Source organism: Pipistrellus hanaki (genome assembly GCF_964339955.1).
Source record: "Pipistrellus hanaki genome assembly, chromosome: 5".
NCBI lineage: Eukaryota > Metazoa > Chordata > Mammalia > Chiroptera > Vespertilionidae > Pipistrellus > Pipistrellus hanaki.
The window spans coordinates 26,689,896-26,740,909 of NC_140507.1; the positions used below are offsets into that span (position 1 = coordinate 26,689,896).

Sequence of the window (51,014 nt, forward strand, 5' to 3'; positions counted from 1 at the left end):
GGGCTGCCGGGCCCCCGCGCTGTCCCCAGATTGCATGGCTGTCGGGGAAGCGCGCCAGGAAACGCCGCAGACAAAGACACACACGGCACAGCGTGTCGGCGTGACGGAGGGCCACAGGTGCACGCTGACGCACCACGCCACGGCACACACCCAGGGCACTGCCACAGGGCCACCGGCCGGCATGCGCCGTCATGTAGAACCGCTGACGTCAGTCTCAGGGCCACACCCCGACGGCCTCCCAGACACCACGTCACTGACCATATAGAGTCACCCAGTGTCTGCCATAGGGCCGTGTATGCCATACAGGATCCCTGCTGCATATCCAGTGTCCCACACACAGTGGTGCAGCCTGGTATCACACTGGGTCTGCTACGGAACTGTACGGTGTTACGGGATCACACATGCACCGTCGCAGGATATCCCAAAGTGTGGCCGCTGGCATCATCTGCTAACCCACAGCCACAAGAGATCTCACATCATAGTTTACCACACTCTGTCATAGACCCATGGCACGGCACACTCAGTGTCACACTCAGTGTCACGCAGGCTTCACATGGTCGTCAGGGCCTTGAAGCATCTCTCTCTCTCTCTCTCTCTCTCTCTCTCACACACACACACACACACACCACACCACTTGGCTGCATGGAGGCTGCTTTTGACTCCAGCCCCTTGTGCCCTCCAGCCTACCACACCATCCCTGCCACCCAGGTGAAGGCTCCGGGGCACCAGGAGGCCAGGCTCCCCATGTAGCAGAGCCGGGAGGGGCACTGGGCATACTTCAGGGGGAGCAGGGATGAACCTGTAACGGAAAGGCAGGGAAGTACCTGACACAGATGGAGAAACATGAGGGACGTGGAGGTGCAGAGACACTAAGAGTCAGAGACCATCAGGAGAGCTTCAGACAGGGAGCCGGAGCGGCAGGCAGGCAGGGCTGGGCCTGCTGGGGAAGGGGGAGGTGGGAGGTGGGATAGCCAGGTTTTTAGAGAAGACACACACCCTGGGTGGAAGGTGGGGGACATCTTGGTGAGGTTTAGGTCAACAGTTTTAAATTGATAACATCAGCCCTGGCCTGTGTGGCTCAGTTGCTTGAGCATCGACCGGTTCACCAGGTCACCAGTTCGATTCCTGGTCAGGGCACATGCCCAGGTTTCAGGTTCAGTCCCTGGTCGGGGTAGATACAGGAGGGATTGGACTGATGTTTCTCTCTCACATTGATGCCTCTCTCTCTCTCTCTGTTGTCAATGTTTTATTTAAACATTTTAAATAAAAATAAAATACCACCACCAGCTGCCATTGAACAAGCGCTTAAGATGAGCCAGGCCCTTCCCCAGAGTGATCTCATTTCATCCGAAGGCCACTGTAAGGGAGAGAGACTGTTAATTGTCCCCATTTCCCAGATGAGGTAGCTGAGGATTCATCGTGTGTTCAGCCTCACAGCTATCCCCACCCCTGCTTGGGGCTGACCTACCATTTCCACAAGCAGAGCGCGCACAGCTGAAGTTGGAAGAGGTGAGGGCCTTCAGGGCGAGGGCTTCTCTGTAGAGTGTGTGTGTGTGTGTGTGTGTGTGTTGGGGGGGAGCTATGGCTGGGCTGTAAGCTGGCACACTGCGAGGTACAGACTGGCTGAGTCACGGCACCCCTCCCCCTTGGGGCTGGCGCAGGAGCCATCCACCCCGCACCTCAGGGCTGGCCGAGACCATCTGCAGCTTTTGTGTTGCCAGCAGCCAGGTGGGGGCACGCAGGGGCCTCCAGCCTGGTGCCCCCTGCTGGCCAGCTTCCCATCACCCCCCACCCCCAGCCCCCCAGGAGGATCCTCTCCATCACTTCAAGGTTCTGAGGTGCAGTTTGCCTTGTGCAGGGGCGAGGGTGCCCCCGCTGCAGCACCTCCCTCTGCTCCCCGCTGGACGCCCCCATCGGCAGAGCCGCCTGGAGAGATCACAGGCAGCCACATGAAAGGGAATTTTTCCCGGGCGGGCGGAGATGGAGTTGAAAGCAGCCTCCCACCTCCCCCGCTGTGCCAGGCCAGGCTGCGGAGCTCCTGGTGCTGGAAGGAGCTTGTGGCACACGGGAGAGGGCCGAGAGGGCCGAGGGTCAGAGCCCCCAGCCAACATGGCTGCTTTCCCCTCCCCGCTCGGCCCACTCAGCTTCACAAGTAGCTCCTTCCTTCCTCCCCAAAGCCCTCCTTCCTTCCTCCCCAAAACCCTCCTTCCTTCCTCCCCAAAGCCCTCCTTCCTTCCTCCCCAAAACCCTCCTTCCTTCCTCCCCAAAGCCCTCCTTCCTTCCTCCCCAAAGCCCTCCTTCCTTCCTCCCCAAAGCCCTCCTTCCTTCCTCCCCAAAGCCCTCCTTCCTTCCTCCCCAAAGCCCTCCTTCCTTCCTCCCCAAAACCCTCCTTCCTTCCTCCCCAAAGCCCTCCTTCCTTCCTCCCCAAAGCCCTCCTTCCTTCCTCCCCAAAGCCCTCCTTCCTTCCTCCCCAAAGCCCTCCTTCCTTCCTCCCCAAAGCCCTCCTTCCTTCCTCCCCAAAACCCTCCTTCCTTCCTCCCCAAAGCCCTCCTTCCTTCCTCCCCAAAGCCCTCCTTCCTTCCTCCCCAAAACCCTCCATCCATCCTCCCCAAAGCCCTCCTTCCTTCCTCCCCAAAGCCCTCCATCCATCCTCCCCAAAGCCCTCCATCCATCCTCCCCAAAGCCCTCCTTCCTTCCTCCCCAAAGCCCTCCTTCCTTCCTCCCCAAAGCCCTCCTTCCTTCCTCCCCAAAGCCCTCCTTCCTTCCTCCCCAAAGCCCTCCTTCCTTCCTCCCCAAAGCCCTCCTTCCATCCTCCCCAAAGCCCCCCTATCCTCCCCAAAGCCCTCCTTCCTTCCTCCCCAAAGCCCTCCTTCCTTCCTCCCCAAAGCCCTCCTTCCTTCCTCCCCAAAACCCTCCATCCATCCTCCCCAAAGCCCTCCTTCCTTCCTCCCCAAAGCCCTCCATCCATCCTCCCCAAAGCCCTCCATCCATCCTCCCCAAAGCCCTCCTTCCTTCCTCCCCAAAGCCCTCCTTCCTTCCTCCCCAAAACCCTCCTTCCTTCCTCCCCAAAGCCCTCCTTCCTTCCTCCCCAAAGCCCTCCTTCCTTCCTCCCCAAAACCCTCCTTCCTTCCTCCCCAAAGCCCTCCTTCCTTCCTCCCCAAAACCCTCCTTCCTTCCTCCCCAAAGCCCTCCTTCCTTCCTCCCCAAAACCCTCCTTCCTTCCTCCCCAAAGCCCTCCTTCCTTCCTCCCCAAAACCCTCCTTCCTTCCTCCCCAAAGCCCTCCTTCCTTCCTCCCCAAAGCCCTCCTTCCTTCCTCCCCAAAGCCCTCCATCCATCCTCCCCAAAGCCCTCCTTCCTTCCTCCCCAAAGCCCTCCTTCCTTCCTCCCCAAAACCCTCCTTCCTTCCTCCCCAAAGCCCTCCTTCCTTCCTCCCCAAAGCCCTCCTTCCTTCCTCCCCAAAGCCCTCCTTCCTTCCTCCCCAAAGCCCTCCTTCCATCCTCCCCAAAACCCTCCTTCCTTCCTCCCCAAAGCCCTCCTTCCTTCCTCCCCAAAGCCCTCCTTCCATCCTCCCCAAAGCCCTCCTTCCTTCCTCCCCAAAGCCCTCCTTCCTTCCTCCCCAAAGCCCTCCTTCCATCCTCCCCAAAGCCCTCCTTCCTTCCTCCCCAAAGCCCTCCTTCCTTCCTCCCCAAAGCCCTCCTTCCATCCTCCCCAAAGCCCTCCTTCCTTCCTCCCCAAAGCCCTCCTTCCTTCCTCCCCAAAGCCCTCCTTCCTTCCTCCCCAAAGCCCTCCTTCCTTCCTCCCCAAAGCCCTCCTTCCTTCCTCCCCAAAACCCTCCTTCCTTCCTCCCCAAAGCCCTCCTTCCTTCCTCCCCAAAGCCCTCCTTCCTTCCTCCCCAAAGCCCTCCTTCCTCCCCAAAGCCCTCCTCCCATCCTCCCCAAAGCCCTCGCCCACCTGAGGCCAGGCCCAGCCTCCTCAGGGAGACCTTCCTCAGGTCCAGCCGGTCTCAGCCGGGCTCCAGGCAGCTGGGCGGAGGAACTAGGGTGGGGGGTGGGGGTGTACAGCAGCCGTCTCCTCTGGTTCAGGCTCCCTGGCCCAGACCATGAGGCTCCGAGGGTGATTTCCCGTCACCTGACCTCTGAGGTCCCAGACCAGCTTGTGCCAACACATTTCCTGGGGGTGGGACAGTGACAAGAGACAAAGCCAGGGACACCCCAGGCCCCAGTCCAATAGCCCTCAGGCCTCGAGGGGCACGTGGGGTCCATGTGTGCGTGTGTATGTGCGCGTGTGTGCTGGCTGTGAACCCTGGGGACACGCATCGGTGGCTGGGGGAGCACTAGGTCTCTGCGAGTGAGGAGATAAGAACCTGAACAGGCAGCGCAGGCCCCACCCCCAGGCCTGCTGGCTGCTTTGCCCCGATCAGGTGCTGTTGACTTTGGATGAATAGAGAAGGTGGCCCCAGGTGAATGAAAGTCCCCGGAGGTTCCGGTTCTGAGGCAGGGGTACAATCAGGCCCGGGAGGTGCTCTATCTGGTACCAGCCGCTGCCAGATTAATAGCATTTCCACCCTGTCCTCAGGCTGGCTGCTCCTGCTGCCCTCCCCTCCCCCACAGTGTATGCAGAGGGCCTCACTTCCCGAGAGATCCCCCTCTACCGTGCCTGGGTGATCCCTCTTCTTCCCCAAGGTGATCCTGGACAACCCCCCGCCCCTCAGCCCAGCAGCAGCCCCCCCCCCCCCCCCCCGCCCCCAACCCAAGAGCAAGGAGCCAGCGGTGCTTCATGACACAAACATGCATTCGTTTTATTCACAAAACAGCCTGGTTTCCTAAAACAATACAAACAGCATGTTCATCAGCAGGAAGCTGGCCGTGGGCAAGAGGGCCCAGGCCGAGGGGGGCCCCCCTGGGCACCACCCCCACTGGCAGGGGACCACGCAGAGAAGCCCTATTTTCTGTCGCCATCCGCCAGGCTGGGGGAAAAGGGACTTATTTTCTCTAAGGGAAGTAGCCATGGATCATGATCAGAAAACTATCGAGAAGACATGGGCTCCCAGATCTCAACGAATAAACAAACAGAACTTTTCATTTTTTTTGCAAAATCATTGTTGGGGGGTGTGGGATCCTATTGTGGGGGCGGGGGGGCAGCAGCCTGGCCTGGGCTCGGGGAGTCTTCTCCCTCCCGCTCAGCGAGCTCCCGGCAGCTCTGCCCACGCGGATGGATACAGAGGGGCTTCGACACGGCGCCATCAACATTCTCTTTATCAACGCGAGTGGGTTCTCCAGGCAAACTATGCACTATTTCATGGTCAGAAAGAATCAAAGGAAGTTTAAATGAGGGTGGAGTTAAACTGTGCTAAATTACAGTAGTGCTTATTAGTAACTAGATTTCAAAAGGTTACAGAAATTTACATTCTCTACACAAAACTGCATCTCCTGCACAGACAACATCGACATCGACACAGGAAGGAAACTGATTGTCCATTCTTTGCCCAGGAAGTCTCGGTACTTTATAGATTCGTCTTTACCTCTCTTTTTTTGTTGTTGTTGTTCTTCTTCTTCCGAAAAAGCAGTTAAATGTTTTTTTTCTTTTTCTTTTTATACTAGGGACGTGGAGATGTTAAAACGACAACAAAAAATATATATATATAAAAACAGGAATGAAATCTGTGAGAGAATATTTTTGGTTCTAAAGATGGGTGCATCCGTTTGTCTTCGCCCGAATCCCTTGCCGGAGACCACGCGAGCAGTGACATTGCACGGAGAGGGCAGCTTTGGGTTCCCGCCGCCGTCACTGAAACCACCGGAAGGCGGCTCCCGTCGGAAGCATCACCTTCTGGCGGGGGGCGGGAGACAAAAACAAGGAGAGAGTTCAGTCAGGGTCCGGCCGGGCCTGGTGCCAAGATGTTCCCCGTGGACGGTCTCATGGTGGAGGGATGGGCACAGAGTACAGGCAGCCACCCGGTGGAGTGCCTGCCATCCTGGCCAGGCCAGCAGAGGAGCCTGGACCCCCTGGGTCGCTGGAGGCCTGGAGCACCTTGAGGCCTCCTGAACCACTGTGCCCAGAGAGCCTCCTTCCGGACAGAAACATCCCTTCCCCTGGTCCAAAGGCCACAAGCACCAGGCGCTGCGGTGCGTCTGGGAGCCATGTGCAGGTTTCTGTCGCATGAGCGTGTAAGCGTGTGCACCGAACACGCAGATGGGTGTACGCCTGGAGCTCAGCTACAGTGGGTAGCGTGTTTGGCGCTGTGGTGGGGAAAGAGGATACTTGCTGTGTTTATTAAGAGGCTACGTCTGTGTGCACTGGGTGTGTGTGTGTGTGTGTGTGTGTGTGTGTTTACAATAGACGAGGGTGGGTGCCTGTGTGTGCATACAGGACGGTGTATTTCTCTGGGCAGGAGAGCAGATATATGAGACTTGGGGCTCCGGGGGTGGGTAGCCACGGCTGAGATGCCATTATTGTTTTCCAACCATTCTGGACATTTGCATCAAGCCCACTCCTAGAGGGGTGGGGACAGCAGGCAGAAAAGATGCTTTTGTACCCAGGCCTGGCAGCACAGCTGGGCTGGCACAGCTGGGGGCACAGGGACAGGCCTGGTCTCAAGTCAGAGGGAGAGCAATATGGGCACCATGTGGCCTCCTTTAAGCCAATCCCACAGTGCACAGGCCTTGCGCACACCCCAGGCTCACCTCCTAACTCCAGGCCCATAGGTGCCTGGTCATGAGCTGTGCAACCAGACTGATCCTGGGGCCTCAAGGCACCCCAAATAAATGTCAGTGAGGCGCCCAGAACCAGGGTTTCTCCGGGCTTCGGAGCAGGGTTGCCAGCCCTGGAGCTGCTCTATCCTTGAGTGGCCTTGGGGGGGAAGGCGAGGCTCTGAAGGGACAAGTGATAGGGTTACCTTAAAGCCACAGGGTCCACGGGACAGAGCCCTGTCGAACGGGACAGGGGAGGGTCCCAGGATCTTAGGTCACAGACGGGAAGCTTTAGGGCGTGTCTGAAACTTGGAAAGTTGGGATGCGCATGGGAATCTCAATGCCTGACCCAGAACTCCCGGGGCAGGGGCCCGGCTGGGGACGCCAGGCCCTTGCCTGCAGTTCTTTATGCTTTGCCTTGCAAACTACCACCTACCGGGATGTGTCAGGATGTGGCTCTGGTTTTGGGGGGCAGTGAACTGGTGTCTCCAAGACTGGCCTAGAACCCCAGAGCCCAGGGACTGGGCGTCCCCCAGGCCCTCGCCCAGGCGGGGAAGGTGGGGCCGGGGGCGGGTTTGGGCTGCCAGACAGACACGCGAGCCCGCACACCTCCCTCTAAGGCGCCGTTACCTCCAGAGCAGCGGAAGGCTTCTTTTTGAGTTCCTCACATTTTCTGAATTTGCAAATCTGGTGGCCAGTCTTTCGGTTCCTACAACTGCTGCACTGCTCGCAGTTGATGCGCCGCCGGCAGGGCGGGCACATGCCGCAGCGTTTCCGCTTCTTCTTGCCCGAGCCGATGGCGGAGGCCAGCTCGCCCTGCATGGGGTACTCGGCCAGGCCCGCCATGTGCAGCGCGCTCTCCGCCAGGAACACGCCCGCCGGCGTCATGATGAAGAGGCCGGGGTTGATGGGGAAGGTGCCCAGGTAGGGGAAGTCGGACTGGCCGTTGAGGGCGTCGGCGCCCGCCACGGTCTCCATGTCGGGCAGGCCGGCGCCCGCCTCGCTCATCAGCGGCAGGTGCTCCTGCACCACGCGCTTCAGCATCTCCGTGGACTGCGCGAACTGCTGCAGCGTCAGCTGTCCCTCGGCCGCCAGCTCCGTGGCCCGCTCGGCCTTGCTCAGCAGGCTGGCCACCGCACCGCTTTTGTGCTTTGAGGTAGGGTTGCTCTTGTCCACAGCCATGGCCGCGGCCAGGTCGTGCCCGTTGGCCAGCAGGGAGGCGGCGGCCGCGGCGGCCGCGGCCTTGTCGGCCGACTCCCCGCCCATCAGGCCGCCCCCGCCGCCCCCGAAGGAGGAGTAGTGGGAGAGGGGGCGGGAGCGGCGCAGGCTCTTGTTGAGGGGTTCGCTGATGATGCCGCTTTTGTTCCGGCGCTCGGGGGGCGGCGCGTCGTCGGCCACGGAGGCCGGGGCGGCGGTGGCCGCCGCCGCGCTCTTGCTGGCCACGCCGGCCTTGGGGCCGCCGCCGCCGCCGCCGCCGCCATTGGTGGTGGTGCTGCTGCTGCTGGTGTCCTGGGAGCCACTGCTGAGGCTCGACATGGTGGGGCCGAGGCCCAGACCCGGGTGCTGGGGGAGCCTGCCGACGAGGGGAGTCCGGACCGGTGCTGGGCGCTGCCGCCCACAACAGCGATGCCTGCGGGGCCGCGGCGCTCAGGGCAGGCACATGGTCAGCTCTTCACGTGGAAGTGTCTTCACTCTGTCAGGGCAAGAGGACACAGCGGTAAACATCACCTCCTCCTCTTCCTCCTCCTCCTCCTCTTCCTCCTCCTCCTTCACCTCCTCCTCCTCCTCCTCCACCATCACCACCTCCACCTCCACCACCACCACGCCAATACCTCACAACCGCCAGGTAGTCAATAAGTGCCAGCCCGCCCCCATCAGTAGGGTTTTGAAATCTGAATGATCCCAGTTAAGACTCACAAGAACCCTACGAAGTAGGGACTAGGAATATCCTATTTTGAAGACGAGGTTTAAGAGAATTGACTAGCCCATGGGTGTGATACACGAAGTGGCTCAGCCAGAACTGCCTCGCCAGGATCGGGGAGGCCTGACGGAGGCAGGCAGTCCTTCCTGGGCCGAGAGCTGGAGATGCTTATTAAGCAGGGGGAGATGACAAAGTCGCCTTCTACTTCCGGAACCTTCTTTCCCTGACCCAGCTATGGAGAAGAGGAGCTGCACCGGCCTCTGGAGGGTAGGCCCACAGAAGGTGCAGACCAACAAGTGCGGGAAGCTGCCCCTGGATTCTCACTGGCTATTCCTACCACATCAGCGATCGCAAGGCTCTGTTCGGTCCTGCAGGTGAAGGAAACAGCTTGCTTTTGTCTAATAGGATTGGCCAAGCAGAGCTCAGAAACCTTATTTCAAGGAGCATGTATCCTCCTGCTGCTACCGGGCAGGCAGGACACGACGCCAGAGGACAAGCCTTCGCCTGCAAGAGTGGGGACACGCTTGTGCACACAACAGCACACACTTCCTTCTCACTCTCAGACCACAGGCACCCGCCCCGCCCCCCACCCCACTCTTATCTCCACTCCGGCCTCACTGCTGTGCTCCAGCCTGACTTCCAGGAGGGCCCCCTGGCTGGTACCAGCTGGAACTGAGATTAGGTGCGACCCTTCCCAGGACAGACCTGCTCTGCCCAGGCCCCAGGACTCAGGCGCGTGAGCGGCCAGGCCGCTGGCCAGGAGCTCGGGGAGGAGCCATTCCAGATGGAACGGAGGGGCAGTTTCCTCATCAGCCCTGGCTCGCGAGCATTCCTTCCCTGTCTGCTCGCCTTGGCCTAGCAACCCCCAGAAAGGAGGCGGGAGGCCCAGCCCGGCCGGCCGGAGCAGCTGGTGGCTCCAGCGGGAGGCACACATCTGGCCGGGCCGGCCCCGCCCCGGCCTTGGGGGCGGCACACACTGCATCTTTGTCCCCAGGCAACCCCACCAGCCCCCAGTCACAGGACTCGGCGTGTCCCAGGAGGTCATCCCGTCCACCCCTCTGCGCACGCAGAGAGGAAAATCGAGACCCCAGGCAGGCAGGCCGGCCTCTGCCCCAAGGCTGCTAAGCAGCGGTAACGAGGAGGAGCAAGGGTAGGTAGAGAAGCCCTGATCTCCGGGGTGAGACACGTGGCAGGCATTAGTAGGAAGCCAGACACTCTCTGCCCTGCCCCAGTGGGCACCAGCCCACCGAGGCTCCTTCTGGTGAAAGCGGATGAATGGTGAGGAAGAGCTGGGCACGCAGGCAGATTCCACCAGGACCAGCCCGGGAGGGCCTGTCCAGGCCGGGCTTCAGGTGTCACCGACGTCAGAGTTGTAGTAAGAGAAAGAGGGTCATGTATCCCCACGGATAGCCTGGTCCACCCTGCCTCCCAGGCACCAGGCCCAGGCCGGCTCTTCGGCCTCTCTCCTCAGAGGTCCGCTTCCCTCCGGGCACCTGGGGCCTAGGGCTCGTGACATCAGGCCAGAGACTATCCCCCCACGCCCCCTCGCCGAGCCCCTGCCCATCTGAGCTCAGCTCCCCAGCCCCAGACCGCATTCCTAGCAGCCCGGCCGGAGCAGGCAGGCGCCCGCGGGTTGGAGAGCTGGGGAGGGGCTGCTGTGTGCATCCCCCCTCCCGCTGCTGCGGCCTGCTGGCTGGTGGCAGAAATCGATAGCGGCATTAACTCTGCTCTTGCTCTGCTCCCCCCACCCCCTGCCACCTCCCAGCTCCAGGATCTGGCGCTGCGTGCGGGGCTGGCAGGTCAATTAGAAGTCAGCTGCCTCCAACGCAGCCGGCCTGCGTTCAGGGCCGGTGCTCTGGCCGGGCCTCCCTGCTTTGTCTCCATCCCGACCGAGTCTCCTGTGACGGGGGCCCAAGCCTCACGTTCTGTCCGTCTCCGGCCCTGCCTCTGAGTCTCTCTTCTAAAATCTCCCCTTTTCCCGTCCTCCCTCGGGGACTACCCTCCTCCCAGCCCCCCGGGTCCGGGGACACGCTGAGCTCGGGAGCAGAGGACGTGATATGTCATTGAACAGGTGCTGCGGGCGGAACACTGTGGTTCCTCAGCCACAGCAACCGACGCTGGGGCGTGCACAGGGGAGCTGGCACGCAGGCTAACGATCCTCAGCCCCCTCCCCCCCCCGCGGGCAGATACCGACACGTAGCCCCCGAGCCCCGGCTCCTCAGAGGCCCCAAAGCCGCCCCTCTGCCTGGCTCGCCCCCTCCTTCAGACCCCGGAAAAAGCAGAAGCCCCGGTCTCAGCGGACCCCTGACCACAGGGCCCGCCGTTGGCTCTGCTCACGGGACAGGAGGACGTGGGAGAAGGCCGTCTCCCAGGCCCCAGCCTCCCACCGCAGGGCACACAGCAGCCCTTCCCAGGCCAGAAAGGGCCTGGCAGTGCCAAGGCAGCAGGGGAGGAGCTGGGCTGCGTTGAAGCGGAGCGGGAACGAGCGGGAGGGAAAGCTGGCGGGCAGGCGGGCGGCGGCGGGCGCATCCATCATCGGCCCTGCCAGGAACGCATCCAGCCCCCAAAAAGAAATACTGCGCCTGAGGAGGGACAACAAAGGGCTCCGTTTCATCAGCAGTGTGGAGCCAGCGCCCCGCCGCCCCGCCAGGCGCGGTCAGCCCACAAAGGACCCCTTTGTCCAGGCAGGAGCCGGGCCGGCCGGGAGCGGGGACCAGGGGCCGACGGGCGGGACAGAGCCCAAGGGGGGTGTCGGGGGGCGGGGGAGACCAGCCTCGGAGCGCTGGGGGGCGAAGAGGAACACGGGGCCGACGGACAGAGACAGGTGGTGGGGATGGAGGGTCCTGAGACGGAGAGCCGAGGGGTGGGTCAGAGAAAGGAGGACGCGCAGAGGCTACGGCAAATGGTAAAGGCTCGGGGACACGGCATCATTGAAAGCAGAGGCTGAGCGGCCAGGCTCAGAGAGACCCAGCGCACCAACCCGGGTCTGAGCGAGATGTAGGCAGAGAGCCCTGAGGAGAGAACCCCAGACTTAGGGACCGAGAGAAAGCAGCTGGTCACACCCATGGGAGAGGAAGGTGGAGGGGGAGGTTTGGGGGAGACGAGAGGAGACCCACCTCCCTAGGGCCGCAGCCCGCTCTGGCCGGAGGCCTCAGGGCTTGGCCATGGGGACCAATTTCTTGTGGGTTCAAGTTCACTGGCTGGGCTCGGAAGAGAGAGAGAACCAAAGCGGGGGCCACTCTCCTGTCAGTGGGGCCAGCCCTTGCCTCTAACGCCAGAGCCTGGTCAGCCCCAGCAGGCACAGGCTCTGCCTTTCCCTGACCAGCTCCCTGAGGGACAGACATTAAAGCTCCGGTCACTAGCCAACCCTATCAGCTAGCACTGACTGAGCACGGACTGTGTCCCAGGCGCTGTGCTCCTCGGTTTTACATGCTTCTCTCCTCCCCGACTCCTTCCCAGAACCTGGCAAATCGGAACTTTCACCCAATGTTAGAGATGAGGAAACTAAGGCTCAGAGAGACTGGAGCTGCCAGGACAAGGCCAAACAGCTGGTGCTGTTTGGGGCAGAACTTGAACCCAGAGCTCACATGTTAGTTGCCACCCTGCTCTGGTGAACTGCCCTTTGCTCACCTGGGCAACTGGTGGAGGAGTCCAGAGCAAGGTGACCCAGCTACTCCAGGGCGGCCTCCACCTCCCGGAGTTGTTACCGTGCCCGTCACCTTTGCGTGGTCAGGGGGTGAGCTGTCCCAGACCCCCCAGGGGAGTACCCCCACCTGGGGGGCTTGGAAATGCCCAGGCAGGAACCCAGAATGCTGGGCCGGTGACAGCATAATGGCGGACAATGAGGTCACCAGAGGTGGTAGCTGTACCTTCACCCCACCCTCAGCCCAGAGGAACCAGGACTCACCCCCAACAGAGCTCTGTCCTAAGCTTCTAAAGCCAGCCAGCAGGGGGTGGGCGCTGGGGCTCCGTGGCGTGGACGGTACTGTCTGCGTGTGGACGTGCCCCCGGTGGGTGGCCCACAGGGGGATGTTCCAGTGCTCAGGTTCGCACAGCCCACAGCCTACCCAGCAGCAGCCCCGTGCCCTGTGCCGCTGAGAGGCACGAAGGACACAGGCCTCTTGGAAAAGTGTGCAGGAGCTGGGCCACCCCGTGTGGAACAAGAGCAAGAAGGGGAAGCAAGTGGGTGCGGAATGAAGGGACCAGTCACCTGTGAGTTAACGATAAAAGAGAGGTTACGGGAGGGGGGGGGGGGAGACAGGCCTGAAAGGGTTCCTAAGAAATGGAGAAGTGGCTGTGAGATTATTTTATTTTATTTTATTTTTTTACTGTTTTACTGAGATATAGTTAATACTATGAAAAAAAAAATCAGCCATTTATAAGTGGCTGGACAATAATTTTTAAAAAAATATATTTTATTGATTTTTTACAGAGAGGAAGGGAGAGGGAAAGAGAGCCAGAAACATCGATGAGAGAGAATCATCGATCAGCTGCCTCCTGCACACCCGCTACTGGGGATGTGCCCCACAACCAAGGTACATGCCCTTGACCAGAATCAACCCTGGGACCTTTCAGTCCGCAGACCAACGCTCTATCCACTGAGCAAAACCGGTTTCAGCTGGACAATAACTTTTAATAAACCTACAGAGTTGTACAATTACCACTACCAGGAGCAGAGTGTGAGCGAGGGCCCCCCCCCCCCCCCCCTCGTTGGGCTGGAGCAGCCTCCCAGCTGTCCCCTCTGCGGAGGGAAGGCCTCCTGGAGGCTGCACTTCGGCGGGGCCTTCAGGACCCTGCAGGGGAGCCACAGCCTGGGCAAGCCAGCTCTGCAGACTTGCGTACCCTGGCTCACCGTGGTACCCTTCCCCCCCCCAGTCCATGCTCACTCCTGACGTCCCTGTTCCACCCTCTTAGCCTCCTCCACCCACCTTGGTGGGCTGGTCTCCGTGGCCTCCAAGGGAGGCGAGAGGGACCGACAGACTGATGGAAAACTGGCCAGTGGTGGCAGGCAGTAGACCACAGGCTATGGTGGTTGCACTGAGCTGAGCAATTGGGTGCATGTGTGTGTGTGTGTGTGTTGGGGAGGCTGTAGGGGGTGTTCCGTTGATTTCCATGATTCAGCCTGGGGAGTTTCCAGAGGGAACAAAAGCCCCACTCAGGCCCAAGGAGATGCCCATGGGACACTGGTCTTGGCGGCTGGGAGAAGCACAGACCTTGCCAGAGAGCACAAGTCCAGCTCCGAATGGACACACATACAAGGACACACTGACCATTCCTAGCACCGAGCAGACGGCCCGGGGTGGGACATGCCCTCCATACGCCAGGGTGTCCCCGAGACTACCACCCCAACACTGACTGCCGAGCACAGGACAGGGGGCTGCCATCCTGTTCCCTGGGTTCTACACCCCCTGACCCTCTATACCCCTCCTCCCCGGGGCAGGCACAACCCCCTTGCCTGGAGACAGAAACAGGCTGCTGAGAAAACCCAGGAACACATGGGCTCTCTGCTTCCTCACAGAACTCCCGAAAAGCTCTGCAAGAGAGGATTAGCCTATTTCATGGGTAAGAAAACTGAGGCCCAGGAGCATACCCTGACCAGGGGCTCGAGGGAGTGAGAGGCAGAGCCTGGGACGCCTCTGAAAGAGACAAGGCCTTCCCCAGCCGCCAGGTTCCTCCTCTGGAAGAGTGGGAGGATGAGGAGGGGTCTTCTTCGCAGTGTGACCCTGGCCTATGGCCTCTGAGCCCATTTCCCCATCTGTAGCTTGGGACCGTGAAGATAAGAGCTGACATGAGTGAAGGCCCCTGTGTGCCAAACACCGCTCATTCCTTGTCTCACTGAATCCTCATACGGACTTTCTGAAGTATTATTATTGCCCCTTTTAGAGCAGTTAATTTGATAAGCAGTTGTGATGTAGAGAAAAGGATGCCTTCCCCATTTAAAACCACATGGACCTTAGAGAGCGCTTTTGCAGAGTGGTGACATCAACCTGGAATCAGAGCCCATGCACTTGCTCAGGACCTGCCTGCGTGTGGGTCTCACTACTGGGCAAGCCAGGGAAGGCTAGTTCGGACACTTGGCCCAAGGATTGGGGGGGGTCAGTCCTTCTGCATTTTGGGTGGGGGGGGGGTAGTTATGACTGGCTAGGGGACTGGAGTCCTGAGGTCTAGGTTTGTGCCTCCATCTTTTCCCTTCCTTTCTCCAACACTGAACCTGTTTCCCATCATAAGATGGAGAATGGTTCTTATTCTTCATCCCAAACTGCAGGAGTCATGATTCCAGAGGGGCCCAGAGGGTAGGAGGTAGAGAATACAGAAAAGAAAAAAAGAAAAAGAAAAAAGACTCCAGAGAGTAACAGGGTCCTTCTCCGAATCCTGGGAGCATCCCAGAGGCCTAAATTGGTCCTTGACTGGTGATCGACAGAAGGGAAATGAGGTCTAGAGAGAAGGGTTTGGGGATAGGTCATAGGGTTGTGGGACCAAACCCCAGATGATAATGAGACTTCTTGGGGTGAGCAGCATTCGGCCCCCTCCTGCCTCCATCTTCCCAGATAACCTGATGACGGCGTGCTCCCTGCCAGGTGCTACCCATCTTCCTCTCTGAATTCTCTCTAGAATGTTAGAATTGTTATCCCCATTTAGACGAGGCAACTTAGGTTTAGGGAAATACAGTCACCTGACTAAGGTCACCAGGTCAATTCGTGGCAGAGCCGGGACTTGAAACCAGGTCTGTGCGACTGCAGGCCTGGCTCTCCAGCACAGGCCCGAGGCGCTGAGGCACATGGAGGACGGGATTCCGGCTTTTCCGCTCTCAGTCAGGGAACGCTGTTCCCATGGGCCCTGGCGCTCAGGCTCCGGCCAGAACACGTTGGGACACGGTTGCAGAAAAGTCTGCAGCTGTCCCCTGAGGCCCAGGAAAAGGCAGGGGAAGGGGCTGCGGGTGGGCCGGACAGGCCAGGCCGGGCCAGAGCTCCGGGCATTCCGGCGGCCTCCGCAGGAAGCAGAATGGGACGGAAACCGGCTCCTGCCTCCTCCCCCAGAATCCTGTGGGCAGCCCAGCCGGGCCGCACAGAGGCCCTCTTTGTGCCTGCCCCAACCCGCCACCCGCGGCTGGCCCAGGGTTTTGAGTTTCCTGGGGGGTGGGGGCCCTGCCCCTGCTAAACCTCCAGCTACCTCCCCCTCTCGGGGCGGTCACAGCAGTCCGCAGCTGGAGGAGGAAGTGAGAGGATGGCCAGGGACGCCCAGAGACCCTCAGGGCCTGGCGTCTGCCCACATCTCATCCCCCCAGCACACACACACACACCCTGATCAGGAGCTGGAGGCAGGCAGAAGGACCCAGAGACAGTGCCTGAACGGCCTCCCAGAGACGCCCTCTGCCAGCAAGTCCACCACGACCCCCTCCGGGACCCCATCCCACTCCGGCGCGGTGCTCCTGGGCTCGGGGTGGCGCACACACAGAGTCTGGCCGTGTGGGTAGAGCAGCCATCTGTCAACTGCCATTTCCCACTGTCCAGGGGCTTCCTGGAAACACAGAGCACAGCAAGGGGGGTGTGTGTGTGTCAAGCTCACTCCAGCATGTCAGGGGACAAAAGCCCCTGGGGTGGTCGAACTGTGCGCAAGAAACACCCGGCCCAAGGAGTGAGCTCAGGTGGGAGGACTGGGAGGAGCGGGCCCCTGGACAAGCACAGCTGTGTTCCCCTGGGAGGGGTGTCAGACACACCTGGGATCTGTGTGCCTACGTGTGTCCGGGGTGCTGTGGGTGTGCCAGGGGGCTGTGGGCGTGCCTAGGTGCATGTGGGCTTTCGGCATTGACGTGTACATGGAGCTTAAACAGTATACCAGTGTAGGCAGAGGTCTTTGTGTGACCTCACCGTGTGAAAGTGAAATGTGTGCCATCTATATCGGTGATGTACCTGAGTGCCCCAGAGTATGTGTACGAGTATCGTGGTTTACATGGTGGATAGATGTTTGTGGGTTCTTCTGGCCGGTGAGTGTCAACACATCTCTGCCACGTGTACACCAGTGTGCGTGTGTGCGTGTGCGTGTGTGTGTGTGTGTGTGTGTACTGTGAGTAGTATCGGGGCTTCTAAGGGGTCTGGGATGTGAGTCTGAGGCCCCACTGGGCCGGGGATGATGCAGACAGGAACTGATGCCAGGTGCTGGGCCCCTGTGGAAACAGGAAGCTGCCCACAGGTGCACTGGGGCTGTGGTGAGGCCGGGCTCCACCCAGCTTCAGTTTGTCCCCACAGAGAAACCAATCCAGGGTTCCACTCGCCTGCCACGGCCATGAGGGAGGCACCTGCCTTGTCTGCATTCAAAACCCAGCAGCTCTGGCCAGCGTCTACTCGCCTGCCTGGCCTGAGCATGAAAAAAAACACACAAAAAAAACACTGGAAAACAAAAGCCCCCAGACCGAAGGCCCTCCCTGCAGAGGCGTGGGGGAGGCAGGCGGGAGGCGGGAGGCAGAGGAGGGAGGTGTCGCTGCCCGCCACAGCCCCGGAACACAAAAATAATGAGGCGAGAGGGGCCGTGGGGCCGAGCCGGCTGGTTCCGGAGTCGCTATCTGACCTTGACAGATGCCACAGCTGGGCGCCTGGAGAGGAGCTGCAGCCACCGCGCTGCAAAATCCCCCGCCCCCTCCTCCTCCCCCAGGCCAGGTCGATGGAGGAGCAGGCAGGCCCGGCCACAGGAAGCCGCCCCACCAGGTGGGCGCGGGGAGACCTGAATGGGTCCCAGCCAGGGGTGCGGGAGGGTATGGAGATGGGGGAATGGGGGCAGGGAAGGCAGCAGTGAGGTCTCCCCAGGGGGCCCCCTCCTCAGGTACGGCTCCACACAGGAGAAACCTGGGGTGTGATGTTGTGCCTGTGCCACTGGGAGTGTGACAGCATCCAAGACCATACTTGTGTGTGTCTTTGGGGTTCACACAGGAGTGTGGGCTGATGGGGAGATGGGCTGATGTCCCTGAAAGCTGGTGTGGCCACGTCACGCAGGGGTGGGCACTGATCACTCCCCTGTCCCCTTCCGGAGCCACAGCTGTCCTGAGGGAGCGAGCCATGCTGGGGGGGCAGAGAGAGACGCCGGCCCCACCACCCCGAGTGCCTTCCCTGCAGGGAGAGGTGCCTCCTCAGCCCTCCCCGGTCGCCCTCGCGCCCAGGGCGGCGGTCCCCAGCACCGCGTCGGCGAAGGGCATGGGGCTGGGCACCACCGCTTGGGGACGCCGGGGAGAGGGGCCGGTGTGTGCGCTGCAGGAGGGGATGCCGCGCTGGAGGTGGATTAGCAATTCCGAGCACTGGCTGCATAATTAAAAAATCATTACGGGCAGGCGGGCGGGCAGAGCCCAGCTCCGCGCGGCGCGGGGGGGACACGGCCACGGTGCTCCCCCGCCCGCCGCGTCCCCGAGGAAAAATCCCACCTGCTAATATAATTATGGAAAAACACAAGCACCGAAACTCGGTTTCAGCAAACAACGTGCCTGAGTGCCCAGGGCCTGCCCGGCCCTCGGCACCGAGAGCCGGCTGGTCACTGGTGCCCAGAGCTCTTGGCAGGGAGGCAGGCCCTGCCAGGTCCATATCCAGCCCCTGACCTCACCTCCTCAGCAGCCCCCCGAGAGAGAGGGGAGTGTGTGTGTGTGTGGGGGGGCAAACAAAACCTAGCTCCTCGGATCCCAAATCCAGAAGCAGGCGAGCCAGCCCCAATAGTTTACAAACGGGGAAACGGGGGCTGAGGAGCCGGTGCAAGTCCCCTGGCTGGGGGCAGAGCGGAGGGGAAGAGACGGTCCCACTGCACCGAGGCACCACCTCAGAGGCTCATCCCCGCCCCGTGTCCCCCCAGCTTCCACCTGCTCAGTTTTATCCCAGCCCCTCTGCCCCCCCTGGGATGGGCATCTCCCCCGGAGCCCGAATGGGACTGTCCGGCCCGTGTACCCCAGCACTCCCCAGAGCCTGCACAAGCCTGCACCCCACAGCGGGGCCCAGGGAGCCCCCGCCTCCCTGGTCCAGGAGCGGGCGTCCCGGGCCTGCCTGGGTTAAGCTCAGAGCTGGCTCCGGCCGAGGCAGGCGGCCAGCTCCTGGTCACAGACCCCAGAAGGGCAGGCACAGCCGCCATCACCTCGGGCGGCGGGCGGCGGGCGGCGGGGAGGGGAGCGGCCCTAATGAGCCGGCCTGGGACCCGGCGGGCGCCGGGCGGCAGACGGAGCCGCCGGAGCCGGAGCCGGAGCCGCGCAGGCCCGGCCGCGGCCGGCGGGCGGGCGGGCGGGCGGGAGGGCGGGGGGGAGGCGGCGGGAGCCGGGCTCTGCGCCGGCCCAGTGGGACGGGGCCTGGGAAGCCGGCCGGGGAGATTCTGCACCGGGCGGGCCTGCCTCCCCTCATTCCTGGGTGCCACCAGGCGCAGCAATTAGAGGCTTTCAAAGTTTGTCCTTAATTGGTTTCATTTTTGCCTCATAAATGATTCATGGCCCCGGAGGTCTGGGAGGCGGAGGGAGTGGCAGGGGAGATTTGGGGAGGCTTCTGCCCGGAGCCAAGCCCCCTACCTGAGGCCGGCGAGGGGGCACAGCCCCAGCCTCTCCGGTGGATGTCAGGCTGCGGACGCCTGGGGCAGGTGGGATCCTCCAGCAAAAAATAAAAACCCAGGCCCTCTCCTCCGGGCACGGACTAATGAGAAACCAACTTCTCTGCAGACCGGAATCCTGCCCAGGCCCAGAGCCCCTGCAGCTGCGAGGGCCCTGGGAGCATGAATAATAATGTGACGGTAAAATAATAATAATAATAACAACAACAACAGTGTTAGCAATAACAGCGATAGAGAACACAAGGGGTTCTTACTAAGTTCCAGGTGTCCATTATTTTATTCCCCTCCTTACCAAGCACGACCACAGAGAGGTACCAGGACCCCCATTTTACAGATAAAGAAACAGGGGCTGGGAGAAACCAAGGCCCGACACCTGATGTCAAAAATCCCCTCACTCCCTAAGCTCTCAGGAGCACAGGGCTCAAGGGTAGATACCCAGAACACTGCCTGCCTGCCGGGTCAGGAGCTGCGGGCCCCAAAGGAGTCTGGGAAGTTCCTGAGGTCTACAGGAAGACCCCAGAGGAACCAGCAGCTCCACCCCCATCTCGGCCAAGTCAGCGCTGCCCCTCAAAACACTGGAACATCCGCAGGGGGCCATCTGTAAAACAGGAAGACGGGAGCCCCATAACCCAAGTCCAGCACTAACTCTGCGCTGGGCATGGGATATATTGTAGAAAGATGCCATAGACCCCACCCTCAGGAAGCCCCCAGTCTAGGGGGGAAATGGACAGACAGAGAGAAGGGTTAGCAGTCTATGCAGAGAACCCCGAGTGTTCAGCCAATGGCCTAAAGTACAGGAGTGGGTGATGGTGCCGACGGGGGCACTGGGAGGAGGTGAGGTGGGTGGAGGAGGCTTCAAAGGATGCTCAGGAGTGGGTATGTCCCTCTTAAACCCAAGACTAGAGGTCAATCCTTAAAGAAACCCACAACTACAGACCTCGTCCATGGGATGGAACAGAAAGTGCTCAGCTCAGCTTGCTGCTGATGGTCACCTTTATTCTGAACCACGACAGGCAAGGCCTACAGCAGGGGTGAGGAACGTCTGGCCCACAGGCTGTATAAGGCCTGTGAAATCATTTGGCCTGGCCCTACCGAGGCATTAAAGGTGAGGTAATTAAATGTCTGACCAAGTACAGCAGGCTGATTTTTAAGATGACAATCTTGTATGGCACCAAACAAATCTGAGAGGATGCTGTATAGACTGACTCCCCCTAGAGGCCCCAGGACCCTGGGCTGTTAGCTCCCAAACCTGCTGGCCATCGCAGTCCCACTGGCTCCCGCTGTCCCACTCAGCCCAAGGCCAAACAGCTATACCTCCCTGCACCTCAACAGAGCCTTGTGGGTGGTATATATATTTGGTGGTATATATATATCCCCTCACTCCCTAAGCTCTCAGGAGCACAGGGCTCAAGGGTAGATACCCAGAACACTGCCTGCCTGCCGGATCAGGAGCTGCGGGCCCCAAAGGCACCATCACCCACATTATTTTTTAACATAATGTCGGGTCTAGTAATAATTAATGTCGTTTTCCAACATTCGTTTAAAATCTTGCTTGGCGTTGACTTGTACTGACATAACCTTCAAATACGTGGTATCTACAGAACGTGTGAAGTGCAATTAACAAGTTTTGCTTGAAAAAGTTTGTGTTTGGTTTGGTTTTTGTTGCAAAACTAGGGCTAAGAAGATGGCGGATGAAGAGCATATTCGGCACTGCATGCTTTACGAGTTCCAACTAGGAAGAAAAGCAAGTGAGGCTGCAAAAAACATCTGTAGTGCTCTTGGTCAAGATGCAGTTAGCGCCAGAAAATGCCAGCGTTGGTTTGAGAAATTTCGCGAGGGAAATTTTTCGTTAGATGACAAGAGTGGTCGAGGCCGTGTGTCCAATTTTGATCAAGAAGCTCTTCAAGCTCTTTTGGTGCAAAATCCTCAAATTACCCAACAAGAGCTTGCGACAACTTTAAATTGTTCACAAAAAACAATTTCCAATCAATTGCGTGCACTTGGCAAAGTCCAAAAGTTTGGAAAATGGGTTCCTCATGAGTTGACCGACAACAACCGTAATCAAAGAGTCACAATTTGCAGTTCGCTCCTCTCTCGTCAAAACCGTTTGCCGTTTTTAGAGCAAATTGTTACCGGAGATGAAAAATGGGTGCTGTATATTAATTTGAAAAGGCGGCCTCAATGGTTGGACAAAAATGAGGCTCCACAGCCCACGCCAAAACCTGACTTGCATGCGAAAAAAGTGATGTTGTGTGTTTGGTGGAATTTTAAAGGAATTCATTATGAACTTTTACCATCTAACCCACATGTGTCAAACACAAGGCCCGCGGGCCAAATCCAGCCCGCCAGGCCTTGCAATGTGGCCCGCACTGCGCTGTCATCACTGCACTCCGCTGTCAGTTTATGACATTGTCAGTTTATGACTGTTCAGTAAACCATTCGGCCAGCGATTTAGGCTGAATTTTAGATTTTGGCCCCTTCTCTGATTGAGTTCGACACCCCTAATCTAACCAAACCATTACAAGTGCAGTGTATAGTGCCCAATTGGAAAGGTTAGCCCAAGCTTTAAGAGAAAAAGAACCCGCGCTGATTAATCGGAAGGGCGTAATTCTTCACCATAACGCACGACCGCATACTGCAAGAATCACTGCTGAAAAACTGCGCCAGTTGGAATGGCAAGTTCTCCCTCAACCTGCATATTCTCCTGATATTGCCCCTTCCGATTACCATTTGTTTCGTTCTTTGCAAAACTTTCTTCTTGGAAAAAAATTTAATAATGAGGAATGCCTCAAAAATGCATTGACCGAATTTTTTGCATCAAAATCACAAGAATTTTACAACAGAGGGATTAAAATGCTTCCTGAGCGTTGGGCACAAGTAGTAGAAAACAACGGCAACTATATTGTTGATTAAATTTTGTTGTATTGTTTAAATAAATTCGATTTAAAAGTATTAGAAAACGACATTAATTATTACTAGACCTAATACATGGCCATCCCTGTTTCTCAGATGAGGAAGAGGAGGCTCAGAGAAGCTAAAGGACCTGCCTAAGGTCGCACCACCTCTTGAAAGCCCAAACTCTTCACCTCGCTGGCCTCCTGCAGCCGGTATCTCTGACCTGCCCTGGCCTAGCGGCCTCTTGCCCCAGCCTTGACCCTCTTCTCTCTGGGTAAGACTGTACCAAGCCCACACTCCTCCAGACACTCAAACTTAGTTGGGCTGTTGTAATGAGGGGCCCTGGAAGTGGGGCCCCTGTATGCTGAGGGAGCCCTAGGATATGGGGCTTCCTCCTTAGCCTAGCTGGGTCACCCTAAAGATGGGGGGAGGGAGGGGCGCGCACCTACAGGTACACAGAAATATTCTGAGAATGGGATGGGGGGGCAGGGCGGGGCGGGGGAGAGACACACAATAGTTCCAGGAGTGCCAGGGTGAAAAGGGTTGGTCATATTCTCTGGCCTTCTCCTTGGGAAAGAGAGTCAATTTCAAGGCTCCTGTCGCCGACACTTGGGAGGGGCTGGACACTCAGAACACTGCCTGCCAGGTGGAGCAGGGAGCATCCAGCCCTCGGGAAGAACCCCCACCCGCTCCTGCCGGAGGACACAGCTGAATGACTCGAGCAAGTCACATCCTCTCTGAGCCTCAGTTGCTTCATCTGCACAATGGGCCCAACAATGTCCCTTGGGCCTTTCAGGTTTAGAGGGTTCCTTGAGAACAGGGATTCGGAAGGCCCGGACAGAACATCCAGTGGTCTATGTCAGCGGGGGACACTCGAGACAACAGGATCGGGGTACAGTAGAAGCGTGTCAATGGCTTGTTGGACATACAAACAAGTGGCTGAGTTCTCAGGATGCCAAGTTTATCTCAGCAGATTCAGCTGACAAGCCCTTTCCAGGTGCCCACCCTGGGCCACCACACTAGCCCGTGCTTTCCCCTCGCTGTGCGTCCGCTGCTGTCCCCGGGCTGCCCGGCCAGGCCGCGGGGTCCTCCCCGCCTGCCCAGGCGCTGCATGTCTCGGGCGGGTCAGCACTCGTGTCAGTAGGACTGGCTGGGTTTGGAGACTGCCACCTCTGGAACTGTCAATTAATTAACTTTCTTGAATTAATTTCCCAAGCAAAACTCCATAATTACATCTGTCTCAGTCAGTCCAAGCTGGGCAGGCAAGAGGACCCTACAAGGAGGTAGAACGGAGGGTGAGGGGGTGACCATACCAGTCCCAGGACCGGGTCAGAGAGGCGTTGGGGGTTGGGTTTCATCAAAGTAGGGGGACTGCCCATGTCCGCATGGATGCTGTCTGGAAGGGGGGGGGGGGCGGGCTGAGAAGCCAGAGCCCCCACGCCCAGCCAGGAGGTGGGGGCTCAGGGAGGCCCGTGACTGCGCAGCCCTTCCTGCTGCCCCACCCTAACCCCATGCCCCCAAACCACGGAGGATCTTGGCAGGGACCAGCAGCAGCACAGGCTCTGGCCTCGGCTGCAGCATTCTAATTTCCCAAAGGGGCTGAGATTAATTAGCTCACACACAGGCGCAGAGAGAGAGGAGAGTGGGAGCAGGGGAGGGCGGTGTCAGGCGAGGCGCTGGCTGACGCTCACCCCTGCCACCGCCCGCCCAGCAGGCAGTCAGGTGGCCTTGACAGCCTGGGTGCTCTGAAGGTCAGTGGCCAAGCTGGCTGAGCCAGCAGACTGGCACTGTCTCCTTCCCAGAATCCCTGAGACCGAGGCTGGGGGGACCAAACCAGGACAGCCGCCATCGGGGGGGGGGGGGGGGGTTACCATGTCACCACCATCAATCACATTTGTGCCAGGTGCAAGAGGTAGGCATCACGGTCCATCCACGTCACAGATGAGGACACTGAGGTTCAGAGCTGAGCGGGGCAGTGACCAGTCAGCCACCCAAGGTGCAGATGGTGAAAGGGAGACTCAGATCCGGGCTGGCCCCACTCTAGAAGCCCCTGGAGACCAGGGGACACCAGCGGAAGGGCACGTGGGTGTGTCCTTCCTCAGAGCGCACAGAGCAGAGGTAGAAACGGAGACCAGAAAGGGGAAGTGACTGGCCACACAGCACGAGGCCCCAAACCCAGAGCCTGCTCCTCCATGTGAGCACACCACCAACTCCCAGCGGCATGAACTGGACTCAGTGACCTTTAGTGAGCCCCAGCCCAGGGCCACATGGTGCCTGGTTGTCTCTGGCTAACCAGCACGCGGATCAGGAGTGGGGGTGGGGGTCACCGTGACTGTCCCTGTGTACGGAAAGGAAGGTATTTTCATCTCAAGGGCACTGGCTCAACGACTCCCTGCAGGGCTCCCTAGAGGGGAAAGGAGCCCCCAGGAAGGTGGGAGGTTGGGGGATGGGGGCCGTGAGGGACCCTGATTAGGCCCCTCGGTGGCTCTCACAACCGAATGTCCCGGGATTTGTCTGCAAGATCACTATGGCGGCCAACTTCTCCCTGGGGCACCCCTGACTCCCTATCCCGCTCCCAGTGAACCACTTCCGAAGTCAAGGCCAGCAGGGCTCACCCTTCCCAGGACTAAAGGGTCAGCAGTCCAAAGCCCTTTGGTTCCACCTGGGGAGTGCCCACAGCAGAGATCCCTAAGGGACTCATGGACCTGGGCGTAGGTGAAGAGGGGGCTGGCCCACTGGGAACCTCACTCATCGTGTGTGACCACCGGGAACAGGCGGAGCCTCCGGAGCACAGACGCAGGCCGCGAAAGGGCCCACAGGGCTATGGAGTCAGGGCTCCTCTTCCCCGCTGCAGGCTCCGTCCTAGGGTCATCACCAGCCAGCGTGGGTGTCAGGACAGCTTAAGCCAGGAGTGCTGGGGAACCGAGGTTGTGGCCCCAGTTCCGCCACCGTTTGCCTTTGAGTCTGAGCCAATCCCTGTGCCTCAGTTTCCTGAGCCCCGAATAAACCTTCTCCCCTCCCCAGCCTCTTACCTGCGAGAACATGGGGAGACGAGCGTCCAGGAGAGGTCCGGAGGCTGAAAGGAGGGCAGCACTCAGCTGTCTAGGCTTGCACTTCCTTTTCCCGCCCTGGTCCCCCAGCCCCGTCTGTCCTGTCAGCACTTCCGTCTCCCTCAGTCCCAACAGCCCTTCCACACAGGCATGCGCCAGGCTCCTCACTACCCTCCCAGGGCCTCACCTGCCACCTGGAAGTCCCTGTTCGAAGCTAACGTGGGGCCTTGCTATGTGTTGGGGGTGGGGGACAGACAAAGCCTTGGCTCTTTATGCTTCTTCATACTTTGAAGCCCCCGGGAAGGACCAGACACCGAAGACACCTAGGTGCCTCTGCCCTGGGCCCAGCCCATTCCTATCCTTCCCCCTCCCTGTGGCCCAAAGGCCAGCCTCTTCTCTCCCACACCTCAGCATCCCCATCGGAGGCGGCCAAATCCAAGACATTCTAATTAAAGAGTCCATGTCGTGGGGTACCACTCCCAGGAAAACGCCAGCTTTAATGGAGCAGACGGGGGAAAGGGGAGGGGAAAGGGGAGGGATTCAGGTATGACATGATGAGAACCACACCCCACCACCACCTTCAGGTCTTGCAGCTTTGAGACAGAGATAAGGCTCACAGCCACTTTAGAAGCGGCAAAAGTGAAGTCAGGGCGGTTAGCAGACTGGCCCACGGTTGCACAACAGGCAGTGACCAAGCCTGTCCAACTCAAGAACCCATGGCTCAGGGGACACCCAGCCGCCCTGACTGGCCATCGTCACTTGTTTTCCTCGGGATCCTTGGGCCTTGACCAGGAGGTGGACACCTGCTCCTTGACCCCCGCTGGGTTGTCTCAATCCGGTGGGCCCAGGACCATGTGCGGCCTGGGTGCTGGGTGACTGTGAAGCCATGCCCATTAAATTCAATCCTCTCATTTGAAAAACGGTGCACTTTTGGGTAAATGAAAAACGGGTATGCCCCAGTTCTGCCTCGCCCGGGGAAGGCAGGCCCCAGCCCGTGGGCAGCAGAAGCTTAGAGGCACCCCTCCAGGCCAGCAGCCCCGCTCTGCAGCCATTTTGCAGGCCAACCGACTGAGAACTGGGGGGAAATAACGAGGGGCTTGGAAATGAAGGGGACAGCGGAAAGCGGGTGCCAGGGTAACCAGGGAGGGTGGGAAGACAAGAGCCCATTAGATCAAAGGGATCTAATCTCTGGCATCCCCAGTCTCCCAAAGACCCCACACCAAGTGGAAGGAGCAGCTGGCCACTTGGCACTCCCGGTGGGCAGGGGGGAGAGAATCATTTTCCATGGCTTTCCTTTTCTAGGCTGTCCTCCTCCTAGCTCCTCTGCATCCCTCCCCCTCCACCCCAACCAGCCCTGCCACGGCCAGGGTGCCCATCCTGGAGAGAGGGGTGGGTGTGACAGCTCCAGGCCTGGTCCTTGCGCCTCCTCCTCAGAGGGCCAGCCGGTCTGGAAGGCTGGGGGAAAACGCCTTCCTTCTCACACCCACCTGACAGGGCTCAGCTGCCTCTGTGTGGCCGAGGGCTGAGCCTCCCTAACAGGGGGCATCTGGGTGAGAGGAGCCCAGCCAGTTCGAGTGCGTGTGCCAGGCTCCGCTGCGTCAGTGCTCCCGGCCCAACGCCGTGGCACCATCTGCGTGGGCGCTGTGGCCTGAGGACGCCTGCCGGGCCTGTGACAGGAGGGGGGATACGCACAACTGCCTTATGGAGCCGCGCCTGGGGTCCCCGAGGGGCATGTCACACACACGTATGACTGTGTGTGTCCATTTGCTGATATACATGCCGTTGTGTGTATGCAGCTCAGGACAGGGTAGGACAGGGAGTTGGGGGGGGGGGGGCACAAGAGGCTGGGGCTGTGAGTGTAACGGCGAGTGTGCTTCTGAAACGTCCAGGGCGAAGGTGATCAAGCCCACAACACGTGTGTCGGTTGTGTGTGCGGGTCATGTGGAGCTGTATGAGCTAAAGGACGGTGTCTGTCCAGAGCGTGTGCCCCTGGGCGTGCCACATGGGGAGTGCGTGAGCGTGCGCGGCCTGCCAGGCTGAAGGGCCTCGTGGGGCTGCCGGGGATGGGGTGACTCACGTCTCCTGAGCTCATCCTGCCGCCCGCCCGCCCGCCCGCCCGCCCAGCTCACCCTGCTCTGCTGGGCTCATGGCCGCCAGCGCAAGACGCGGTGGGAGGCTGGCTTGATAAATAACCTGCTGCTTCCCCGGGCCTCGGAGAAAGGGAGGCTGCCTCGCGGAGCGAAGGGGGAGGCGGGAGGGGGAGGCAGCCCCGGCCCCCCAGGCTCCGGCTGCCCTGGCCCCCACAGCCCAGGCTGCGGCTCCGGTTCCTGTTTCATCGAAACCTGAGCTGGGAAAAGCCTATCGGGTCATCTTGCCTGTCCCGCCGGCCGCCAGGCCCAGGCAAGCTGCCCCTCAGGGGACAAGCCCGCAGCCTGGCCACCGAGCCAGTGGGTGGGTGGGTAGGGGAGGATATTTCTGTCCAGACTAAATGCAGCTCCAGGATTCTGTCTGCACCCCCCACCACCGACAGCTGCTCCCAGGGGCCCCATGGCTCTGCGGGGCTGACTAAATATAGCCCCCCCACCCCCAAGGTTCACCTCTTCCCGCTGGCTCCGCCCACACGAGGGCAGGAAGGAGGCTGGGAGCCCACCGTGTGACCTTGGGCCAGTGTTGGCCTGTCCGGGCTCTCACCTCGGAAACACCAAGTACCACTCCGCTGCAGGTACTGACCTGCCCAACAGGCGCTATTGGAAAGGAGACCACCAAAGGCTACTAAAGAGGGGTCTTTGTCCAGGGAGATAAGGACTTGGTCCCCTCTTCCAAAATGACTCCAATCTGCTTCAGCAAAATAATAACGGGGGGGGGGGGGGGGGAGCCCCTACCTCGCAGCCCAAGGACCTTCAGGCGTATAAACATGGCCCCCTCTGCCCTGCCTGCTCCTCACCCAGGCTGGGCAATACCAGGTTCCTCCAATCTGCCCCAGCCAGACCCTGGCCAGGAAACAAGTTGTGCCAGGGTTGGGGGAGAGGGGAGGGGAGCTGGGACTTGGGAGCATGACAGCTGCTGTTTCCTGGAGGCCACCATCGGGCATAACCCGGATTCCTGCCTGGCTCCACACTCCACAGACAGCCTCTCCCAGGATCAGGCCCTCCACAGGCACTCCCTGCCCCGGCGTCCGCTCCGCCATCAGACCGGCCGGGGTCACGGCCCCGCGCCCCGCGCTGGGCGGCTGCAGGAAGAGAGGCTGCTGGGTACGCCTTCTGGTCCGGACCGGACCGGAACGGCGTCTCCGCGGGGCTCTGCCGGCGGGGGCGGCAGCCCCAGCTTCCCACCGCCCGCCCGCCGCCTGCCCACCCGGCTGCTTCCCCGGTCCCACACGCACCGAATTCCCCACATGCCTGTCTGTCTCTGACAGCTCGAGCAAATACTTGGCTGCGCGGGCACCCGCTGTTCCGAGCCCGCTGTGCCTCCTCCCTGCCTTCCCCAGGGGGGCTCTGCAGACGCAGCCGGGACGGGAGGGGGCCGGAGCCCAGGAGCCTGGTGGGCAGTGGGGGGGACCCGCCTGAATTCTGAGGCGACAATCCCCCGCCCCCAGGCCTGGGGGACCGAGAGGCCTGGAAGGCCACGGGAGCCAGCCCTGGCTGGGAGGCAGCTGCCAACGCCCCCACTGCCCCCCGGAACCTCCCGGAGGCCCTTCCGGGGGCCTCCCACTCGCCTCGGCCGATGAAACGGCATCTGCCACCCCCGCCGCCGCAGCTCGGGACAGGGTAGGACGGGGTGGGGGAGAAGAGGCCCCTGGGGAAGGCTTTGAAATCTGGACGGCGGCCCTGCCCCGCATGGCGGCCCCGGCCCCCCACCAAAGGCCCGGCCTCAGAGCAGGGGGGAGAGGCGGTGCATTCCAGCCCTCCCGCAGGCTGAGGGGCACACCCGCCCAGCTGCGGGCCTGGCACGTCCTCACTTGGGACTGCCTGGGGGGCCTCATCTGCCCCCAGCTCTCCTACTTCCTGCTTGCCTCGCCTCCTTCCCAGGAGACCAGGGGCGGAAACACTTCCTGAGATCCGCTGGGACTTCCCCACGGACACCGCCGTCCGGGCTGGCCAGCTCCCCTATCCCCCCGCCTCATTCCTTCCCCCAGAGTCACCCCTCAGCCAAACCCGCTCCCACTCCACGTCCGCAGCCAAGGAGCTCCCGCCCGCCCCCTGGCTCCACGCCCCCCAGCGCCCACAGCACCCAGCACATGTCCAGGCACAAAGCAGACCCTGAGCGAATGACCTCCTGGAAGAACAGCCTCCTTTGGAGACGGCTGTGCTAAGGTCAGGAGATGGCCTGGGGAGCGAGCCCTCCATTCACCGCTCTGCTTCCCGAGGGAGAGAGACGCTAACCATTTACCCACACCACCAATCCAGCCCTCCCAGGCTAGCCCCACGCTGTGCAGGCATCAGGGTGCTCTGTGCTTTGGGTCCAAATGTCCAGCTGACTGCTCCCCCACAAAAGAATTCCCGCCGTACGGTCTTTGCAAAGCCGGACTGTAGGACAGTCTCCTCTCCCATTGCACAGATGGGGCTGCTGAGGCCCCCGGGGGAGGGGGAGCTGCAGACAGCCATGAATCAGAGGGGGAGCTGGGAAGCTGCCCGGCCCCACCGGCTGTCGCTGGAAGCAACAGCCTACATTTCCTCCTCACACTGGTGTCTTGGGGCATGTGGGCGGCAGGCAGGTAGGCGGGCACCACCCAGAGGACCCCCGCTGCGCCTACAGGTCAGCCCCCTCCCCTCGCTCGCCTCACGGGGCCCACACAACCCCCTCCCCACACCGGGTAGATCCCCAAAGAGCAGCAGGCCAACGACAGGACTGGATTTCTGCCTCAGGTATGCGCTCATGTCACCTGAGGGCGCCACAGGGAAGCCCTCCCTCCATTCCCTCCATGTCCCCCAGCACCAAACAAGATGGAAACCTAACCACTCATGCTTTCCTGCCGCAGTAAAGCCCGTGGCTCTGTGACTCTAGAATCCCACCAGAACAGGAGTTCCTCTGCTCCAAGCGTTCTATGACTCCAGGTCCCTGTGACTACACACTCCAGGCCACCACACTCTGACACTCGAAGGAATAAAGACGGCCAAGCCCACTCCCAGCTCCTGCTGTGGGCCCAGCTAATGGACTCCCTGTCTAGCTTTGGGTGAGGTTGGAGACTGGCTCTCTCCCATCAGGGTCAACAGGAACTGGACCGAAGGCTGGGGGAGAGGGCCTGTGGATCATAGCTGGTCTCGTCCTGGAGAACAGACCAGCTCCTCAGGGCGCACACAGCCACGGACACTGCAGGTGTCAGGAAGCCCAGCCCTCGTCAGAGCCGTCAGAGGGAGAGTGGGTGACCAGAGGTCTGCGAGCTGCGCCCCCCTCCTGCAGCTGAGAGGGAGGGCGCACGTCAGGTCAGGGCTGGTCTCTGCTTCTCAGGTTCCAAGCCAAGCTCCGCGATTCATCTTCCTGTCCTCACCACCCACTACTTCCTCCTTCCCACCAGTCCCCTCACCTCCCAGGCTCCCGGGCTAGCCCCAACGCAGGCCAGCTCGCAGCCCCAGGGCAAAGGCTCCCAAGCCCATGGACAGAAAAACAGGTCCGGGGAGAAGATGTGGCCTGCCTGCCCCAGGTGCTCAGCCCCAGCAGCCTACTGGCCGCCGGCCACATCCCTCAGCCCCATCCCCTGCCCCCTGCCTCATTTCCCAGGATCCTCTACATACCAGTCTGATCATAAGCACACCTCCTATCCCAGGGTCCCTCGAGAGCACTCATTCCCACAACTAATCATCGGCCATTCATTAATTCACTCTTTCCTTCACCGAGCTGGCCAATCAGCCCATTCCCCCCCACCACCACCACATGCCAGGGGCCTGGGGATCTCAAGAAGGAGCGAGGAAAGCCTGAAGCCAGTAAGTATTCAGGGAATCCCGGCTGGGTGCCAGGCGGTGTGGAATTGTAGGAAACACCAGATGCAGACCACCCCTGGCCGTCATGGTGCTCAGAGCCAGGCAAGGGCTCTGCTGGGGCCTAATCCCACTTGTCAGTGGCAAGTCCTAGGTCAAGTCACAAACTCTGCAGCCTCAGTTTCCTCATCTGTACGTGGGGATGCCAACAGCACCCACTCACTGGGCTACTCGTGAGGATTAGAGGAAGTGAAGACGAGAAACACAGTGCCGGTTGGCCCTTGTCATTGCCATCGTTACAACTTCTCATTGTAACAATCGGAGGGACAGCAATTGATGAGAGCCACAGCTAGAGCCCTTCAAACACGTGGCTAGTGTCAGGCATGGGAGAACAGAAGGGAACCACTGCCACATCCCCCCGCAAGGCTGGCAAGGAACAGGCTCAAAGGATCCCACAAGCATGTGATGGAGGAGGGAGTCAGTGACAGGAGGCATGGCCCTGTCTCCACGGAAGGCACAATCCAGCATATGTCCATGCATGTTGCACATATACGTGCAAACACTTAGATGTGCACGTGTCTGTGCGCGTGAGGGACCTGGGAGTTCCAGCAGAGGGCAAATTATGTGCCAGGGGGGCGGCAGTACAGGGAACACAGCTGCTCACACCAGGTAAGGTTCCCCCTCCACCCCACCCCACCCCACCCCTTCCAGGGATCAGGGGATGTGGCAAGAGCGAGGACCAGGCCCGGTGGGGAGAGGCCTGGAAAGATGCTTTACATAGTTCTGGCCACCAGATTACAGGCCTAGGCTAGGCCCTGGGTGGGGGCGGGGGAGGCACTTCCAGGTGCTGCCGGCCCACACGAACCAGGCTCCAGAGCCCACACTTTACGCCTGTGCTGGCACCACGTAAGAGCGTTCCTGCTGGTAGGCCTGGCGAGTCCTAAGAGGTCAGAGGAGGTCACAGGGAAGGGAGGGGACAGTGGGCCCGAGGGCCATGTGGGGTCTGCTAGACAGGGAGGGTGGGTACCGGGCTCCCCTGGGGCCACCAGGCAGGCCTGGCTCTGCCCTGCCGGGGCCAGCAGCTGGAGGGGAGTAAATATAGCGCGGGGCGTCCCGGCCACATTCCTGGGAGGCCAGGACGGCCAGCCTGCCCGCTGCTCCAGGCAGAACACAGCAGCCAGGGCCCAGCGCTGCCACTGCCCTCTTCCCAAACAAACAGAAAAATAAATAAAACCAGCTCTCACGGCCAGCGCGGCTGGGGGGGTGCGGGGGTGGTGGTGAGAGGGGGCAGGAAGGGGTGGACCCAGGAGAGGGAGGGGAGGCAGGCAGGCAGACCAGTTGCTGAGGTTTCTGTTCCACTGGGAAAGAGGCGGCTGACAAAAGAGGAAAATGGAGAAAGAGGGCAGAGCGATGGCCAGGAGGGGCGAGCAGAAGTAAGAGAGATGGAGGGTGTGACAAGCAGAGGTGTCGGGGAGGCGGGTCAGGAGGGACAGGGAAGGTGTCAGGGCCAGTTGAGAGAAGGCAGAGGCAGCCTCTGGCCAGTAATTCAGCAGTTCAGCCACAGGCAGACAAAGGGGGCCATGAAATATTAAAGAGCCTAGGCCAATGAGTGACAGAGGTCACAGAAATAAGGAGACCTCCCGGGGACAACGGGGACCCCCGCTCCCCACCACCTGTCCCCCTCCACCACCTCCAGCAGAGCCCGGCTCCCCAGCTTTCCTCCCGCTGTGGCTCCTTTCAGTCCTTCCACCCGTGAGGCCGGGCTGAGGGAGGGAGGGGCCGTGGGGATTAGTGATGGCAGGGGACCTTTGCAGTCGCCTCTTCCCTCTGGCGGATCCGCGCTCAGGCGGCCTTCTGGAGCTGCCAGCCACCCTAGCACGGCCAGGCGGCCTGTCAGCACAGCCACTGCCACGGTGCCTCCTGGGGGAGGAAGGGGGTGGCTTCCAGCTTCTCCGTTACGAAAAAAAAAAAAAAAAAAAAAAAATCAGCCAAGCTACCGCTTTCCACAGAGACCAGCGGGGAGGGAAGGCCATGCCTCAAAGCTCAGCTAAGCCCCAGCGGGTAAGCCCGCGAGCAAGCCAGCGGGCCATCCCCGAGCCCTCCCACCCACCCCACCCACGCCCCATCACCCGCCTCACGACCTTGGTCAGTCCCCGCGTCCTTGAGCCTGTGTCTTCACCAGCCCCACCCAACCCAGGCATGGCGAGTGGAAAGAAAGAAGGTAAGTAATACGTTGAAAACCTGCTGGGGCACCTGGGACCGAGCACCTGCATGTAGACAACCCTCCCGAGCCTCGGTGAGGCCAAGCCTATCATCAGCCCCATTTTACAGATGGGAAAAGACACGCAGGAGGCGGAGGGATGCGCCTGAAGCCACACGCCTGATGATTACTAACACGATGGAAACCAAGACTAAACGTGGGCCTCGAGTTTGTTTTCTTCCTTTTCACTGGGGGGTACGAAGTCCTCCTCTCCATAAGAGCAACTTCAACTGAATGCTGACTGCGGGTTAGCCGCGGGTTAGCTAGGCACTGCACCGTCCTCTTGGTGCCCATTTGAAAATGGTCTTGTGGATCAGGCACTTATTTTCCCATATCGGGGATAAGGAGTCTGATGACCACAGGACACAGGATCACACCTGGCCAGGATTCGAAACCAGGTCTGTCTCCAGAGCCCGAGCTCCAACACACCTGCCTGGGTGAGGAGGGCTCAGGAGAGGGAGGGAGCTCAGTGATCCTGCTGGCCCCCATAAGGACACAAGAAATTAAAAACACAAGGTCATAACCCCTGTGCTGGGGGAATGGCCAGCAGCTGCTCTGGGAACAAGAGATGGGCAGGGCCTGTGGAGGCCGGGGGCGAGGGCTCCGCCCAGGGGCCTCGCTGGAGTGATCTGCCTGGTGGACCCACAACCTGGGTACCAGATAACACAAGCCCCCTCTCCAAGCACTGGGGATACCGAGGTGAGTCCAAAAAGGACCATCAGAACCTGTCCTGTTGACCCCCCCAAGATTCCAACATGCACCCCAGGGCTAGTGTGCCCGGAACTAATCTTGCCCCCACCCAGAGCCCTTAGTGCTGGCGGAAGGGGGGCAGGATCCCCTCCTTCCCTTCTAGGCCCTCCAAGCCCAGAGGGAGGCCGGCATCAGAGGCAGGAAATGAAGAAGAATTTGCGATCTAATTGAGCTGGTGGGGGATTAGGCGGCAGAATGCAATTACAGGGGCTGGAGCAGGGCCAGGGGCACTGACACCCTGAGATGTGGCCTGGCCCAGGTGACTGGGCTTAGCAGGGCCCTGGCCGGGGACACCCTGCTGGGAGGGCTGCAGAAGACAGGTAGGGAAGGATTTGGAGCCAGAAGGTTCCTTCCTCAGCACACAAGGACAGCTCCATCTAACACCCAAGAGCCCTGTGGACTCTCACATAGGGAGCAGGCAGATAGGAGCACATGCTCTCACAGACTCTGTTCATGTATGTACACACGTGTTCATATTCCCATGAAAACCCCACCTATGTTCATTTGTATGGAGACCAGCAGACACAAAACTCTGGCCCTTTGCTGCCACTGGCTCCAAAAGGGGTGGGGGTGGGGGGACTAAAAAAAAAAATACCCATGACCTTAAAATCCTTTTATTCCTGTAATCACAGGCTGCCATTGACGTGGATACGTGCTGTCACCCCGGCCCCAGCCAGTCTCCCTCCACGGCTTCCAAAACTCCCAGCAGGCAGGCAGGCGGGGAAGCTGCCCAATTACCGCCAGGGAGGGCTGGGGAAAGAAAGGACCTGGAGGGGGAGGCTCAGAAAGACAGACTGGAAGACAGAGACACAGAAAGAGAAAGGAACACAGCCACCAGCCACCAACAGCAGACATAGATTAAAGCCCTCACAGCTCAGATATGCCCAGGTTCATGTTCACACTTTCACAATTCAGATACACCACTTTGGGAGCACCAGCCGCTCCCAGATTTACAAACACACAGATATACACGGATCATAAATATACACTCTACAAAATTCCAAGCATATGCAACTCAGAATATACCAATTCCCAGATTCACAGGGACACATAAGTACAATGCAGACACAACTCCTAGATGCCCAGATACACACGCTCAGACTACCACACCCCAAGACAGACACATCTACATGCCCTGAGTCATAAGCACCCCGGCAGCCTGGGTTCCCACACCCCAGGCCAACAGACTGTCCCCACACAGCCTCCTCTAGCAGCTGACACTGGCTGGCTGTAGGGAGCAGGTGGGATGGCTGGCCATTCCTGGGTCTTCGGGGGGGGGGGGGGGGGCAGTCCTTTCTCATTGCCTGCAGCCTGGGAGGTGGGCTCAGAGTTGGGGGGAATTAAGAGGGAAGAGAAAGCAAAAAAAAAAAACTTGAGTGGGATATTCTTGTTGGGCAGTAGTGCGTGAGTAACAGGGGAGGCTTTTTGTGGTCTGGTGAGTTCCAGCTATGAGTGAGAGTTTAACTATTAATACACTTAATCAAGGACACGACACTACACACACACACACACACACACACACACACACACAGGCTAGAGGCTAGAATGGGAGGACCAGGTGATGAGGATAAGAGGGAGAGCCCAGGGAGGGGAAATAAGGAAAAGCCCCAATCAGGACTGCAGGAGGTGGGGAAAGAGGGCGGAGCTTCCAGCCTGGGCCCGCCTCCGGAGCAGGGGCAGAGTAGGTGGTTCATTTCGGCCCCCCCAGAAGGGTGGGGCTTGACACACAGTAGGTGCTGGATAAACACACATGGGGCCAGTGAATGAATAAGTGAATTATAGAGAGAGCAGGCAATAATAATAGTAATAACAATAACTGAGCCCCACCCCATCCTTGGCCAGGCCTGGGGAGTTCTGGCATCATGGCCACCCCTCCAGACAGGGGCTCAGAAAGCGTGTCTAGGTCTGGCTCCTCAGGATCCTCTCCCTTCTTCCACCTTATCCCGCCCTCTGGAAAGTCAGCTGGCCTCGGCCAAGCCCACAATTCTCCCTCCCAAGGAGAACCCCATCTCCGTTCCCCACTCCCATAAGTAACTAGGTGGGATCCTAATGAAGGTGGGGTATTTAATTCCCAAAGACTTGGTTCTTGATACAGATGCAATTCTGCCCCCCCCCCACCCCTATGAGCCTCACTCAGTTCCACACTTGCTAAATGGGTAGAAGGCATGCTAAAAGCGGGAAAGGGGCGGCCAGAGCTGGGGGTCACAGTGGGAGCCCACAGAACATAGGCCTGCACTGGCTTAGGCCCTGGATGCAGAATCCTCCCCTCCCCTTCCCCCATCCAGCCCAGCCCAGCCCAACCCAGCCCAGCCGGGTGGACATTCCAGGCCTCACGTGATAAAGACGAGGCCGCTGGCCCACGGGTAAGTCAACAGGCTCTGCCGGGGGAGATAGGAGGCCTGGGCCAGGGTCACCTGCTGAGCCGAGAAAACAGCCGGGCCCAAACACACACACACATAAATAAGGCGCCAACGGACAGCCAGCCAGCCAGCCAAGGGTCTGCCTTCTGCAGAGGAACCTCGAAAAAGGAGGTGGCATGGGGGAGGGAGGTGCGAGGCTGGCTTAGGGGCTTCCCCCGGAGGGAGAGCTTCAGCATCTGCCAGAATTGGGGATTGGGAGGGGGGGGAGGGGGGCCGGGGGCCTTTTACCAAGATCTCCAGAGACCAAACTCCCTAAGCAGTTCCCACCCCTTCTCAGGGGGGAAAAAAAAAAGAAAAAAAAATCGTCCCCTCTCCCTCCTCCCCAAGGAGAGAGAACAATTTCCGTTCTGGGAGGGGGGGTGACAGCTGCAGAGCGGGCCACGAACCCCCCTCGGCCCCCCTCCCCCGGTCTTGCCGGAGTCTCATCCAGAGAAACTGCTAAATCAACACGACGCGGGTAGGTGAGCGGCCTCGGTCTCTCCGCAGCGGTCTCCAAAAGGGGTCTGGGAGACTCCGGGTCCCGTTCCTGGGTTTCCCGCTGCGGGTCGGGGTCTTGGAGAGGGGGATCAGGACGAGCCGAGGCCAACACACCCCCTCCAAACGTCTCATTGAAATGCTCCGCAGTTGCACGAAGGACACCCCCCCCCCCCCCCGCCGCCGCCGCCCCGGGGCCGGGGCGGCTGAGGTGGCGCCGGGCTTTCAAACGCGCTCCCCCCGCCCGCGGCCGCGCGCAGCCCCCGCCCGCGGCCCCGGCGGAGAACTTGAAAGGGACGCGGCGGCCGCCCGGGGCAGCGAGGCGGGGGCCGGGCCGGGCGGCACTCACGCCCCCTCCCCGCGCTTCCTGCGCCGAGGCGGGGGGAGGCGGGCGGTGCGACACTGCGCGGCCCCCGCGGCGCGGGGAGGGGGGGTCCGGAGGCTGGTGCGCCGGGGTCCCCTGCTGCCCCCCCAATCCGAAGGCGCAACTCTCAGACCACCCAGCGTCCAGAGGCGAAGGAGGGCGCGGCTGCCACCCCACAGACCCCCATAGCAGGAGGGAGAGAGAGAGAGAGAGAGAGAGAGAGAGAGAGAGAGAGAGAGAGAGAGAGAGAGAGAGAGAATCTTCCCGGATGAGTATCTACAGAACATCCCCCCCCCCCAAAAAAAAATAATAATAATAAAATCCGCCGGTGCCTCCTTGAAGATCATGACACGAACCCAACTCTGCGCACCCCTTCCGATTCCTGAGAGGAAAGGGGGGAGGTGAGGAACAAACAACAAAATGCGATCTTGCTCACACATCGGGCGCTTCAGCTCTTCTGACAGGTTCCGGGGGCGGCCCCCCGTTTAAAAACGGGGGTCACTCACTTTCTGTTGGCCCTACAAATAAACAAAGCCAGGCGCACCCCGCACGCCCCTCCGGAAAGCAGCGCGTTCCAGGCCCGGACAACTTCCCCCGGCGAGAGAATTAACACGTTCCCAGCGCGCCCCCGGCCCCCGGCCCGCTCCGGGGAGCCCGGGGGAGAGGGTCCGGGCCGAACTTCTGGAGTGAATGCGGGGCCGGGGCCGCGAGGCGGGAGCCCGGCACGGCCGCCTCCCGCAGCTCCGCGGGGAGGACACCCCCATTCCCCCGGCTGTGCGCGCCGCGCGGCCACGCGGGGCTGGGAGGCAGCCCGAACGCCGCCGCCGCCCCCCCCCCCGGCCGGAGGGGAAGGGAGCGAGGCCCGGGGCGCGGCGAGGGAGGGGGGCCGTGAGACACTGACGGGAAAAAAAGGTCAAACTCGCTCAGCCCGCCAGGCGCCCTGAGGGCAGCGGGGAAGAGCCGGAGGGGGAAATGTGGCCGCCGCCCGCCCGCCCGCTCCGAGGGAGGGGGAGATCAGCCGCGCGTGGTCCGGGACAGCCGCCGTCGCCCCCAAAACGCGGGGCTGAGAGTGGGGTCCGACGGGGGAGCGCGCGCCAGGGGTCGCCCATCAGCCGCCCCCGCAGGCGGAGCGCCCGCCCAGCCCCGGGCGGTGAGGACCCGGGGTCCCGCCGCCCCAACGCCCTCCGGCTTGGGGACTCGGGAAGAGGACGGTACCCCCCGCGGGGAGAGCCCTGGCCCCGATCCGGGGCGCCCAGCCCGCAGCCCCGACCCTAAAACCCCTCTTTTTGTCTGAACTCAGTGATCTGCGACCGCGCCAACTGCGGCGAGGGGAAGCTCGGGTACGGCGGCGGCCACCGCGCGATCGCGGGCGCCGGGGTTCCCAGCCTCCGGGGCTCCGGGACCCAGGCTGCCGGCGCCCCCCACGCCCTCACCCCCAAACGCGGACCCCTCCTTCCCTGTCCCCGCTCTCCGCACCTGAACTTCGGGGGAGCCCGCGCCGCCAAACTTTCCGCCGACTTGCAGCGAACTCCGGCCCTGGCCGCGCACCGGGCCCCGGGGGAGGAGAGGGAGGGAGGCGGGGAAGGGGAGGGGGCCGGCCTCCGGGGGGGTCGGGGGAGGGCCGTGGCTCGACACCTACCGGCTCTCAGAGTCGTCCAAGCCGCCACCGCCGCTGCCGCCGCCGCGAGGACGAGGGGGAGGGGCGGGGCGGGGAGCGGCGCTCCGCTCCGGGCTCCGGGCGCCGCCGCCGCGGTGCGCTCCCCTCCAGCCCCGCCGCCCGCCGCGCCCGGTCCGGAGCCGGAGTCACGCCGCCCGGGCTGGCCCGAGGCGGGGAGGGGGGGGAGCCTGCAGCACCTGCCCCTCCTCCCCCTCCCCGCGGCCCAAATTAAAAAAACAACAAAAAGCAACTAATCACCCCCAAGCAGAGCGCGCCGCGGCGGGCGGAGGGCGAAGCGTGAGGCGCCCGGACTCAGCGGGCGGCGCGCATGGCTGGACTCGGGCTGGCCTGGGCTGGGACGCGGGGCCGGCTTCGGGGGCAAGGTCCGGCTGCTCCTCCCGCTCGGCTCGGGCGCCTGCTCCCGCCGCCGCCGCCGCCTGTGCTGCCGCCGGTGCCGCCGCCTCTACATCCCCGCTCCGGCTCCGCCGCCTCTGCCGCCGCCGCCGCCGCGCGCCCGCCCGGGCAGGAGCTCTGAACGCTGCCCGGGGGCTGCCGGCAAAACCCGGACCGGACTCGCTGCTCCTCCCCCCCCCCCAACCCCACCCCCGCTACCTCCGCTCCCCTCCCTCCTCCCTCCGCCTCCCTCCCCGCGCAGCACCGGCCACTTAGACGCCGCAGGCTCAGAGGCCCGAGCCGCAGCCGCGGCGCCTCCAGCTCCCCGCGCTGACGAATTGGCCCAGGCTCAGCTCCCCATCACGACGCCTTGTCTTCGCCTCTCTCCCCACAACTTTGCAAAAATAAGAGATACCTCCCCGTTTTATGAGGGGTGCAGAGGCTTGGACACCCACCCTACTTTAAAACCTGCCGTCCCTCCGCCCCATCTGCAGCCGTGCCCCTCCGATCACAGGCTTGTATAATAGGTCCAGCGTCGCCTAGCAGAGGTCTGTTGGAGCTAGACGCAGCGATTCAAAGACCCCGGCTTTCCGGAGCGCTTTCTTGGACTGGGTGGGCTCTGGTTCCCATGGAGAAGAAGGGCAGAGAGTCCTGTTCCCATTTCACAGATGAGGAAACTGACCCAAGAAAAGACATTTTTCGTCCTATGCCGCCGGTGGCAGCTCGAAGCCCTGAGTCCTGGGGCTAAGGCACTCCCATTTTGGTGCCCTGGAGCCGTGGCCTACAAACTCCAAGGATAAAATAATGCCTATCTTAAAACAGCACGCAACAGACACTGATTGAAAGAGATTAAAAAAACCCATCGGGTACAGATTTTAGTCCGGCATATCCATGCATGGCTGGTGATATGGCAGAAGTCCTTTTTCCGCCCTCTCAGGGATCCACAGAGTAAAGCCCAGGCTGCTGTAATCCCAAACTGCAGATAATCCCAAAGTGAAAAAATTTCTGTAATTCTGTGGAATTCGTGGGGGTGGGTTTGTGTTTCTTCTTTGAGGCGGAGAAAACACAGCCCCCAGCCTCCAGACCCTGGGGGGATAGGGAGCAGGGCGGTTGGGGGAAGTCTGCCTTGAGTTAAACAGTTGCAACCCTAGATCAGTTGGGGCCCAGATAACAGGGAGTTAACTCTGGTGACCCGGGTGCCTCCAGCCACAGGCCTCCCAGCCTGGCCTCTGTGAGAGAAGCCGTGGGAGAAGCCCTGGGAGAAGCGAAACCAGCTCCCACCTCGCTACTTCCTCTCCTCTGTGCAGCCTGCCGGTCTCCTAGGAGGCGGCGGAGGGCCTTGAGGCCAGTTGTTTAAGGGAGCAGACAGCTGCCCACCCTCCGAGTCTAAATTTGGTGCTGGGACCTTGACATACTTGGCCAGGAGGTAGGGGAGTGAGAGAGGTGTCAAAGGGCAGAGTTCACCTGGAATGTGTTTGCTGCCTTCTCTACCCCTCCTGGCCTCCTGGGCCATAAGGAGTGGTCCCTCCCCAAACACTGTGGACGTGTCCTCCCTTCCTTCCACAAATTCCAAGTGTACTTACTCTTAACTTTATTCAAGGAATGCTTCCCCAGGGGAGGTGCTTAGCCTTTCCTCTCCTCCCCAGCACCCTTCCTCAAAGTCAACCCGAGCAAACATGCTATGTGAGCAAAAGCAAGGTCCTTGCTCTGGGGACACGGTTTTAGGAAAAGTAAACACCTCTGATCGCCCCCTAAACTCCTTCAAGACACATTCCAGGTCCCACCCTGAGGCCAGGTACCACGTTGGCACTGACCATACAAAGAAAAAGGAGGGAGGACCGAAACCGGTTTGGCTCAGTGGATAGAGCGTCGGCCTGCAGACTCAAAGGTCCCAGGTTCCATTCCGGTCAAGGGCATGTACCTTGGTTGCGGGCACATCCTCAGTGGGGGGTGTACCAGAGGCAGCTGATTGATGATTCTCTCTCATCGATGTTTCTCTCTATCCTTCTCTCTTCCTCTCTGTAAAAATTCAATAAAAAAAATATATTTTTTTTAAAGGAGGGAGGGTCCCAGATCTCCTACACTTAGCCCACCTCCATCTACCTCTTCTGGGGAAGCTGAGGCACACACGGTGAGGAGGCATCTGTCCCCCAAGAGTTAGCAGTAGGCCTCCGAGGACTAGGATCCAAGAAATGAAGCTCAATCCTGCAGAGTTCCTGAAGCGAAGGGTCAGTGCAGAATCAAGTCTGCACACCTAAAAGAAGCTTCATGCTAGCATTCATGGGGGAGGGTGGATAGTGGCTTCCACCTCAGGGAATTACTATTATCCACATTTTTTACTGGGGAACTCTGCCCCCAATTCAGAAGAGCAAAGCCACGGGGCTGCAGGCTGCAATAGCCATGAGCCCAGGGGATTCCACAGGTGACCTCGGAGTAGGGCTTTTGGTGCACACCTGCCCCGGTTCAGAGGATGGATCTAGGAGTCTTCCCCTGCTCCTGGAAATTAAGAACTGAGGGAGATCCAGACCCTCTCCTATCCAACCCAGGTAGGAACCAGAGGGGAGAAGGGCAGAACTGTGGACATGGGAAATGCAACGTGAACAGGAAATGTCATGTGCAAACCATCCACACACAACTCTCCACCATCACAAATGAGACAAGCGGGGGGCACCCAGGAAGGACCCAGTGCCAGTCTGGCCTTGGGAGAGATCACCCCCATTTTAGCCTCCTTCCATAGGATGTGAAGCCACTCTGATTCACTATTTGTCCTCACTCCCTGCCTCCAAAGAGGAATATTTAAGTTTCATATTGTTATTCAGCCAGTTTAGATTCAGGAAGCAAATGCCTTAAGTTCCCAGCACCTTTGGAGGAGAGAGGGGCCTGTCTTCTAGGAAGGAGTATGTTTAGCACAACGCTCTCTCAGGGCAGGGCATTGTGCTAACCAGCTCAGGTGCATTATCTCATTTAAGCCTTACACCAGCCCCAGCAGTAGTACCATCCCCATTTTTCAGACGAGGAAACTGAAGTGAGACTGGAACCAAAGTTGTTCTCCTAACTCTGAGCTTGGCTGTCCTGGCGAGGCTTCTCACACACATCTGCCCTGAGGTTCACTTGCTTTACATCCTGTAGTGATTCCCCGGAGCCCAGCAGGCTCAGCCCACGCCCCTTCCCCAGCTGGACCTGGCTTCGCTGACCAGCCCTGTGCCCCCCGGAACCCCTGGGCCCCGCTGACCAGTGACACCCAACACTAGTGGTTCCCTCCGAAACCCCAACACTCTTCCTTCAGGTTTCCATGGCTTCACATGCTCCCTCTGCCCAGAAGCGCCATGATCAAGCCCATCCCATGAACTCCTCAATGAAGACCAACAGCATGTGTCACCTCACTGGGAACCTCTGATTCCCAGCCTGTTTGGCCCGTATCTACAGGCCACCATTAGCCTTTGTGCAAATTAGAAAACGGTACTCCCTTCGGGCAGGTATACGCACCCCTTTGGCAGCAGTTCGTGAACTGCCTTTTCAGTCCTCCTAGCTTCCTTTGTGGGGGGCCTTGTTGCAGTGCCTGCACTGAACTGTGTACTCTGTGGCCAGGCTTGGGGGCCCCTCATCTCTTCCCTCCTATGGCCACAGTGACCACACTGCACAAAAATAGCTTTTATTTACATAGCTGTCTCCCCACCCCCACATCACCACCACCCATGAAGTCTTTGAGGGGAAGGGGAAATCTGCCTGTCCTGGGCCTGGATGGAGCCTGGGCACTAAGTAGGTACCACTAATAACAATTGTAGTCAACATCTTTTAAAAAAATATATATATTTTATTGATTTTTGATAGAGAGGAAGGAAGATAGAGAGTTAGAAACATCAATGAGAGAGAAACACCGATCAGCTGCCTCCTGCACACCCTCTACTGGGGATGTGCCTGTAGCCAAGTTACATGCCCTTGACCGGAATCGAACCCGGGACCCTTCAGTTCGCAGGCCGACGCTCTATCCACTGAGCCAAACCGGTTTCGGCATAGCCAATATCTTCTGAGAACTTCCTATATGTCAGGCACCACCTTAATGACTCTACATGTACATGCTTACTTAATCATCAGGCTCAGAAACCTGCTCAAGGTTACCAGGCAGCAAACCCAGGATTTAAATCCATGCCTTGTCTGAGGGATCTGCCTTTTCCACGACCGCCATTTATCAGCTAATGTCGGTCATTGATTAAACATTCAATGACTGGGAAATGGCTGCATGGAGAGAAGTATAGGAGTTACAGTGTCTAATAAAGATAGCCAATCCAGCCCTGACTGGTTTGGCTCAGTGGATAGAGCATCAGCCTGGGGACCAAAGGGTCCCGGGCTCGATTCCGGCTAAGGGCACATGCCTAGGTTGCAGGCTCGATCCCCGGTAAGGGGTGTGCAGGAGGAGCTGATCAATGATTCTCTCTCATCATCGATGTTTCTATCTCTCTCTCCTCTCTGTTCCTCTCTGAAATCAATAAAGAGATATAGTAAAAAAAAAAAAAAAAAAAAAAAAAAAAAGATAGCCAATCCAGAGCCTGGCCCAATGTGTACCCCTCTCAGGCCCCAGTCTCATCCCCACCCCACAATGTTTCACAGAGGGTGGGAGCAGAGTCATTTGGAACCCTGACTCAGGACAGTAAGTCTTCAGTGGGGTCACACTGGGCTGTGTGACTTCAACCAAAATCCCAGGGCAGGCCTGGGAGTGCGAACATGGCAGGGGAAAAGACACAGGCTGGGGCCTTTGGGGTCTCAGCCTTCACGTAAGTGCCATTAGTCCTTAAATCTTCCTACTCCAGCCCCCATGATCTTTGAAAGGACAGAAGATCTGTGAAATTAGAGGGGAAAAGCAGAAAAGTCAGGTCTGCCTCTTGGGAGGCCAAGGCACATCCATTCCTGAGAAGTTAGGAATGGTGGCCCAAGCCAGGCCCCGAGCTGTGTAAACAGGGGGGAAGGGAGGAGGGCTGAGGGGGACTCCAGTTCCAGAACAAAATGACTGGGTGAGGCTGGGAGGGAGCAGAGACCAGGCCAACATTCACACTTCATATTTCCCCTAGCCCAGGCACAGCTACATACATGCCATAGACACCCAGACATAGCCCCAATCTCTGCCAGGCACAGGGAATTCAGCCTGTTTGTGGAGGGGGGGCAGGTTGTGTGTGTGTGTTTTTTTAGGGGACGGGGTGCTTTGTCCCTGACAGTAACTCTTGACTTCTCTGTGCACAATCATGGTTCAACTGTCTCTCCTATAGGAATGGACAGCGTGTTCCAAGAGGCCAAAGCTGTGGTTCCAGGGCCCACCCCCTCCCTGTCAGGAAGAGGGAGGAGCCTAGAGGTAAATGAATGTGGCCTGGGGGAGGGCACAGTGTCCCAAACCTGGAGGCCCCAGACCAGGCCCTAAGGGAGGGGTGCCTTGGGCATCCAAAAGCCAGCCATGCCTGACAGTGTCCGACCCAAGACCTGTAGGCTAGGGTGGGGTGGTACGGGGAAGGCCAGCTGGAGTTGAAGGGGTGAGTCTCAACCTCCTCTTACAGACCAGGCCCGAAAGGCAGGGAGGGGCGGTAAATGCCCCTCACACTGGAACGTTTGAAAACAGAACTGACTGAGCCTCTCTCCTCGGATCAGAGGACTCCACGCACCAGCCCCTGCGTTACCTTCCCCTTGGATTCCTGAGAATGGGGCGCTCAGACAATGCCTGGGGGTGGGCCCGGAATGAACTGCTCTTTGAACTGGCGGGACTGGTTCTGTGTCTAGCGCCTGGGAAGTCACGGGTTGCCTGCCAGGCCTGGGAGGGAGGCCTCAGGAAGGGGCCCCTCGTAAATCGTTAACTCCCACAGCTGCCACCTCCACTGCCACCACGGCCTGTCCCCTTGGGCCCCTCCCCCAGCTGTGACTCTGGCTCTCAGAGAGGCCGCCCCCCCAGGCCAGAAGTCAGAGGTGAGAGGTAAAAGCCAGAGGTCCCAGCACCTGAGCAAGACCCTCCTCCAGCTATGGGGGAAGCAGGGGAGGGAGGGTGCCTCTGGGGGAGGCGCTTCTAAGTTCAGAGCTCCTCACCCTAGTTTGCCCTCCAGCCTTCCTGCTGCAGCCCTAACCTTTCCTCTTAGGGCAGCCCCTGGGCAAGTCCCAAGCCCATCAGGCCTTTATTTTCCTCAAGGAGGTGATTATGCCAGTCCCACTCACTCTGCCTCAAGGAGCGTCACCAGGACTACATAATGAATGGATTGAGCAAAAGATCTAGATACTGGTCCAAACTGGGATAGGACCCTTAACATTGTTCCAACCCTGCTTCCTGGTGCTGGGGTCCTCCGAGGGAAATAATAAAGGCTGCTTTTCTAGGGGTATTGTGTGAAGTAAAGCCTTTACCTGCTTAGTAATCTGTTTAGCAATCACATTCCCATTTTGCAGATAAGGAAACTGAGGCTCTGAGAGGAGCGGTGACCTACCCAAGCTGTGTCACCTGTAACAGGACCAAGGCCAGGATTTTAGTCAATGTTGTGCTCTCAAGCTGAGTCCTTGAAGGGTTCTGTTCCCTCAAATTACTAAACTACAGGTGAGGAGACACCCTAAAGGCAAAAATGGGCTAGTTAACCCGCCCCAGTAGGGTTTGTGTGCGCGGGGTGGGGGAGGAGCTGAGATGGGGCAGGTAGGGGAGCACAGTGGGCAGGAGACTGGCCATGTCCCCCATCGCTCTCTGTGAGCCTCTCCTTCGGGCCATCTTCCCGCCCTTAGGTCACATACCCCCGAGGGCTACCACCGCCACTCCCCCAGACCCCCGGTAAGAATTCTCCTGCCCCAGACAAGTTAATGAGGGAGGATTGATGGTGGTGCTACCACCCTTTTCACTAGGGAGCCATCTCAGAAGCAAAGAGATGGAGACAAAAAAAAATAAATAAAATTCAACTTTTAATCAAGATTGCAGATTCAGAAAAGATTCATAAGTGAAATGATTCCCTGAGGAAATATAAAAAGTTACTTACGGCATGGCTAAATTGGGCACGCTTCAATCAGGGGCTGTTGAGAAATCATTAAGATATACAAGACGATTTTTCAGATATATGTGAGCTCTATCAGGAGGGCTGGCCACTGCTCCGGTTAGATCTGGCCCCGAGCTGGCGCTTGGCCTCCCGTGCCACCTCCTCCCCCCAGACCCGTGGCTTATTCGCCGGGCCCCAGGGGCCCCTGTCTAGAGGTTGCCACTGCCCTCAGGAGCGTAGAAGGGATTAGGATGAAGCAGAACTTTGTAGTGTTTCAAGGAGCTTTTCCCCTTCCCAATAGCTTAATGGTGTGTAGCAGGGCAAGAATTACATACCTGCCCTGAAAAACGAAAGAGGGGACCCCCTTCATTTCCCCTGACCCCTTCCCCTAATTCTTGGATCAGCCTGAGGAAGTGGGAGCCCTATTTGGACACAGGACCAGAGTGCCTTTTCAAAACTGTATCCCAGGGCTTTGCCCTTGGGGAAGAGGACAAGCCATTCCTTTGGCTCCTCTCTCCAGGGAAAACTGGGGGAAATGAACCCCCTCCCCATGGTGGGGTGGGGTGGGAGCAGTTTTCAAGGATGATCACTAGCTCTTAAGAGAACATTCTCCCTCCCCTGGTAGCCGCCTTCATTTCTCTGGTCGCAGGCATATTATCTGAGGTCTAACCCTCCTGCCCTGTAGCCTGCAGGGGTCTTCGTACTCCTTGCTTTGCCCATGCCTAGGGCTTTCAGAGGCCAGGGCATTAGTGAAACATGGAGGACCCTTGCTGGATACTGATCACCCTCCCAATTCTGTGCAATCTTGGAGGCCAGCACTCCTGGGGCCTGAGACAGGGTCAAGGTCTTATTTATGCATCTCTATGCTTGGTTAAGGCCTGGTCCCCAGTTGGTGTTAAATGTGTATTGAAGTGGAGGGAGAAAATCAGGAGGGGCTGGGCAATCTGTCCCTTGAGAGTGGGTGTGGAGAAGGGAGATGGGCCACAGCCTGGTGCGGGGACGGTAATGGCAAGTGCCTAGACCCTCTTTCTGAGGCCCATCTGCCTGATAGCCCTTGCTTCCATCAAATCACCAAGGAAAGCAAGAAACTCGAGCCGGATGGCGGTGGCCACGCTGCCTTGTGGGTGACCCGAACCCGATCCTGGCCAGGCCGAGGCACTATTTTAATCCCCAGCCCCAAACTGCCACCTCAGCCAGCCTGGCCCATCTCTGGTTACAAAGCCACTGCCCACCTCCCAGCCACTTCCTCCTCTCCACCCCGGGAGCCCCCTAGACTGGGTTCAATGTGGGCAACCCTGCCCTCTATGGACCTTGGTCTGTCAACTGGCATCAATGCCTCTCTCCATTCCTTTAGCCTTGCCCCCTTAGGCACTCTCATTCCTCTACCCACAGAGGGACCCACTGGCCTGTATTCTGACTGAATCTCCCCGTGGATAAGGGTTCTCTTCCACTAGAGCTAAGGATTCACTCTGGCCACAGACACTGAAATATTGGACTCTGACTCTGTGGGGGCCAGAGCACGCAGGCCAGGATAGGGTAATGCTACAGAATAGTGGTTCTCAACCTTTCTAATGCCACGACCCTTTAATACAGTTCCTCCGTGACCCTCAGGTGACCCTGCTAGTGGTTCTCAACCTGTGGGTTGTGACCCACAGGTTGAGAACCACTGCTGTAGAGCCTAAGACCATCAGAAAACATAGATATTTACATTTCATAACAATAGCAAAATTAGTTATGAATTAACAACGAAAATAATTGTATGCAAAGGGAGGGTGGGGATAAAAGAGAAAGATCAACCAAAGGACTTGTGTGCATATATATATAGGCCTAACCAGTGGTCAAGGACAATAGTGGGGTGGGGGCATGAGTGGGGAGGGGTGGGGGACTGGAATGGAGGGTTGAGGACAAATATGTGATACCTTAATCAATAAAGAAATTTAAAAAAAAAAAGAAAAAAAGAAAATTTTATGGTTGGGGGTCACCACAACATGAGGAACTGTATTAAAGGGTCGAGGCATTAGAAAGGTTGAGAACCACTGCTATAGAAGGAAAGGAAGTAGTTTAGATATAAGTAGGGACCTCCCAGCAGTGAGACTGTACACTAGAGAACTTTCCTTCACGTCAGTGCCTGCCTGCCAGTTTGGGCAGGAAAAGGAAGGCGACTCGAGAGAGTCTGGCTCAAGGACTTATGGGATAGGGGACTCAGGGACCATTCAGCCAGCCCACTGTGCCTTTCTCTCTCCCCCACCCCCACCCCACCCCCTTCTTGGAGGGGACAGATTGGCACTCAGGTGGCCCAGCTGTCAGCTGGCTGAGCCTGCTGGACTTGTGTCTATAATCCTTCTACTTTAGGCAGTAGCCCCCACTGGCTCTGAGGCCTGTCAGCCCCACCCCTACCCTGCCCAACACCAGCAGACACTGCCAGGGCACCAAGGGAAGTGAGAGCTGATCATCCATGCTGGTCCCCCCCCCACCTCACACTGGCTGGACAGAGGGCATCCAGGCAGGCTGAGGACCCCATGACTGCACCCGCTCCCTCATCCCCATGCTGTGTAGTCCAGCAGTGAGCTGTTGGCACCAAGCCTGGCGCAGCTGAGCAGTGACACCGACAGCCCTGCCATCACAGGCAAGCATAGTTCCCTCCAACCTGGCAGGTGGGCCATGGAGGCTGAGGGGAAAGGGTGTCTCTCACCCTCCTGGGCCTGAGATATGGAGGAGCGTTTTTGAAACTCTCCCCTCCTCTGCAGAGGATCCCAAGGTTCTTGGCTGCTCCTTCCAACCTAGAGGGCTTGTCTTCATGTTAGACCAATGGTTCCCAACTGTAATTGATTTTGCCCCCCAAGGGCTATTGAGGCATGTCTGGAGGCATTTTTGTTTGTCACAACTGCTGCTACTAGCATCCAGTGGGTAGAGACCAAGGATGTTGCTAAATATTCTATAATGCACAAGACAAAGAATTAAATGGCCCAAAATGTCAATAGTGCCGAGGTTGAAAAACCTCGGGAAGAACGTCCCTGATTAATCTGGGAGACCGGTAGGAGGCAGGAGGTATTTTACACACACACACAGGGGCCAGGCTCATCATCTCCCACCCCACAATCAGAGGGTCCTTCTGCCATTCCGGCTTCAAAGGCCCGTGGACTGCGGAATGTGGCGTGCAGCCTGCCTGCTCAACTATCCACCCACCCACCCACCTCTGGGTTTGTTAGAAGTGTGCCCACAATGTGTGTGTGAGAAGGTTGTCAAAACTCTTTACCTGCCCATTGAGGGGACTCAGACATATCCCACTAGCAAGCTCTAGAGAGCCCTCTCTCCCCAAGAGGATTCCGAGCCAGTGGGAGAAAATAGGGGCTGCCCTGGCCCTCCCATTCCGAGAGGGCTGGCCCACCCTGTGGCTGGTTGGAAGTTCTGGCCTCCTCCTCATTTCCCTATCACCTTCCATTTCTATTTAGGAGACATGGTGGCTCAGCCCTTGTCTCTGGTTTCCTAGGGAGCTCTGCCGAAGCAGCCCAGCTTCCGTGGATCCATCTGTCAGGGAGGCTGTTCCGCCCCATCGATTGCCGTTCCCATGGGGCTGTGCTGCTTGAGGGACCCTATGTGTAGTCCAGATAGGAGGGAACCGCACCGATAGGAGTGGCTGGGGGCAGCTGGGCAACAGGCAGAGCTGAGGGGGGCTGACACTTCAATGAGAAGGAACAAAGCTAGGCAGGCATGAGAAATGCAGAGGGCCAGGGGCAGCAAGGCAAGAGGCTGGCTAGAATGACCTCTGAAGCCAGCGGGTACCCTAAGGACCCAGTTTTACCTTTGGACACACCAAATTCTCACTTGCAAAGACAACAATAACTGACATTTACTGAGCAGGAACAGAGCGCCCAGCATGGAATTGGGGGCTTTGCACATCTCTGCTTTCATTTGAGGCTCACACCTATCCAAAGCAGATGCTGTTATTCTCCTTTGGCAGGGAAGGAAGCTCAGAGAGGTTGCAACATTTGTCGGCGGCTACACAGAGGAGCTGGAGCTAGATTTGGAGGCAGGTCAGCCTGGCCCATGGCCGTGCCCCAGCCCCAGACAGCCAACCAGGCCTGGAGGGAGAGGAAACTTGTCTAGCCAGGCAAGAGGCCCTGCCTACCCTCCCCATGGAGCCACCTCCTCCCCTGGGCACTGTGACATCTGCCCTGCTTCCTGGCCCCAGACAGCTGCTCAGAGCCACGTCAGCACTTCCACGGGGAGCCTGGAAACTGACTCTGGCCCCTGGGCAATGGGGGATCAGGGGGGGCTAAAGAGAGGGTGACCCACTCAGCCAAGCAGGCAAAGGGTCTGATGACCTTGGGCTTCTCTGAGCCTCCGTTTCTCCTGAGTGGGTGGGTGACAACGGCTTTGGGAAGGGGCTCAAAAGAGGAAACAGTATAGCATACTGGGCGGACAGGGAGCACACACTCATTCCCACACAGCCAGAGTGGTGGGATGAACTGGTTGTGTGACCCTGTGACCAACTGTATGGTTGTGTGGGGCTGCCATTGGGCAGCCTGTGACCCCTACTGTCCACTTGGGCCAGGTGGCCAGGAGGGCGAGGAGGGGGTGGGGAGCAGTCTGTGCCTGCCCAGGCCTGCACTCTGGCTGGCTGAGGCCAGAGATAACCGGAGCCTCCAGGAAAATCATTAGCATCTGTTTAGGCCACA

General features: G+C 59.3%; 1 protein-coding gene across 4 annotated transcripts; it reads right to left on the reverse strand.

Moving 5' to 3' along the window:
* Positions 1–4,774: 4,774 nt before the first annotated feature.
* Positions 4,775–39,516, reverse strand: CXXC5 (CXXC finger protein 5). 4 transcript variants are annotated; one of them, XM_084883185.1, is made up of 3 exons: positions 38,942–39,516; positions 7,321–8,383; positions 4,775–5,830 (listed from the first exon to the last, which is right to left on the reverse strand). In XM_084883185.1, the coding sequence occupies exons 2-3, from the start codon at positions 8,224–8,226 to the stop codon at positions 5,786–5,788; spliced, it is 951 nt and encodes a 316-aa protein (XP_084739311.1). In that variant the 5' UTR covers positions 8,227–8,383; positions 38,942–39,516; the 3' UTR covers positions 4,775–5,785. The 4 variants fall into 4 exon arrangements, with proteins under 4 accessions (XP_084739311.1, XP_084739312.1, XP_084739314.1 ...); XM_084883186.1 differs by lacking the exon at positions 38,942–39,516 and adding an exon at positions 38,779–38,900; XM_084883188.1 differs by lacking the exon at positions 38,942–39,516 and adding an exon at positions 37,809–38,041.
* Positions 39,517–51,014: the final 11,498 nt, after the last annotated feature.

Bases quoted from the DNA above. Each gene is read 5' to 3' on its own strand.
- CXXC5 (XM_084883185.1), bottom strand. From the start codon at position 8,226: ATGTCGAGCCTCAGCAGTGGCTCCCAGGACACCAGCAGCAGCAGCACC. The intron at 5,831-7,320 runs GTAACGGCGCCT...GCCCCCCGCCAG, and splicing joins AGCCTTCCGCTGCTCTGGAG to AAGGTGATGCTTCCGACGGG.